At 43.2% G+C, this 71761-nt stretch overlaps 1 protein-coding gene and 1 long non-coding RNA gene across 4 annotated transcripts; one reads left to right on the top strand and one right to left on the bottom strand.

The window, feature by feature from the left end:
• Nucleotides 1-30949: 30949 nt before the first annotated feature.
• LOC104149842 (uncharacterized) lies at nucleotides 30950-34504 on the bottom strand. 2 transcript variants are annotated; one of them, XR_011137757.1, is made up of 4 exons: nucleotides 34365-34504; nucleotides 33616-33692; nucleotides 33126-33452; nucleotides 30983-32731 (listed from the first exon to the last, which is right to left on the bottom strand). It is a non-coding gene; the product is annotated as an uncharacterized lncRNA (long non-coding RNA). The 2 variants fall into 2 exon arrangements; XR_011137756.1 differs by lacking the exon at nucleotides 33616-33692 and having other exon boundaries at nucleotides 30950-32731; nucleotides 34365-34482.
• Nucleotides 34505-34590: 86 nt separating this feature from the next.
• On the top strand, nucleotides 34591-49771 carry VLDLR (very low density lipoprotein receptor). 2 transcript variants are annotated; one of them, XM_068927355.1, is made up of 19 exons: nucleotides 34591-34861; nucleotides 39098-39217; nucleotides 40221-40343; nucleotides 41266-41388; nucleotides 42740-43111; nucleotides 43214-43336; nucleotides 43418-43540; nucleotides 44011-44130; nucleotides 44208-44333; nucleotides 44676-44847; nucleotides 45206-45430; nucleotides 45601-45719; nucleotides 46108-46247; nucleotides 46375-46516; nucleotides 46857-47003; nucleotides 47929-48018; nucleotides 48420-48497; nucleotides 48607-48776; nucleotides 49125-49771. In XM_068927355.1, the coding sequence occupies exons 1-19, from the start codon at nucleotides 34717-34719 to the stop codon at nucleotides 49158-49160; spliced, it is 2694 nt and encodes an 897-aa protein (XP_068783456.1). In that variant the 5' UTR covers nucleotides 34591-34716; the 3' UTR covers nucleotides 49161-49771. The 2 variants fall into 2 exon arrangements, with proteins under 2 accessions (XP_068783456.1, XP_068783457.1); XM_068927356.1 differs by lacking the exon at nucleotides 47929-48018 and having other exon boundaries at nucleotides 34592-34861.
• The last annotated feature ends 21990 nt before the right edge of the window (nucleotides 49772-71761 follow it).

Here is a 71761-nt window from a genome sequence, read left to right as displayed (position 1 = left end):
AATGCTGACTGACAAGCATTTGAGGAAGGATACACTGTGGAAGAGCACAGACAGGGTCTACATGTCCTCAGTGACGTGGAAAATTATCTTAAGGCTTGTACTATCGGATTTACTAGTGGTTTCTACCAGCTGGGTAAGGGTAGGAATAGAAACACGTTGCCCCTGGAGCAGCTCAGCAGGAATGAGTCAGGGCTCAGGAGCATTAATAGCCTTAGCTGTCCCCTTTTGCTCTGGGGACCGTCAGTTTGCTGCTGGCGGCGACTGTCTTCTCAGCTTTGTGCAGGGGACCAACAGCTTGCCTGGGAGCATAACCCAGATTTTGAGCAGTGTAACCGTCAGGCTGGCAGAGTCTGTCCTTGTGTGCACAGGCCAAAAGACTGGTCCCAATGGGAGAACAGCCAGGGTGGCTTCAGGCCTTTCCATAATGGAGCTCAACAGGACCAGTTACTACTGCCAGCAAATATGAAAAGTCTGTTCACCTCCGGTGATGTCCCTTAGGACATGAGTATGCCTCCGAGGCTGATCTCAAGAGGAGCCAGTATGGCTGAAGTAATGCTGATTAGGGGGTAGAAATCCTTTGAAGAACTAGCCAAATGACAGACCTTATCCTCGGTACAACCTTTCTCAAAGCACATCAAGCCCTCGGGCTATTTGTATTAAGCCTGGAAGAAGTCTTTTTATCACATCCAGCCGAGTAGGAGTCATCCCTTCTCCCCAGATAAGCAATGGTCACAATGACCCAGGCACGATCACCTCTGGGCTGGATTACTGAAATTCACTGTGTCTAAGGCTCTGTGCAGCTGTGCCAGACCTCTCCATTGCCGCCGCTGTGATGAGTACACGAAGGCCCTGCTCAGTTTCACTTGCTGGACCGCAGTCAGTTTAGATGACAGCTTACAGCTTTGTTCTTTGTACTCCATAAAATTAATGTATGAACCAAATAATTATAAGCAGTAAATATGCCTAAGAAGGCAACTTTCAGCCTGACATCTGCCTAGTGAATTTCTTGAGGCAATGCAGCTCATGCGGCTCAGGACAAACATACAACAACCAAAATACAAGAGGTGCTCAGCTGAGAGGACCTAGCTCTGGAACAAAACACTAGAAAAAGTCAGCTAAATAGAGGGTCTCACGGATTTTAGGAAATTCTGAAAAAATCTTCCCTGCTGTGGTGGTGCTGAGGATATTTTATACAACTGAATAGCACCTTTTCCTTGGAGATTTCACAGCCTTTTCCAAACTTTGTGTGGATTTTCCCTCACAATTGTAGAGCCATCTCTGAATTAGGAAGTAGAATTATTTTGTGCTAGTAAGTTGGGAAGGATTTTTTAACAAAGAAGATCTCATTTTTGAAAGTTCAGAATGAAAGGATTTTCACAGGTGGAAACGTAGCAGTGTAAACTGGGGCCACAACCCTTTCCCCAGTGCTAGCCCATAACTGTTGCCATTTGCAAGGCAAGGACAGCCAGCATCTAGTGGGAGCAGGCCCGTGACTGGTCCTAAGCGGCTGGCCCCGTGCAATAGATTTGCTGGTGTCTTTGAAACAAGCTCCAGGATCTCCGTTAGCTGTGCAAATGAGTTTATAATGGAGACAGAAGTTTGTCCATAAAAGTCATCTCTCTTGGCAAACGTGCCAGGGGAAATATTCTGAGAGGACAGGATCCATAAAAAGGACCCATTTTTCACATGTCAGTTCTTCACGGAGAATTACATGTCGCAGGTATGGACTCAGGAGCCTCCATACAGCCTCCATACCATTGAGAAAGGTGACTTACTGCCTGTGAACCTTTTACCTGCTGTTTGTAGCTTGAGAGCCCTGTTCCCTCTATTCCTTCGAGAGCAAGGCTGTCCATATCTCTATTCATCCTGACAGAGTGGGAGTCCCTCATGCCCTTGGCCACATATACACAAGAGTACGCAGCAGTCTTCTCTGCAGTGCAGCTATTCGCCCCTGGCTGTCTTGTTTGCAAGGGTCTAACAGTGTGTCAGAAGAGCGCGAGACAGAGTGATACAGGATCCGAGGCCATCATCTTCAGAGGTGCTGCGAAAGCTTTACAACCATGGATGAAGGTTGATATCCACTCTCTCTTTCCAATTTCAGAAACCAAATTTGGTTTCAAACCTCGTTTCTCACTCCAAATAAAATTAAGAAATTGCAAAAGCATCGCTTACTGTGTCATGCCTCATTCTTTCAGAAAGCATCACTTACACGGAAAGGATTTATTGGCAGCACTTCCAATAGTGTTTGCTACCTGAATATACTACTTCCCTTAATTTCTATTTTTTTTTAAATTTATCTTAGTACTATTTCCTCTTGCCTTTTAAACTCCCATTTATGCAAGTGCTCTACAGCCATTTTCAGGTATTCCACTTCTTTTTCTCCTCCCTGAGTCTTTCAGTTGTTTCCAATGCCTGTCCAGCAAATGCTCTTTGGACATATAAGATGCCCAGTGAAAATACTGTGCAACTACTCAACAGCAGATATTACTAAGTGGGGATACATGATCCACGTACAATGATAAGCCAAAAGGAGGCAGCAAGCTTTTACCTCTACCTAGGCCCTTACTTGGTCTATGTGGGTGACCTGAGTGGAGGGTCTTGAGCCAAGGTGGGAGATGCCTTGTGATTGTGAGGGCTGGAGCTACTCTGGTAGTTTTGGGGGAAAAGAGGGATCAGAGAAAACTGTGAATGTGTCACCATAATTCACACAGTTATACAGCATTGTAGGAAGGTAGTCATATCACTTCGCTGGAACGACAAAGCAAAGCGTGAATTGCATTGTAGATGTTACTTTCTCCACTAAATGCTATTTGGTTTAAAATCAAGTATTAAAATCCTTCACTTTAATTAAAGAGGGAATGGACCTCCTACTGCACAGTTATAAGTACTGTACAGGCAATAGGTAATTTTGGCAAATCGTCTGCCTAATGAAAGAGTTTAACTAAACCTGAAGCAAAGCAGGTCCTGCTAGATGTAGCTGAGAAGTAGTCCTTCCACAAGGCGATTCAAATCTCAGATTTGTTGTTGTCTCATTCCCTAAGGAATTTAAGAACACTCAGAGCTAACCAGTTACTTACTTATGCAGTTAGCAAGCAATTGAATAGGCTATAGCTTGAAGAGCGTGAGCACCTCTGTTCCTTGAACAGCTTATATTCAAGTTGCCAGCATATACTAGAGTCCATGCCTTTGGGGGCACACTGCTTCTGTTATCTATGCTAAATTAAACTATCTAGCTCAGATAAAACAGCACAATACTGTAAGAACACCTTCATTCTGCCACACGGAGACACCGAGCAGTAAGTGATAAGCACCACCCCTTTTCTTTTTCAGGAATAAAAGACTTAACGACAGCAAAGGCCTTGCCTAGGTTTCTGTTTATTTTGATTCTCTCAAAGGCTGAAGGTGGCTGGTGGTCTAAGTAAGTGTTCTAAAGTGGTGGGGATCCTGGCTGCTTACAGTGCTGAAAATGACACGTCCCTTTGTGACATGAGAGAAAGAAAGAAAGAAATCTAAAGAATGAAGTATTCACTGAATACCATCTCCTATCAATATGAGCTCTGAAGTCTCTCTGACTCCAGATCCACCCACACAGCCACCATTTGACACAATCACTTGGGTCCCTCAGGTCTGTAGCCACTGACTTAAATGCAAATCCCTTTAAAAAAGTAAGGAGCCAGTAGGGCTGGCCAGTAGAAACACATTCTCAATAGCATTCTTGGCTGCTTCGGGTCTCCTTTGAAGATAGCTAGCAGGAAAGGTTGTATGGAGCAGGCACTGAGCCAAGCTCTGACTGTTAGAAGTGCCACTACGTGAGGCAAATGCAGGCACTACAACTCCATCAGCACTAATTTGAACCACATGTTTTGGGAGCACTCTTAGGTCCCTTTGTTCAGGACAGGTACTTAATTATTGCATTTTTTTTCCTATTAGTTCGAATTGTATTGGAAGCTACTTATGTATTGTAGACCTTATGGATATTAAATGGAAACTAAATAACTCTGAGTAAATTTTGGCTCAGACTCGCACTATTTATTGTTCATGACTGCTTTAACAAGTTGGCCATCACACAATAGACTGTACATCACATTCTAAAATTTCCAAATAAAAATTTGAAGATACAGGCTGCTTTTTCAGAGTATCTGAATAGACTTATTTGCTGTCTGAAACTCCTCTCAGATATGATTATTTTATACCCTTGAAACTCAGCTGTTAGTATACATAAGTAGGAGAGCCCCAGGCTCTAGAGCAGTTCCCCAGACACAGCCATGGTTTCCAGGGGGTACCTGGCCATACTCAGGAGCACAGGAGGAAGCAGGATACATTCCCTCATCCATTTGTCTCCTCTTCCAGCTAGACTGCTTCTGAAGTTGTCTTTAACTCCTGACAAAGGCGAGAAAAGCCTTAATGTTGTTTCAGCTGCGTTTTAGTGCATTTTTGCTAAAATTCCCCATGTTCTGGCTAAACTCCCCTGCCTGCTGCTAGCTGCTCCTGAATGCCCTTCATTGGGGGCATTCAGGTAGCTCCCAATGCTTGTGGGAAGATACTAGTGTCTTCTACCAGCTCTGTACCATCCAGGTACACTTTTTTTCAAGAGTCACCTATCCTGCTAGGGCTATTTCTTTTGAAATAGCTGGATCCCATGATAAAACACAAAAAGGAAGCCAGTGCTGAGAAGTTGACCTAAAAGAGTCTGTCTGATACACAGCCAGATGAAAGAGACACGTAAGAAACACAGCTCTGCAAGGGTCTCATGGTCCCTGGCTAGTGGTCAGTTTAAGCACTACCTGTGTATTGTCCCTTTCCACTACAGTTTAAATTGTTCCGCCAGAACGTAATAATTTACAGCTCCTGGTGCTGAAGGCTTGCAGCGGATAATCTGAGAAGGTAAAAAATTTATAGCCAAATGAGGAAGATAAAGGTATTTTCATAATCCATTCCTGGCCAGCCTCCGAGAGTAAAGGAATCTGTGGTTGGTTTAATGAAGTTAGGATAGTCCAATGTAGGGACTGGGTAGCCTGTGCTCATAAATTTGGTGAAGGTTACAATAAAGCTGAAGTTCATTGTTTTACACTGTTTTTAGGCAAACCCCTGCTGTTCTTTAAGGCTAATGCCTAGGTCTGAGTACACAGCTTGAGAGAAGACAACACCTTGTACTTGAAGAGCAAGGTCTTCACAGCTCATTAGCAGCTGTGCTGCAGCAAGGGTTGCTCTCTGCAGCTGTGGGGTCTCCTCTCCCCCTGGAGCATGGGGCTCCATGCAGGGCACCTACACGAATGAAACACATCACTAGATCACATTTGCCTACAGTCGTAAAAGTGATGTGTTTCATTCGTGCAGGTGCCTTGCAGGCTTACATTTGATTACTTCTTGTGAGAGGGTCGACAGTGCCAGTCCAGCTACCCCTTCTGTAAAACATAGTTAGCCTTTGGTTTTTGCTTCTACTACCATCTACATCCCTAATAAGTGGTCCTCAAAAAAGAACATTTGAGCTGGAGATTTGAGATAAATGATGTCTGCAGGACACGGCACAGGACATTTGACTCAAAAAGCCTCAAGAAATAATGCACATAAATAGCATCATGAGGTTTTGTTTACAGATATCGACGATCATGATGATAACACTAAAAGCTGCTGTGTGGCAGCTAAGAGGAAGAGATTTTTCAGAAAGTTCTGGTGTGGAAAGAAGGGCTATTAAGTCAACTTCTCTCCCTTTTTACATGGGACTGGCAATATCAGATACTTAGTGTAATGATGAATGTCTTGAGACTACGGGTTAAATAACTTTTCAAAGTCTTGGCTGCTCCTTCTCTCTGAGATATTAGAGGCTATTAAAGTACATTATAATCACTTGCCAAATTTTATAATCTGTCAAAAGCCAGTTTCTAGAATTAAATGAGACAATACCCACAACAGTGGATGAAAGAAGAGTGCACTCACTGGTGTCCTCTGTTTCAGACAAGAGCTCTTCCACAAATAACTGTAGAAAATTCCTTCATGTAGTATGAGTATAGTTGGTTAGTTAGTCCCATCCAATGGTCTCAAGAAGGCCTATTCTATAAACAGGAGTTGTCAACGAGAGGAATTAGGATTTGAAATACCTGAGATCAAAATCTGATTGCAGGCATCCTCAGGAAAAATAAGAATGAAAGTAGCCTAAACTTTGGACTGCTCCACTGTAAACAAAATAATTTTGTAACATCTAACACCATATTTGGCAATTTTAGCTCAAAGTCACCTCTTTAATTTGAATATGAGACCTGTGCTCATACAAGGATTAGGAATGTAATTGAAAAAGTTTCTAAAGACACTCTGCAGTTTATCTGGGGGCAGAGGGGGACTCAAATCCTACGGTCACTCGGACCACAGTGCCATCAGGAACCCACATGATCTGGCTACCTCACCCAGGGGCATCCCCAGCCACAAGGGGACTCCTCCAGGCTCCCAGGGCATAGCCCCCTCATCCCTGCCTCCAGGTCCTTCAGCCCACTCTTCCAGCAAAAGAAAGATCCTTTAGCATCGCTCGACTCAGCCTTCATGCCTGAGGACACCTCCTCTCCTCCACTTTCTGCTCTGCTGTCCCCTGCAGGTGCTCCTCCGTTCCTGGGCTGGCTTCAGCTGCCCTTGCTGAGCAGAGATTTTGACTCTCCAGCACGGTCCTCGATGGCACCGTGGGAGAGTGATACTTCTGGGCATGAGAGATTTGGGGACAGGACCACTCCCACCCAGAAAAGGGCAATAAATCATCTTGAAATAGTAGCTTGGGCCAAAGAATGCTAAATCACTAGCCATCCGGGATGAAGTGCTCTGTAGCTGCACGCTTTAAAAACAGCTACACATACACAAATTAGCATTCTGCATGTAGCAAACCACTTGGCATGCACCAGTGGGAGAGGCCTTTGATGTCTCAGTCCATAGATGCTTAATCCCTAATATACCATATTTGGCAGGCCCTGGACATTTCTTTAAAAAAAAAAAAAAAATGATTACAAGTACTTCAGAATTTGTCAAAACAGGACAGTTGTCATGTCTCTGAGCTCATGCAAAACCTGAACAAACAAATAGGCTTGTTTTGAGAGACATCGTGCATTCTGATCCTCTGTCCTCTCTCTATAAAAAAGAGGCTCGTATTAGGACTAAAATAGACACCAACACTACATAAATATAACAAGGTACCTAGAAACAATATCCAGAAACCTACTGCTGTTATTCATTGCAATGAAGGATGTGATCTCTGTTCTCTCCCTCTACTACCACCACGCAGTCCAGTCATCCATCTATGGTACCTGATGATGTCAAAAAGTCTGGAGCTCAGTACTACATGTAACTTCTACTGTTTCCTCCCTTACTAGAGTATCTTTACCCAAGCACAATGACTGGTAAAAGCGGATGCTGAAGTTTATTTCACCCTTGCTGTGTAAGCCCTACTTTACGCAGTAGAATCAGCCAGGATTAGACAGGCTACAGACAAAGAGGGAATTTAGGGAGTATGACATTAACAAGGAAGGGAAAAAAATGCCATCAAACAGAGAATAAACATGGAGAAGAAGGGACACTTGAGAAGTGCTAGCAGGAAACACAAGTATCACTGGAAATTCAATCAAGAGAGGAGGTATCGGAGAGAAAGAAGGAGCAGGGAACCCTAACATCCTAGGCACTTCATGCACCTCTCCAGCTGATTTACTTTTGGCAAGTTCTCTTTTCCCATGAAGAACAGAGGATGAAAACCAGCGCAAATATGGGCTTACTGTATTGATAAACACTCCTTTTTATTGCCCCCGCAGGTAACGGTGCGATTTCACAATGAACATAAGCCAGTCCAAACGGGGAATATTCACTAGTGTTGCTGAACATTTCTGCTGAACCCCAGGAGAAAGAAAAGCTTCGTTTCCACAGCACAGCCACGTAACTGCTAATGCCAGCACAAAGGAGGTGGCAGGAATGTATGGTCTGCGACTTAAGACTATTGTGACACTGCACACTGCCTACGGACAGGGTCATTTTTTCGTCATTCGAGAAATACTGTGTAAACAGAGCAGTGCATGACTGGCTTTTGAGAAGCCACGATTCATCATTTGCCAAATACTGCTTTGTTCTGATGCAATCTTCCTCCTCACTCCCCCAAAGAATACATGAAAGTAGCATAAATTGGGAGAAAAGGAGATGGGGTGCTTTTCAGCATAAATCACTACTGATTAGGTAAATCTCTTCATCAGTAGGACAGCACTCTAAGGAAACATGTATTACGGCTTTTGAGTGTTTTGCCAGTTAGCTACTTTGTTCTTTTCGCCTGAATGAATAATAGCACTTATGTCCAAAGTACAAACACCACCTAAAAAGATAGTTTATTTATTGGGTCCTCTACCAAAAAGCTGATTTTGGTGCTCCTGCTGTGTCAATGTTTGAGGTTATTGAACGGATTGTATTGTCAGTCTGGAAGCATGCAAAACACAAAGTTTGTAAGGCTGTTTAAATGCTGAGGCAGAGATGATGAATTTGATTGATTAGCTACAAAAATGGACCATTTCATGTACTGTGCAACCTATTTTTACTTACAGGTTCCAAAGATATAAGAAACCTTTCACAAAACAAGGTTTCAAATGGAGAAGTTGCAAGCCTCACTTCATTAAAGGTTTAATTAACGGCAAGCTTGTTACACGGAACCTATAACTAAGGACTGCCATGAAAATTGCGTTATAACTTAGTTAATTCACATACATATGTATATACGTCTAGATACTTATACATGCGCACACCACCCCCCCCACGTATATTTTTATATATACACACAAACACATGCACACACACACAAATAAATGACTCCAGTGTTCAAATCTGTGGTGATTACTGCAATGCAGTTCTCTTAGGCAAAGACCAAAGATAAAAGACGACAACTAAGCATCTGAATCAGATAATACTGCTAAAATGTATTTGAGGCCCGAGGAAGACTTCATGTGCCAAAAGGTCTGTTCCCACTCTATTCCCACTATATAATATTCCACAATATAATATAGCTGATATGTAAGAGAGTGCTTTTTCCCTATGATCGTTGCCCTTATGTCCTTGGATCAACAGAGCTGAAAAAAATACCACAACAAAATAACATTGTGGATCTGTCCTAGAGTCGCTGACGGAGGACGAGCAGAGAAAAAGATAGGTTCTTGTGCAGTTCTGCTGTCTGCAAGTTGTGTAAGAAGATGCATTCATTTAAGACCTACAGTTATGGATCGCCTAATCCTAGACATAGTCAGGAATAGCTCCATTTGTGGATAAGCTCTGAATTCGGAGGTCTTTGTCTAGGGTGTAGACTTTGTGCTACAATTAAAAAAATTCTTGAAAAACTGGTCTGCTTGAATCTGAGCAATGCAGTACTTACACCTGGATTTGGAGACAGTTCTAGGCTATGGCAGAAAGCATCTGTTAGGCCATGCTTTTAGGTAAACCTTTCTGTCCTTTTGCATTTGCTGCCTTAGGGGAAACAGCTGCCAGCAACCGCTCTCAGCGCCCTCTGAACTTATAGTGTAAATAAAAACTTTAAAAAAGACTTCAGAAACTGCTTCTCAGACTTCAGCTTTGTATTCTGAAAACCAAATTGCAATACAAACACAGAAATAATTTAACTGGATCAAGAACCTGGCCATTTTTTCTCAGTCTTTATCAGGGTGTGTCTCATTGACTAATAAATAGAAAGAGTACCGCATGACCTGACTTAATAGAAAGCAGCTTTAGTAGTTTTAATTTGTATGACTATTCTGGAACATTATTTTGGAGGATAAAGTAATTAAAAACTCTTGTGCTTTGTTTGCAACCTAACTACTAGATCATTGTGAAAAGCTAATTCATGAGCACAAGAAAGCATTGCTAGGTGGAAGCAGACCCATTTTGTTTCCTTCCTTTCACTTCCTTCCTTTCATTAGTTTGTTATTGTTATTATTATTATTATTGCCAATAAAAGTAATTTAAAATCATCTGGTAATAATAACAACTTCTCACTCATTCCGCCTATAAAAATTTTCATTCTTACAACAAAATCTTTGCAAGGAGCTAATTAGAAGTAGGAAGCTCTTTAATTGATGAGCATCTGACCATTAGGGCATTTTCAATTTTTCACAGCATCCCAGATGACATTGTTACAGAAAGGCATAACTGCAAAGAAAGAGGGCCTAATTGGAACAATTAATTGAAACAACATACAGTTAATTTCAATTATAAGAATCCTGCCTGCTCTCCCGTCCCTTTTCGTGTGGCCTGTTGCATTGGGATTTTGTTCCTACACACTCCTCTGCAAAAGCTGTGCGAGGCTCTCACTTGCTGCTGTCTGTTACTGTATTTACTATTTGTGTTATCATAACACATACCAGCTCCATTCCTGCACCACATTCCCACAGAGCAAGTTGCTCTACAAATCCAGAACCGAAACATTTGTGGCCGTAGACACAAGTGTGCCTTTGCAAACTTGAAGTACCCACTCAGTCAGGAAAAAAAGTTAAGTCATTCACTTACATGCTTTGCTTTTTAAATGTGCCTAAATAAAATTTCCTCAAGAAACGCCAGAGAACACTTCTACATAAGAAGTCCTTTCCCAGCTAAATACCTAGCTCTGATTCTTACCAGATCCTGGGGAAAAGCTGCAAAACGTAGTTTTCACAGGCAGACTGTTTATTGTCCAATTTTGTGCCCCACAGACATTGAGCTATAAAATCTTGCCACCTGTTCATCACAAAGCAGCAGCCCCCTCGCTGTCATTTTTTCTGAGAAGCAACTGCACGTCACTGTTTGCAGCACGCTGCACGAGCTGGGTGATCATACCTTGTAGGCCAGTCTTAGAGTGGTTGTGTCTCCTCACTCCACTGTCTTCCACTAGCCATGGTGATTAATAAAAGTTATGGCCCTGACAAACCAATGGGGCAAGGTTTCCACGCATTTCTGTGAGGGTGGGATTTCATGCTACATTTTTTTTCATCAGTGCAGAAGCTTTTGTACAGGGTGAACTGATAGTATGTTCACCCACAAAAATTATCTGACTTCTGTCCTGAAACAGTATATATCGCTTTTGCACCTACATACTGCTGGGTCTGACCTCAAGAGGTTAGCCAAGATTTTAGCTTCTTTTGGGAGAAACTGTCTGATTCTGATACTAGCATTCATTTCATATGCTATGACCACTCCAAAGTCTGCTAAGTGGATCTTATATAAAATGCTCATTCAGCAAGTCTGTGCTGAGCTTAGGACATGACTAATTGTATTTTCAAGAAAGAGCTGGCTAGAGAGTCATATTTGTTCACAACATACACCATACCTCACTTTTTCATGCATTGTGCTCGCCGCAGCATGTGAGACAAACTGCTCTTACTCACCTGAATTTATTATTTTCTTTTGCATGGTTCACCCTATCCTTTTCATGTGGGCTTCCACAGTTTCCTGCTTCTAAGTCCTTGCAATACAGTCTGATGTTGAGTATCACATAATCTCATCAGCTGGTAGAGAGGTGTGCAACCCTCCTGATTATCAGCTGTGTTAACAGCTCTGGGGTCTTTGAGTCGCTGTGAAGACAGGCACCGTTGAAGAGAAAAATGAGATGATTGAGTAATGATACTGAATAATCACTTAATAATGATCCTGCCTTAAATTTATGTTGCACGTTTTATCATTCATTTTGCAAATCATAGATCATCATCTATTGAAAAAGTAGCGTTTCCTTGTAAATGCATCCTGTGCAAATGGGCTTCACATTGAGATAATCCTAGTCCTGTGACATTATCTGAGTGAACAAAAGTTACTCTAAGGCCCAAGAACTTACAGCAAGAAGATCATTTGAACTTTGTACAATAAAGTGTGCAAAACGTGCTTATTATGACATTAAGTGTTAATCAGTAATTTAACCGAGATTGGTCAGATTGGCCTTTAGCCCTATCTTAAAAACGTCAATCTTAAAAGTAATCATCTTGAACTAACAATACACATAGGTAATATTGCTAGATCAATAGAAATTATATGACTGCCATGAGAAGACATCCTACAGACTACAGAACAGCAGAGAAGTCCTTAATTGGATGACAAAGGGGATCCTAGGAAGCTTCTCTGTAGCTTTTGATGGGAGCCTGAACCAAGAGAGAAACTGCTTTTCCCTCCTGTGAAATACCTAGATTTTCTGGAGAAAATCTAGCATCTTGCATCTAGCAGAGGAACGATGCCACCCTGGACTCTGCAGGGGCAGAGAAGGCCCTTTGTGGACAGAGGGTCCCGTGCAAAGGGCCGACCTACAGTGCAGTGAACGCTGCAAAATTCCACTTGCACCAACTTAGCAAAATTAGAAATTACAGAAAATCGAAAGCTGGGATACAGGAGATGGAAAAGCCTTATAACAGGCTATGCTCTGCCAAACAACTACTGCAGCACACTGCAGCTTCCAGCGCAAGCAGAGTTTCCGTTCCTTTGTTTTCATAATTATTTTTCCATATTATTTTCTAGTCCACTACAGCTCTGTGGTTGGGGAAACCAGCTAGAATGTCCGGTGAAGCTGACCTATCAATGAACTTTGCTAAAATATCCAGAGCTTCTGGACCATTAAAAGCCACTGTGAAACTGACGATAGCAAAGGAAACAGAAGAGAATTGTGAACTTAAAAATCTGTGTGAGGAAATATGTTATATTCTCCTGTTTATGAGTGCTTTAAAGGGTTGGGGAGAGGGTCAGTCACCTGTTACTCTCTTGGCTCCTCTGCTCAGTATAGTCAAGTGCTGAGGAACTGGGTGAAAGATTTCACATATTGATGAAAAATCTTCCACTTGCATTAGCTATAACTGAAAGGGGCCCCACATTTTGGTGGGAAGGATTTCTATTCACGTATAGATATTAAAGAATAGCACTCCAGATAGTTTGGGTTATGCTTAACTTTTCTTCTTTCAGTGTGTTTTACCGTTAGCATGCCTGTGCCATTCAGAAGAGATAACAGAAAATTGAAAACTTCAAACTGTTCATGAAACCAGCAAGATAAGGATACTAAAATCTCATTTATAGGCATAAATGGATCTATCACTCATGGAAGTAATTTGTCCTCTGATGTATTCCTATTGCACAATTGGCTAGATGCAGACAACAGCAGCTGTCTTTGAAAACTCAAATATTGATTATAGCTGCTAATGACAGCTGGAATCAATAATCCGATCTGGAATGCCAAGCCATACAGCATGAAATATAAGAAATATCTTATATTTCAAAGGCAACACTAAATTTTAATGCCACTCATTTCTTTATATTTACCATATAACATCCTAGATACTAATTCAGAAGCCTCTGTGAGGCTTTCCAGTAATCTAAAATTTTTAGGTGTAGATTACTTCTGTTTAATTCTAGATAGTCCTTTTCTACCAACTTAACACAGCTGTAACCCCTGTATGTGACTCCCAAAACTGTGGAAAATAAAAATCTGCAGGACCTAGAATAATATCACATTTGGTAACAGGCTTTTCGTAATTCTGGTAGTCTTAATGAAAATTGAATATGCTCAGCCAGTGAGGAACACGTCACTGTTTTGGCCTTAGTACATTTCATTCTTTGTATAGGCTATTTGTATTTTCAGCATGGATTTATTTGTACAAGAAACATAACCTGTACTTCTAGTTGCAGCACAAATTATTTAGTCATGAATCCAGACTGGAAAAAACTGCTGTAATGATAAAAAGTCACCTACGTGAAGAGCACAACTGGCCACCGTGCAGAATTAAGCCTTGATTTTTGGGGAGATGTGGGAGGGTGGGGGAGGTGTTTGTTTTAAGAAACCTCTGCCAGATTATGCCATGTGGAAACCGCTGGAAGCCGGGCTCACTATTTGATGCCTTTTTCCTGGATTTGATACCTGACAGCCTAATGTCTGGTGCTTCATTTATTCAGCGCCTGAGCTGCTGCGGTCGGCTGCTCATGCTGTACCTCTTCCAGCAACGCTGCCTCCTCCATCTCTCCGTGGCCTCTCCACGCTGCACTGGCAACCTGAGGGAACATGCCAGTGTTAAAGGCAGCAAACGTAATGTGACAGGTCTTGAATGCATCTTTCCCCACCTTTACCTCGCCGCAGCAATGCAACGCACCCTTCTTGTCAATGATGCTTGGTTACTACTCACCTTCTACGCTTGTGGGTAAGACACAAATAGCAAGAGACGACAAAACTTGCCTGCAGAGACAAGCCAATATCCAGAACACAAGGCTAATCATGCCCTTTTGTCGCAAGATGCTACAAATACGAACACTATTAGATCAGGAGTCGCTGCAGGAACTCAAATCTGTGTGGAAAAAGAACTGTGCAGAACCTGATGGAGAATCTGGGGCGCTGTGCTGGCACTGTCGTGCATGCAATTTCATTATTTTTTTGCGTCTCTGTGCAAACCTATGACCCACTTCTTTTCCCACTGAAATCAATGGCAGATTTAATAGGTGCTCTATTTCTTCATTTTAATAGGCACTCTATTTATAGAACAATGTGTAACTTAAAACTGTGAGTATTCTAGCTTTGCTACATCTGCTACTCCTCAAGAGACACGTCTTGCTGGAGAACTAAATGATATTCTGCAGTAGTAATTGTAAAAGTGGCCATACATTGTGCCCAAAATGCCTGTAAGAGCATGTTTAGTAAATTATCCCACACTGGAGAACAGATTTTTTCTTTTTTTCTAGGTAGTATGATGCCATAATCACAGTTCATCATTAAGACTTTGCTTGGTTTTGACAGAATATCCTTTAAAACAGAATGAAATTCCTTTATACTTCCTAGACTTTGACTTCCGCCAGGCTAAGTCTGTCAAAGATTAAGAGTTATCAGAAAAGGCACTGATGAGGCGTGAAAATTGGCAAACGTGGAACTACTTCCCATTAGCCGGTCTTCCATCTTCTTTGGCAATGTCATATGTCAAAGGTACACTCCACTTTCTTATTTTTTTTATGACGATCGGAACAAAAACTTTTTCTGTTAACATATCTAGGAAATAGTAAGGTGTCACATTTTAGGGCCATTTCATCAAAAGATTTCACTCCGATATCCGTGTTGTCCGAGGAGTGAAGAAAAGGCCAGAATAATGTGTCAGATCCAGCTTTTTTGATGGGTCTGGCACAACTTTCAGAACCTCAGCACGGGAGAAGTAAAAGCTATTCTAATAGACAAGGATACTGTCACGATAAACTATGGTGGGGCATGAGCCTGGATTTAATTTGCTCCTACTTGTGGCAGACCAATGCTTGGATCCGACGCCAGCCAGAACGGGTCTCAAAAGCAGCGCCCACTACACCTGAGCTGCTCAGTAGTTCAGATGTTGAGCCAGCCAGACATACCCAAAGGGTGGTAGGCAGTGTGTGGAGACGACCACAGAGGCAGCACGGTCACATGGTGAAAATCAGTGCTACGTTGGAGGGATCAGTCTAGTTTTTAGCCTAGCTTTTAGCCAGGTCAGTTCCCCCATCCAGCTCCCCGTGCGGCTGCACAAGCTGATCCTTGAGAAGGGTAGTGGTGGGGACGAGCAGCCAAGCATGGGGGGAGGCGTGGGGCCATCCCTTTTGAGCCACATGGACTTGCATCCAGGTAAGCAGCTGCAGAGCCAAGGGCAGGTAAAATGGACCTGCAGGCTGGACGTGCCTGTGGCCATGGGCAGGTAAAATGGACCCGCGGGCTGGACGTGCCTGAGGGCCCTATGCTTGATGGCTTGATACGGTTGACTTCACAGTGCCTTAAGCATGCGCTAACTTGCTTTTAAGTACATATACTTAAAACCTTCAGCCTTCATTCTCATGACCTTCAAAACAATTTAAATGACCCAATCCACAAGTAATTTATGAGCTTGCTTAATTGAAATAATTTTATTTGAAGAACTTTAAAGCATGCTGCTCCCTTTGCTTAACAGCGGTGTTACAAAGTCTGCTTATCCAGCCCTGGGACCCTGGTAAGCTGTCGTGGGATGCACATTAACTGCAAGCAGATATGATCTCCCTGCGCCTGCACACCGGTCTAGCGGGACTGAAGCCAGCTCCAGACTGGAAACCCTGGTGACCTTGTCAGGGGGACACCGTGCCCCAGCTCGGGGGCTGTGCTCAGGGGCAGAGCGTGCTGGGCTGGGCTGGGCTGAGCTTCGCGGACGTGCTTGTGAAGCAGAGCTGCCTCGGGTCCAGCCAGCTGGACACATGGGCAGAGGGGGTTCGTCCAAGAGTGCAACCTGCCACGTAGACTTATCACAGCATCATCAGACCACAGGCTATGGCTTCTCTCCAGGAGTCCCGAGTATCTGGAAAGCCTCTATTCCAGATCTGAATGCGTACGCACTGTGTTTCACCCAACCTTCCCTTCTGAGCCAACAGACACCTTTTGCCTTACACAAACTAGCCAGTTGTTTTCTGGTGTTGTTTACTCCTGACAAATCCTAGATTCAATTTTACAGTCCCTGAATGCAGGAACCATCCACTTCTGTATGGTTCGAGCAATATTCCTGTGCTTATCTTGGTTTTGCAGGGTGTGTGCAACACCATTATGTGTCCTTCAGTTTTGTAACTGCCATGTCTGACAAACCTAAAGTTTGGACATGTTTTTTCTTTAAACTTGAAAGGAATATCCATGCGCTACAGAAATCCTGTTCAGTTAAACTTGTGAATAAGCCTTAAATATTTTGCCCTCATAAACATAATTAACAAGTGTTCTAGGTCACATCACTTACTTAAAAATATAGTCTAAGACCTATGCAGCCTAACACAGTTTCCTGATTTCTAAGTTGGCTGCTATACCTTCTAGCCCATCCTTACATAAACTTCAGCTGGGCTGTTGCAATTATTTACCACAACACTGTTGATATGAGCACTAAACACTTGTTATTCAGAAATTCAAAGCTATTATTTTTATTACTTGCATTATTTTATCTATACAATCAGAATTCAACTTCTCTCTCTCTCTTTCTCTCCTCCCCATCTCTCCCCATTTCCTCTAAGACTATGACAAAGCTGGATACCTAATGCTCCATATCTCTGTAGACACAGAAAGCCATGCAAAAACAGAAAGCAAAATGAGTGTAGACTAGCAAACTGAAAGGTAAAACCACACACTCTATACAGAGAAGCAATAGACCATGCAAAGTGCAGGGCCAGAGCAGGATATGGCAGCTATTAGATGCTAGAGAGCATTCATAGCAGTGCATACAAATCTAAAGATCAGTGCAAGAAAGAGGAGATTTAGGCCCACTGTTGTATAAGCCAAGCAGAAATCTGAAACGCGGTATTTCAAAAGGGTATATTCGCACCATGTGTCTTGCATTATTTTCAGCAGGTTTTCTAGTAACTTAGGTCTATCTAGCAAATATCTGCATGCCAAGTGAGTGCTGAATGTTAAGAGAGGCTAACTTTAATGCACCGTGCTAGGACCTATTTAATTTCAGCCATATCTGGAAATTGCCCATATTATTTGCCGTTAACGTACCATGCAGTCTTCTCACTGTCATAACAGTTTATTTCAAATTGAGTTACAAACCACAGTTTGACTCATAAACTGGGTATTGTTACAGAAAAACTCTTTTAAAAGGTACCAGGTACCACGTGTCTTTAAATAGCCGGAAAAACTTTGCTGACACAATAATGTATTTAAGCATACCAACAAGCCCAACAAAGTTAGAAACTTCCAAAAGACTTCATTAGGCAGCTGAAGTTGATGGGTGACTACTGTTTGCCTGAAGTAAAGCAGAGAGCTCAGCTACCCAGAATCCAATAGCAAAAAAAAGAAACAATCAATATTTTCCCTTTCTGGGAAAGGAAGGCGGCAGCAGCTGCCACGCCGTATATACAGCTGAAATCTGTCTCCACGACCGGGAATTCAGGTTTTCGTCAGAACAGACAAGGAGTGTTTTTAAACTAAGTGACTTACGGACCAAGGTGGCTTGCTGTGCGAGTTAAACGAGCGGCCTGACCTTCACCTATTAAAAGTCTCCCTGGGGGCCTTTCCCCTAACTCACCTTAAGAGCCTTAAAAAGTGTGCCCGTAGGAGATGTCTTCACCAGCAGCGGTGTGAAACCTGAGGACAACGAGGACGTTGCCCAGAGCCCACCAATGTAAGTGGATGGGTTCCCACCACATCCGAGAGGATAACAGCGCTCCTGAGCGTAGGCGTACGCTTCTCATATCCTCTGTGGTTCTTGCAAGAGTCACACCATTATTCTGTATTAAACGTTAAGGAAATTCATGCTGATACAACTGTGGTTATACCAGTGCAGCACACGCTATTAGCAAAAAACTAGATTATGGCAGGATTGTTAGTACTGCTAATCTGATCCACGCAGGAAAGTGCACCAATCCTTTACGGGCTTTTAGCTACATCACTGCTGGAGGGAGGATGCCAACTTCAGCGTCTCTAACGGTTAGGCCCGTCGCAGAAGTCCCACCAGGGCAGCGGGCAGGATCTTTAATCCCCTGCATCTTGAGATCCTTCAGCCTGTAAAACAAAGGTGACAAAACATCCCATCTCCCATGGGGGCCTGATGGGAAATATATTAAGACATGTGAGCAGCTCAGCTTGTGATACAGGTCATAAGCGAACACAGAGCTTACGCCACTTTCCTTAATCTAGGCCATTATGAGTAATTTAACGCTCTTCTATTTGTCTTCAGTGTTTCAAGTAAAAAGAGTGGGGGAATATTCTGTAACCAGCAAGCTGTTTTCAATGCTGTATGGCCTTCAATCGTTTCACCCTTAAACAAAATAAATAAATAAATAAAACAAGAGCTAGGCAAAGCAGTGCAAAGGAAACACATTAATTTAACTGAAATGCTGTATCATGTGGAAACGGCAATGTAAATAACAATGAAACACAAATTCCTTCAAAAACTGTCACAGATCACTGTTTCTGTTACTATAGAAATGCACTAAGCTATCCAACCGTGCTAGATGTTACTATGTAGGTCTGTTTTTAAACTCAAACTAGATTAGAATGTTAGTAGGTCATAATGGAGCTATTGTTCTGCTACCATGTACATTCCAGTGCAATTCTACCGCTGATAACAATTCAACTTGGGGAATTTAGGCTGAAGGAGAAGGCTATACCTTTATGTTAAGTCATCTAACGAATGCGAGCATAAACAAACCATACGCTTTAAAACAGCAAGTGCTGAGATAAGTATTTCCCTCTCGCATTAAAACTGAAGGCAACAACCTTGGTCATCTTCCTGGTGAGTCAAAGGCTGCCTCAAAAAGAGATCACGGGCTGCCATCCTGCACGGTGCTCTGCCCAGCAGCGGGCGGATTTCCTCAGCCTCCCTCCCGCACGGTGACTTTCACGTGCAAGGAGTCCAGTCGCCGGGGCAAGCAGCAAGTATTTTATTTGCAGGACTTGGACCCTTTGGCTTCTGGCATGACTTTTTTGCCTGGTCACATTCAGATCCACGCACAAGGTGAATCTCTGTACAGTCCCACGGTTGCTTCTACCTCACAAAACAGCTGTACCTGAAGTTTTCAGCTCTGCTATGTGTCCTTGAAAATTGCTCCACACATGAAGATAAGCATGCTCTACGCAGCATCTGGCTTGTTTAACCAAGAACAAAAACAACATAATGCAAATTTGCAAAGCTACACCCAAAGCCTTCTGTGCTTGTCCAAATAATAAGGCAAACCTAGTGTCTTCAGTACGTTGTTAACCTCCTCCCAACAAAGCTTAACACATCTTAAATATGGGGAGGAGAGAGCTGTGAATTACAAACTGAGAAGAGTAAACAATGTGTTGCTGTTGCAGAAAAAGGCCTGAAGTCTCCATTGCTGGACGACTTTAAAAACACATTAGACAAGCATCTGCCAGGAACAACATGGGAATATCTGAGCCCTCCCCAGAGAAAGGAGCTGTATCAGATGTCTTCTAGAGGGGCCCTTCTAGCCGAGTTTTTTAATAAGTATGTCTTAAATAACTTACCTCCAGCTGCACTTAGCCAGATGCGAACATATAAAGGGAAAGTCTAAAGTCAGAGTCAGCCTTTGTCTGCCCTCAAGCATGATAAGTCTCGCTAGTAATGATGAAAAAAACTAGCTGAAGGCTTTATCATTCTACTTACTATTATCAGCGTTCATTATTAGCAAAATAGCTACAAAAATCATCATAATAACAAAGAACAAGAGTTCATTGTGTCACAGTGATGAGACAATTTCCCAACGATTTACATCATCATACTTCAGGTTATTAAACAGCAGCTACACTGTGCCTTTACAAATATTTCTCTTTTGAAGCAGTTTCTTTTGCTTGGGCTGACCCATCTCCAGACTATACAACACACAATGTTATGTTTGGAGCATTTACAGAACGATCCAATTTATGGATATTGTAAAAGCTTGTTGTTTGTTAAAGTAACGGACTGAAATATTGGTAAACCCTTTAGGAATAAGAGTGTAACCAATTAGCAAAGTCACCATAAAGTATTTCCCCAGCTACTAACTCAAACCTAAATAATAGAATATCCTGGGCCAAAACTGAAGCCTGGGAAGAAAAGTCTATTGTTGCTTCATTCTTATCCATACAAAAAAGGACAACCACAGCAGTTAGCTACATTCAAACAGATGCCAAACATGCTTTGGCAAACTGCTACTCAGCAATCAATTAAAGATTGTTACTACTTGCAGTTACCAAGGGGCAGAAAGCAAAAAAATGGACACGCATTTATTAAACCAGAGTGCCTGGAGTTATGCACATGAAACTCCTTAACTTGCAGAGCGAGTTGCAAGATGCTTCTGCTTAAGATCCAAATATAGAACTTAGACCTTGATGTTAAGCGTACATGTATTAAAATATTGACTTTATTAAAGCATTGGGATTGAAATTGAACTAATGGAAAAAGCCTGCCAGAAACTACATACAGTACGCTTATACTGGCGTTTCCTTAAAAAGACGGAAACTTGGGTTTGGGAAAAATCTGGATTAAGGATTCGACTATAAAGTGTCGTTCAAGTTGGCACAAGATAAAAACAGCATTCTCACAGACCGGGGAGGGGGTTTGATCCCAGAAACAGAGAGCTTGACAAGCATGAGAGACCTCAGGGAGTTTGGGAAGACTTGAGGCGAATTGGGGCACATACATGAAAGCCCACGTCTCAGTTCCAGGGGATCCTAGCCTCCAGGACCACCTTCTGAGGCAACAGCCACATGCAGAAGTGGAGATAAATGAAAATAGCACTGCAAGGAGCAGTGAGGCAGCAAGAAGTAGGTAAACAAGCAGGACAGCTTAACATGGTAGTTGCCTTCTTGCTATGGGCTGTCCCCGGGCTCCTCTGCACAAGCTCTTCCACAGAAACGCTGCAAAGCTTAAATTATTGATATTTGTGGAGCACAGTATGTCAGTAGGTACCAGAGAGCTCTCTCCCTGCAAAACAAAATAAGAAACAGAGGAGACCCCACAGCTGCTAGCAGCCTGCTGCTGAAAGCCTGAATCTTGCTCTGATGTTAGCCTTGCCAATGGGCTTTCTCAACTGAGCTGCACAACGGCACGCAGCAGTAGAGCCAGTCACGCTCCTACCTCACAGTTAAACACTCTTGTTCCTATTTCGTAGCTTTTCACTAGGGCTGCTTAGTGGGAACCATCTACCACCCCTGAGCTAACTCTCAGATTAACACCAAGAAAACGTCACCACTTGTCGCTCATTCACAGCAGTACAACTACCACGAAGAACAGGGGGGAAGTATCAAGGACGACAGTGTGGTGCTCCAGCCTGGCATGAGCACCGAACATAAACATCGCTGCTGCTTACGCCCCACCCTGGGAACTTGTGTGCACTGACAACACATATTTCCTGGTTTTTTCTCATCACAGGAACGATCATCTAGCGAAAATACTACAGATGAAATAGGAGTATTTCACTAGTTAGTTTCACTAATAAGGACCTAGACAAGCTGCTATGCTTTTCTAATTCCTCACAGGAGAGGACAAGAGATACAGGAATTTTCCCATGAAATTTGTTGTATTTTTCCTTAGGATTTTCTGACACTACAAGGGCTTTGGCCATATTCAAGCCAAATGCCATGAGCCTGATTTTTTTCCTCAAATAACTCAAATAAAACCTAGATAAACCTCACAGCTCAAAAGGGGTGGTGGCACTAATGATGGTGTCACTAACATGATACATGAATGACTAGAAGGACACCACACGGGGTGAGGTAACAGAATGGGGTCATACCAGACCTTTTTCAATGCTGGCTTTGACCACAGCCTAGAAGTGAAATTTCAGAACACGTCACACTTTCTACTTAATCTCTTCCTTAGCAGAAGGGGATTCTTTGGCTGCAAGACGAATTCCTGTATAATATCCCATAGGATGACCACAACTGGCCGCCGCGGAAGGAGGTGGGATTCCATGAAGATGATGTAGCAGAACAGACTGACATTTGTAAGCTCTTAAAATGACGAGCAGCTGGAGAAGCCCATCTACGTCACCAAATCTGTCCAGCTCCGCTTTGCAGTGCTACTGGGCTGGGTCTCACCAGTGCCTCCGCTCGCTCACCCCGCCTGCAGCGACCCTCCACGGCCTCTGCTTTGCTGCCCATTTGAGCAGTGTCTTCCATCCTTACAAATCCTCTCCAGATGACTTGAGATTTTCCTGCTTTAGCTTCAGGCCATTGCACCTCGTCTTTCCATCTTATGAGAATGTGGATAATTCCCTTCTTTCATTTATAGTACTACCCCTGCAATTATTTATAGTCTGTTAACGTAAATCTCCTGAGTCTTCCGTTTAACACAGTTCCTTCAGTTTCTTTTTCTGCAGTATGTCTTATTCTTCTCTCATTACCCAATACTGTTTTGCAATTTCTCTGTTTTTTTCAATAATTTTTACGTTATGGAGACTAGATTGCATTCACCATTTCAAATGTAGCAGGAGTACAGCCACATGAGCCAAAGTCCTATTATTTTAATACCATAACCTGGGAAATGTGGGTGTGTTTTATTTGACAACAAAAGACATATTTGAAGTACCCAGACAACCCTCTTTTCACATGTTAAATCTCACATCCTAAACCTGGAAGTGTAGGAACAAGGCTTTCAGAATTCTCAATATGTCCCAAATAAATATTGCAGTTTATCTACAATTTATTAAAATAATAAATAATAATGAAAACCTCAGCCTGAAAATAGGATCGCATAACAGGGACTGTTAACAAAACCTTTGTTCTAGATGATAGTGATTCCTTCTTATATCCATCAATATTAATTTAAAATTTAAATCATGCAGCATACTTTCTTCATAATGCGAAAAAGCTTCAATAACAGAAAATACCAGGAAAGGCATACATAAAGCCAACTGTAAAAACGGCTCTTGGAAAATGCAAAATTAGTTTGACTATATAAAATAAATGTGGATATACTAGAAGAAAGCATTAGAAATGGCATGGTTAGAATTGGCTAAATAAAGCACAAATGGACTTGTAATTATCTTTGGGAATAATCTTGCTGTATTTTCTCTGTTTTTACTTGTTAGCTCATGCTATTCATTACTTACTGCTAGCTTATTGATAAATATTTTGGCCTATTTAAAATTTTTCCCAATTTTTATGCATTTATTCTTAATCCAATCAAAGATACTCACCATTAAAAATCTATTAATTGGTGTTCTCCCGATTCGACCATCCAGTCACAGACCAGAGACTTTCTATCTCTACAGCCGTCACCATGAAATTACTTGAGCACAGGTTAGTCATTAAGTCATTAGTAAGTATACCCCCTTCTGATGTAGGGAGCACTATTATCTCCATTTTATAGTGCAAAGAGGCATAGAAAAATTGAGCTTCCCATAAATGTTTTAAAAATTGTTGAAAGAGCCAGAACCTTAAAGTAGATCTCCCGAGCTGCTGTTCAGCGTCTTCGTGGGAATATTCTTAAGAAAAACAGAGAATGTAGCGGCAGTTGAAAAATCTAAGGAACCACTCATTACATGCAAATCAGATCTCTCCTCTCATATCAGCAGGCTATATGCTGTATTGGCACTGAAATGACTAATATTAACTGTAGAGATCATGATAAAATAGATCTTCAAGGGACAGCAGAGACATGATGGATGGCAAAATACAGGTTTGAAGAGGAAGGTGCATATATTTTAAATCATTCAGGTAAAGAGAAATAATGGTTACGACAGCATGGTAGAATTGCATACTAATGATGTGATAGACTTCAAGAGAAAAGAGGGATAAAACAAAATCTGCGTGATTCAAAATCAGTCTAGAAAAGGAGAGCTCTTCTGTGGTAGCACTGGAGTCTGCTGTGGGCCACCAGACATAGTGATGGATAGAGGCACATGTGTAATGTTACAATGGAGACAAATATGTCAGGATACAGTACTATTAGAGCAGACTTAAAACTTCCCATTCACAGAAAACAACCGCTACTAATAGCTGTAGGTCCTGGTTATTCCAGGAAACGAATGATAATAAATGTCTTCAGAAAGTAGCCAGCGAATCCACACTGCGGCAGTTCAGTTTTGAGTTTATTTTCCCTAAGTGGATAAGATCTGACCTGGATGATCATGGGCCAATTCACCTTTAATTTAGTGAAACAGATACACAGAATTAAGCTCTCCATTGCAAAAGATCAAATTTTGACATATTAACAGAACTGAAGAGTTTAAGAGCCTCGAATTCCTTCAAACGCTCATCAAATGCATTAATAAAGAAAAAAAGAAAAAAGAAGCAAGGTTCTATGTATTGCATATGACATCAAGATTAAAGATCCTCTAAGTATAACTCTGTAACTAAATTAATACTTGATTCACCTTTCAACAGAAGTGATAACTATGTAGCCAAGGTAGGAAGGCTAATGGGAAAGAGGATAGAGAATTGAAATTATCAAAATGAAATAGAGGTGAAACAGTTGCAGCAGGGTAGACAGACTCCATCCTAAGACAAGGCCACATGCTGTAGGAGAATGGATGAAGCATTATTTTGTATTTATGGAAGGAGAGCTGTTCATCAAACTAGTGACTTCAGTAACATACGATGCTTTAAAACAAATAGGACAGGAAAGAGCCATAAATTGAATGTGCAAGGAAAATGGGAAAAATGTAACACGAATTTACCAGAATTAGATTGTCTAACTTAAGTCTTTCTTTCCTGAAGACACCTGACTTTGTAGACAAAAAAATCTATATCTACTCCATATGGGTCTCAGTAGAGCACGTGACAGAGTTCAGCAAGGGATACTATTAGCTAAGCCGAAAGCGCCAGCAGTTTGCACAAGAGTGGACAGAAGGGTAAGAGACTCCACGAAGAGAATCACAGAATCACAGAATCGTTTAGGTTGGAAGGGACCTCTGGAGATCATCTAGTCCAACCCCCCTGCTCAAGCAGGGTCCTCTAGAGCACATTACCCAGGATCACATCCAGACGGGTTTTGAATATCTCTAGCGAAGGAGACTCCACAACCTCTCTGGGCAGCCTGTTCCAATGCTCTGTCACCCTCACAGTCAAGAAGATTTTTCTCATGTTCAGATGGAACTTCCTGTGGTTCAGTTTCTGCCCATTGCCTCTTGTCCTGTTGCTGGGCACCACGGAGAAGAGACTGGCCTCATCCTCCTGACACTCCCCCTTCAGATACTTGGACACATTTATGAGATCTCCTCTCAATCTTCTCTTCTCCAGGCTAAACAGGCCCAGCTCTTGCAGTCTTTCTTCCTAGGAGAGGTGCTCCAGCCCTCTAATCATCTTGGTAGCCCTCCGCTGGACTCTCTGCAGTCGTGCCATGTCTCTCTTGTACTGCGGAGCCCACAACTGGACACAGTACTCCAGGTGAGGCCTCAGCAGGGCTGAGGAGAGGGGCAGGATCACCTCCCTCCACCTGCTGGCAACACTCTGCCTAATGCACCCCAGCATACCATGGGCCTTCTTGGCCACAAGGGCACACTGCTGCCTCATGTTTAACTTGTTGTCCACCAGCACTCCCAGGTCCTTCTCGGCAGAGCTACTTTCCAACAGGTCAACCCCCAGCCTGTCCTGGTGCATGGGATTATTCCTGCCTAGGTGCAGGACCTTGCACTTGCCTTTGTTGAACTTCAGGAGGTTCCTCTCCGGCCACCTCTCCAGCCTGTCCAGGTCCCTCTCAATGGCAGCACAGCCTTCTGGTGTGTCAGCCACTCCCCCCAGTTTAGTATCATCAGCAAACTTGCTGAGGGTGCACTCTGTCCCTTCCTCAAGGTCATTGATGAATGCATAGAACAAGACTGGAGCCAGGACTGACCCCTGGGGGACACCACTAGCCACAGGCCTCCAACTTGACTCTGTGCCATTCACCACAACCCTCTGAGCTCGGCCATCCAGCCAGTTCTCCATCCACCTCACTGGCCACTTGTCTAGCCCATACTTCCTGACCTTACCTAGGAGGATGTGATGGGAGACAGTGTCAAAAGCCTTGCTGAAGTCCAGGGAGACAACATCCACTGCTGTCCCCTCATCTACCCAGCCAGTCATTTCATCATAGAAGGCTATCAGATTGGTCAAGCATGATTTCCCTTGGGTGAATCCAGGCTGACTACTCCTGATCACCTTCTTGTCCTCCACATGCTTAGTGAGGACCTCCAGGAGGAGCTGTTCCATCCCCTTTCCCGGGCTGGAGGTGAGCCTGAGAGGCCTGGAGTTTCCTGGCTCCTCCTTCTCAGCCTTTCAGAAGACTGGAGCGACATTGGCTTTCTTCCAGTCCTCAGGCACCTCTCCTGATCTCCAGGACCTTTCCAAGATGATGGCGAGTGGCCTAGCGATAACATCCGCCAGCTCCCTCAGCACTCGTGGGTGCATCCCATCGGGGCCCATGGATTTATGGATGTCAAGTTTGGACAAAATATCTCCAATCACGAACACACGAGGAGTAACTTGGAAAAGGAAATGTTAAGCTTAAAGAGCTTACTAAGAGAGTTCATCTGTGATCAGTCATGGGACCGTTCTCCCTTAATATCATCACCAGTGACCTAGCCACAGAAATTAGGGAGGGGGTAAGAAAACTAACAACACAAAGTTGGGCAGCACATTTGGTAGAAGACTGAGTAATGGAAATCGCATAAATGTCTTTGGCCGTGGGGAAGAGCCTACCTCCTCGTTTTGATTGTAAAGGGGTACCATCAAAGCCTGAACAGGTAACTTCCAGCCTCTTGCACTTGAAGTTAAATTCTCAGGGTAGGTGGATACCTGCAGCAGGGACCATGACACCATCTATTGCAACTGGGGGAAGGGCACAGTGGGTATTTCTAGCAAGCATAGCAAAGTATTAATATCCGCGTACAAGGCAGGGGTGAGACCCTCTCTGGAGCTCTCTAAACACTGGAGCATGGCGTTTTGTTCAACCAATATCGGGAATGGTGGATTCTAACTGGGAAGGGGGCTTGATGACCCCAAACAGAATGGTTACAGGGAAGGTCTGTCTCAAACGAAGAGGCTAAAAGTGTTTGGCTGGTTTAGCTTAGAAAAAAGAAGGTTGAGAAAGGATAGGGAAGAACGTCAGTAAGAAAAGCACTTTTGGAAGTAAAGCGCAATACCAGAAGAAATAGAAATAAAATGACCAGAAATAAATTCTGACTGGAAATTAGAAGATTTCTAGTCAGCCTAAGAACAAGAAAACAAGGTGTTCTGGACAAGCATTCCAGTAGAAAGCACTGGGGAAAGAAAAGAAAAGAAAAAAAAATATTCAAAAAAAAAGTTGCAACACAAAGCGTGATCAATTTATAAAAGAACATTTATGGTCTAGCTTTGCACAGAATAAGACTAGACTAGACTTAACGACCTTCCCCTTTATGTCTTTGTTTTTTATTACAAAAAGACACTTCTCTTTGTGAAAACACTTGTCACAAGGAAAAAATTACGACAGTACAAGAGTAAGACATATCCTTATCTACCCTATCCAAGCATATCTTAAAATAGCCCTGGCCTAATAAAGCTGATTTTTGATCAGCCTAATGAAAATTTGAACCTATGCATTGCTATAAACAGACTCATTTATATTATATACTTAAAACAGATACACAAACTGCATTTCCTAGTGTCATTTCATTCCACAGAAGCAATTGCCTTGTAAGCAAAATGTAACAATACTTCAGCATGCAGAACAATATTAGCTCCCATATAAATTTAAAGACATCAGAATTGATCAATTTTATTGTAATTAAAATTTGAAGGAAGCTGTTAAACTGCATTTCCTCAGTTTGCAAATCTGTCTGCCACTTCTTGCAAAACACTACATGTGTCAGAGAAGACCTTGACCAGTGTCAAAAGCTCCACCACCGCCTTGCAGATGGTGATACCAAAAAAACAAAACAAAACAAAACAAAACAAACAAACAAGACCAGTGTCAAGCTCAAACATATGGGAATGAGGAAGGGCTAGCTAATGGAAAGGGCAAGTTTATGATATCATTAGGGATGAGAAATGAAAACCGTATTTAACATGTGATCATGCAATAGAGCGTGTGACAACAGATCACTTTTGCAGCAAGTAAGGGACAGGGAAAACACAGTCCGATGTTATTGCACGTAATTGACCAGCCCAGCATAGCTCACTGGCCTTGTCCTCATTTATTCTCCTTCCATCATCAAGCACCACAACCCCTGTGCCCTAGAGAAAGGCATAGAGTGCCCTCAGTGTAGCTCCCTGCTGCTTGACCTCCTACAGAAGTACTGTTTTCTGCTGCGTTTTGTTACCTCTTGGAGGTCAAGAGCCCATTCAGAACAGGCTCTTAATCTCTCTCAGCCCCTCCACATTCAGGTTCATATAATCTCCTCTGTTTCCATGTTATCCTCCAGACCTGAACAAACCCTAAACATTACAAATCATCTGCTCAGCCGCTCATGTTAAGTGCAAGCAATCTTTCTCTTCACATGAATCAGCAGCGATGCCCTGGTCATTTCAATCAAACTAAAAACCTCCGTGCTAATGTGCAAGAACATTATGGCTCACTCCAAACTTTTAGCAACATCTCTTTCGCTCCCCAGCCTATTTCCCACGCTCTGCAGCCACAGCAACACACGATAGTTTAAACCATTTAATTAATCCTATCCCTTATTTTTAACATGTAAAGCCAATTTTCATCTTTTGCAAGGAGGAATACAAATATTAATACACTCCTCCATGAAGTATAAACAGTTTTGGGAACGCAAGTGTCACATTTCCCAATATGCATGTGTACTTCTGCAAAGGCCAACATACGCAGTTAGTCATGAGTGTACACGAAAAAAATCTTCAAATTCCTCTTTTTTCCCACTGGAAAACTTTATAAACATATACTTTCGGAGGAATTGTATCACTTTGTCTTAGCAGATGCAGTTTTCATGAGAAAAACTCCCCAGAAACTACTCCAGTCTAAGTACACTGAAAATAAATCTTGAGCTACCAGCAAGATCAATCTATATGTGGTTTATCAATGAGCATAAAGGATTTATGTCAAGTGTCACAAGACAGTATACTGCTTCTAAAGGGTATCCCATTTCCAAACATAAAAATAAAAAAGTGGAAGTGCCCACACAGCTGCAAAACTGCTGGGCTATATTTTGAAGCCACATTTTGTCCCACATCTGACACAGAAATAGAAGTTCTTCTTCCTCTACAACTAAAGTGTTACCTTGCATTAGTTTAAAAACAAAACAAAACAAAACAAAACTTTTTAATAAACATTCTTGTCATTTATCCCTCTGGAAAAAAATTGAAGCAACTTTTTCAGTAGGAGTAGGTAAAAGCATGGTGCCACGATTCCAACACATGATTTACTCTACAACAATCTCATTTGTGAGCTTGTTAAATATATGCTCAGTTCAACAAACAGAACATGGATTTGGTTTTAGAAAATAAATTCAACCACTTTCAGGTTCTGATCCTAACATCCCTTTAACTATTGCGATGTCTTCCAATACTTCAATATTAAATAAAATGTATCCTTGCTCATAATCACGTATGCTAGAGCCTCACAAACAGGGGAAATTGGTTAATAAGTGACTAATCAAAGAAAAGTGACTAATCTGTAGCACAGGCGAGGAAATTTTGTCCTCACAGAAATCAGTGCAAATTCCAATTGATTTCAGAAGGGCAAGAATTGCATACAGTGTGTTTCTATTATCAAAAGCACATTTAAGAAAACACAAGTATTTTCCAAGATTCTTCAGAGAGGAACTATCCATTTTTCTTATACCACTAATCACAACAGAATATCATTAAAAAGTTGTATTAAAATCAATAGTCCTCTCTGCCTCTTCTCTACAATCAGGTGAGTACGGGAGAGGGTAGGAGGGCTTTTTTGTAAGTCTTAATTTACAGTTTCTAAGGTACGCTGAGAACACCACAAGCAAGAGACTTCATGAGTGCAAAATAATATTAATTATTATTATACTGTAAAACTGTGTAGAAAACACTGAGTGTTGACCTGGGCAGCCCTTGTCACAACAGTGAAAAGCCTTCAAACAGTTTGAGGAGGAGCCTCACAAAGAAAAGGCCAGTTTGTCCCTCAAACAGCTGTGCAATCCCACAGATACCAAGAGGCAGATGTGCACATACCTATTTTAAATTATTCCCACAGGATATATTGTCTCTCGCATGCTCTGTACAGCTCCACTGAAGTCAATAGCGCAGAGCCTGGCCCTGCACCTCCAAAATACAGCTGTGAGTACACCTCCTTTACCCACTCTCAGTTCAGATACGCAATGATCTTATCAATAGTTAATATTAGTCACAGCAGCCCACATTGGAGAAAAAATATGCTATCTCATAATGTTCAGTTGTTGTCTTTTTTACCCATGAGGCTCTTCTTTCCTTTATTAAAGTTGCACACTGTAGACATAGCCTCACTTCATATTCTCACCAAAGGAGCTGGAGGCAAAAGTCTCATTGATCCAAGACATGGGAGTCAATCAGTAATCCTAGCGCTTCAGGAACTCATTTCGAAAAGGAGGCTACAGGGTCTTTAGTGCAAAAGGAGAAATAAAAACCAAACATGGGGCATTCATGTTTATTGCTTGTACTCCAGAAGGTCCTTTTCATTCTTTTGCTCTTTATTTCCACTGTAACTCGACTTTACAATCTTTAACCGAATAGGTAAATTGTCCCAAAGGATCCAACCCTATTAAAAGTCCAAATGCATTCTCAGGTAAATTGATGTTGGAAAATTTCTAAAGCCCAATATCTACCATAATTCCCAAAAGAAAAGGTAATATGGCACCATTTCTTGTTACTTTTCAAGGCAAAGGCAGGGTTTGACTGGTTGAACTAGCTTCTTGGCAATCTTCTCCAGCTTTTTAAAGGGAACATCACTAAATGTTCAAAAATACTCATCAGTTATGGGCTTAAAACAAGATGGAGACTTGGGGATTTCTTTAAAACCAATTAGCAGTACGTAAATAAAAGTATTATTCACAATATTTAATACCTTATACTGCTTGACCTTTTACAGTTCCCTGCACACATAAACAGAGTACTCTTAGGAATATTGCCATACAGATGGCAAGTTTCATCATTACCAAAGAGAAATCTGAGATCAAACCTCATATACGGTGAAACTCCGCTGAAGCTGAGTACCTGCTCAGGATAATAGAAAAAGCCCCTGTTAAAAACATTGTTCAGGAATAGTTTTCTCTGAGGTCCCTCAGCTAGTCTGATCATAGAAAGTAGCCCACAATAACCTCTTAGATGTTTTTGGAACTACTAGCCCCACACTCTGCATATTAGGTATATTTATAGTGCCTAGTTAATAATGTTAATACAAATATACATTAAGGCAGATAACAGGTGATCGACGTATATCAGTTCTTAGAGGAAGGAGAGCACACTCTGAGATTCTTCTTGACCAAAGGAACTTGCTTAACTGAGTGCGTAATGACAGCTTTCCCTTCACACTTAGTCTATGTCCTCCATGTGGCAGCCACTTTCTCACCCAACTTTTTTTCATGGCTTCCTAACTTCTTCACAGCTAAAGGAAAAGTCCAACTCAAAGAGACATTGCAAAAACCAAAAGAGACTTATCGTCTCATATGGAAACATAGTAAAAGTTACAGCATTTCCCAGACTGGTGATGAAAGGACTTACAGTTAGAAAGGCCCTACAAACTTAGGCACCCTCCCGAAGCCTTAGATCCTATGGGGAGGTTTGGTTTTACGCTGTCGCTGGCATATTTTTTCATATGGAGGACGGCCATTCTGCTGAGTGTGCATATTCCTAGTAGAAACCTAGTGTTTTATTCCAGTTCCCCTGTGCAGATCTTCTCTGGCTTGAATCCTTGGGTGTATGAACAAAGTGACACTGTAATTCATAGCGCACATTGTGGATCCCCCCAGACGCCTTCCTGTTCCTACATGAAATAAGACTTCCTTCGCAAGACTATGGCTGGTGCAAAGGCACAAAACCTCAGTGCCGAGGGCGCCAGGCTCCCATGGATCTCATAGATCTCTGTGTAAGGGTGGACAGGCTACCTGTCCTTTCCTTGCAAAAAACAAACTGCAGTCAGGATGGCACTGAGGAGGGAGAAGATCTTTTCTGCCCAAGAACCTGTTCTGGAGATTCCACCACAGCCTGAGGATGATCAGACTCATGCAGTCATAGCCGTATTTTAATTCGGTTGAAATGCCAAAGAGTATTTTAAACCAAAGTTCTGCTTTGGACCCCAAAGCCTCAGACGAGCACAGGACCAGACGCATCCAAGAAGACAAGTTGCTCCCCATCAGGCAGCTGGGAGCAGCCACTGTGCAAGGGAAATGCAGGGGGGACACATCATCACCTTTCCCTGCTCCAGTAAATTCATACCTGCCCACAGGCACAGAAGAAAGACCATTAACTTCTCTGAGGCTACTAGCAAACACTCAGTTATGTCCAACCTTGCATTTCTAAAGGACTGCAGTCTTGCTGTGTGCTGCTGCACTCAGTGTATGGCTTATGAATTATTGCTGTAATGATAACAAGAGATTTGTGAGAATGCTGTTCAGTCCTAAGTACAGCCGACCATGCAACAGTGAGCACCTGACTGAAGGCAATATGTCATGCTGAAAACCTGCAAGGAGCAACCACATTTTCACTGTATCCCTTATACTAAGCAATCTTCCTGATGACCCCACTGAACCCCCTTGTACAGAATATATTTTTCTTATTTGAAGCAGCTTATGTTTGTCAGGATGATGTTGTATCTGTTAATGCTACATACCAGGCGGGCTGGGAAAGCAGAGTCTTTCTCCCCCTGCCCCTGAGGTAGCCGGGCTGGAGGGATGCAAACGGCTGGAATTGTTCTTTTCACGTTTACACACATATCGGAAAAATCATTCCCAGATGTATTTCAGTGACCTGAAATTAAATTGTGCCTCTTTTAACAAGTCTCTGATACACCAACTATTTGCCCATTTGGAGGACTTGGACACCCATTCATTGCATCAGCCACAAGAGATAATCCGCTCCGCAGTCGTTGATGCAGTGGTATGACTTGTCTTTAATGGAGTCATGACACAACTGGATGTGATTCAAGAAAGGGCCCACTCTGCAAATAATAAAGAAATATGTTATAACATCCAAGAAATCTGGAGTCTCAGAGATGCTTGTTTCATTGGAAGAATCATCCCCATTCCAAAGAGACTTAAAAATATCAGGCTAATGCCAGCTTAATTAAACATTTCATTTCCAAGGAATGAAACAGCAACCACCTCTTCATGTTTGGACCAAGTAGCTCGCTGAGGTTTATGGCTCCACCGAAACAGAATGGTAACATAAAACAGCAGCTCTATGAAAACAAATGAATAAAAAAGAGCAAATCACTAAACCTCAGTTACAAATTCTAAAAGTGCCACGAACAAAACCAGATTTTCTTTTAAGGATCCTTCTTTTCTTTCTTTCTTTCTTCCATTCTTTCACCAATTGCATGCTGGAAAGGGTACAAGCGAAGAACAAAACCAGCAATCCTCCTCCTTAAATAAAAGGTTAAGTTTGTAATTATAGGACTTTGGCATATCATTTTGTGTAATTACTAATTAACTACAATCCCTGATCAGAGAATGCAGAAGTGGTGATTTTCCTCAAGAGCAGCGCCTGCTTCTTTTAAGTCACGTTCTGCTATAGAGGGGCGGGAGCGGGGGGGAGGAGAAAAAAGAAGGGGGGGGGGGAAAAAAAGCAAAAAAAAACCCCAAACACACACATACACACGCAGGCCTGCGCGCGCGGAGGGAGGGGGAAATAAAGCTCAGAAACGGCTCCTTCGGGGAAAGGCGGGTTGCGGCGCACTCCGCGGATCCCAGATGCCTTCCCCCCCCCCCCCCCACCGCGGCGCACGGGGCATTTTAGGGTGGGGGGAAGGAAATACAAAGCCGCTCCCCCACCCCATACATACATCTACCCTCCCCGGCGGGCAACCAGCCCCCGGCGGGGCTGCCCCGCCGCCGCCGCCGCCACCACTCACCGCACCGCGCCGCGCCGCTCCGCACCGCTCCGCGCCGGTGTGCGGCCGCGCCGCAGGTGCCGCGGACGAGGAAGCGGGGGCGGGCGGCGCTGGCGAGCCAACCGGGGCCCGGCGCGGCGCCGTGAGTCACCAGCGGCCGCGCACGGCGGCCGGGCGGCTGGTATAAGAGCGCCGCGGGGACACCCTCCCCCTCGTGCATGTCTCCGGCTCCCTCCTCTCCTCCTCGCCTCTCCGACCGCGCCGCCTCTCTCTTTCCTCTCTCTCTCTCTCTTTTTCCCCCCCCCTCCCATCTTCCCTCCCTCTCCTCTTTTTTTTTTTTCCTTCCTTCCTTCCCTCCCTCCCCGTCGCGGCGATGCGGTCGGGCCGGCAGCGCGGAGACGGGAGCGCCGCGGCGGCGGGCGGCGGCGGTGGCGGCGGCGGCGGCGGGCGGCGGGCAGCTCCGCGCTGGGCGCTCTGCCTGCTGCTCGCCCTGGGCTGCCTGCGCGCCGCCGCCCACGGTGAGTGCGGGCCGGGGCCGGGCGGGGGGAGCTGGGCTGCTTTTCTCTTCCTTCTTCCCCACCCCACTATTTATTTATTTATATATTTATTTATCTCCTTTTTTATTATTTTATTTTCCTTTGCGCCTGGATTACGCAGCCGCCGGGGGCTGCTTCCCCCCAGCCCTTCACCCCACCGCTCCGCACCCCGATGGGCCCCAAGCTGGAGTATGGGTCGGACCGGAGCCCCTCTGGCTTGCCCTCGGGGTGGCCTTGGTCCCCGCGAGTGCCGCGGGGCGGCTGCGTTTCCCCTGCGACGCCTGCTGCTCAGGGAGGGTCTGTGTACCCGGACCTTACTGGGAGGCTTGAGGGTTTCCTACTGCGGGGAGGAGCAGGAGCCCCTGGAAGGCTTGCAGCGATGGAGGTGCTGTCAAACTACTCCACAACTTTGGCTTTGTGGCATCCAGCAGCGCTGGCAGGGCTCTAGTTCAGGGCCGGTTGCAACCACCATAAGGGATCTCCACCTGGTGGCAAGGTTGAGTCTTGCCAGCCCGGGATCCTGTCTAGCAAGCGTGGCTCTTGCTGGTAGTGCTGAGTGTTGCTTGCTCCAAGGTTGTCTCCTAACATGGAAGCCATTACCACTATGGCACTGGAATGTATGCATTAAGCTAATTGGATAGTCAATTAAACATATTTTCCACTTGACTGGAGGTAGTAATCAGTTGGCTGACCCCTTCCTTCCTGAAGGGATTGAGGTCCAAGCTCCTCTTCTAGGTGGGAAGCAGGCCATTGATGTCAGTATCGTTGTATGGCATTTGAGATGGAGGTCTGAGCGAGCTAAGTGAGCCTGTTTAGGGACTAGCTGGAAGATCAGTAGCTTAAGTGTCAGATCTTGGTTGTGTTGGCAAAGTGTGCTTACAGGTGGTTCGATCTTGTAGTCCTAACAGCGTGAAATAGTTTTGATCTGTCAGGTGGAGCACAGCTAGGGGCGTGTTGCATCCAGTCCTCATACAAGGAGCTGTGGAGGAAGAAGAGGGAAGTGTCTGTCTGGTCAACTGTCAGTACCTGTTTCTGTACACTACTCCCATGTCCGGTCTAAGCAGACAGAGACCTTTTGACTAGACAGCCCTAGCATGAAGGGCCGAACTGGCTGGCACTGAAACAGCTAGTCGCTGTTGCCAAAAATCCTGACGAGAGATATGAAACGAAGGGTGACAGGAGTCCACCAGAAGCTGAAGTCTGGTTCTTCCCTCAATCTGAAATAGTGGCCCCAGCAGCTTTCTCCTGCTAATACTTGTAGTTGCCAGGGTCTTCAGGCAATAGAAGCTAGTTCCTGTCTGAGCTCTCACAGGGTTTCCCAATCATTATTGCAAGCTTTTCTGGGACTTGGTGTCAGATGACGGCACACAAGTGTCACATGTTTGAGGCTGCCTAGACAAGTAATCTGACAACTTGCTCAAGGGGCTGAGACAAACGGTCAGAGCAGGGGTAACTAGAGAAAGCAATTCTTAGTTTAACTTGGGTAGCTGTTGTAGCTCTGCTCCTTCACCCTGCACATATTACTGCTTATAAACCAGCCTCTAGTGAGTATCCGTCTGAGGAACACTAATATTAACGTTAGCAGTCACAGGCTACGTAGCTACTGATTCTCTGCATCTTTTTCTTCTCTCCTCTAAGCCTTACCTCAAAGAGGAGGAAAGGTGTGAGAGGGAGCTTATAGTGTTTAATTCACACATGAACAGGAGCTTTGAATTCATGGTTAGCTGGTACTGATCTTAAAATCACTAAGTGTCTAATGCCTGGAGCTGCAACAGAAGTTGCTTCAAGCAGCAGTAGACTAGACTACTGTTGCAGTGTCAGGACTAAATGGTTACCTGGTATTGCAGGACTGTGCTTCATGTAAGAAAAGGGACCATACTTAGTGTCTGGAAGTAACCTCTATCTTAACTGGAGCTTACTTCAAGTGGCCTCTACAGTTTAACAGCCATCTCCAGGAGCAGCAACAGATGATGACCTCTACCTTCCTGCACCTGTGTGGGTGTTAGATGCTCTCAGTTGTCTGCTTGTCCATGAGCTAAGAAGAGTAGTTACTCTGACATTTCGTTTGGCATAGACTGGAGAGATGACATTTTCTTGGAATGGCTTCTTGCAATGGTCTTAATTATAGAGTTAAAGTCGTACTCCAAGCTTGGTTATTGTTTCATTTTGTTGTGTGTAGCTTCACTGTTCTGTTTGGTTGAAGTGATGTTATATTTGTAATCACAATGTGCTATGTAATCTTAGCAAGCCTTATCTCTAAGTTATTCTAGTTTGAAATAGAATAACTAAAGACTGGAGTTATTTTGGGATCTCCTGAGTGGCAGGCCTAGTCTAATATCTCTAGTAGGCTATTTTGGGAAAGGTTGACTGTTCTCACTCTGAAAGCCTGAGTGAGCATGTCTGAAAATTAGCAGGAGTCAGTCATTTCATATATAAGTAATAACTGGAATAATGTGTGACCAGGGTTTGCAAGCAGCAGGCTACCTCTCTTAGAGGTAACTGGACAACTCATAGGTGATCTTAGTATGTGAGAAAGTTGATAGCCATGGTTCCTGCAGGCTTTCTAAGCTGCCTGGCATGAGCCTTCTAGCACAACGAGCTAGTGCTAACTCAACAGCCCTTGACAAAACAGTGGTAGCTTTGCAAAGTCATGCTATTAAAAGGTTCACACTGGTGTAACTCCCACTCTGAAAAGGGATGGAGGGTTGGCAATGTAGAGCATGTGAGGGGTTAATCAATTGTTTCATGATAATGGTGTTCAGAGAGTGCCAGTACAAGATATAATGGCTTGACTGACTAGAAGACTTAACTTGTGTGTCAGATACAACCAGTAAGACTGCTGAAATATAAGCAAAGCCTAATAAACTGCTGTTTCAAATCCTTTACCTCTCATGCTAGAGAACAGATAAAATTGCCCTTGTTTTTCTCGCTTGTGTTCTTTCCAGGGCTTACCATTACTTAGTGGCTGATTGCTAGCCAGTATGATGTGAAATGTATCTGTTTCAGGAGGCTGAATACCTTCCGTCTGCTTGGAAACTGTCTTGCATTTTGCATATCATACACAAAAGACATAAGATAACACGTAGCGGTCAACTAAAATTAGATGCCCTTTGCTGGCCTTGGAATGCCAAGACAAAGCACTTCCAATAAATGATGCAATAAACCAGGGAGAAGCAGGAGTCTTGCATCATGCCTCAGACATGTGCAGCCAAAACTAATGCATGAGCTCGTACACTTGCCTGCATGCGTTTCATGGAGCAGCTTTGGCTTAGCTGCTGAAGAGACAGGCTGCTGCTGTAGTGACAGTTATAACAGAGCTTCAAGGCATGGTAGCTTCCCCTGAGGGATGAGGTCATATGGCTTCAGAACTAAAATACTCTGGAAAATGTATCTGAACACTAAGCATTGCATGCATAACAGTGCCTGACTCAAGTGTACTAGCAGACTGAGAATCCTTATCAGTTGGGAGAACAACAGAATTGGTTCCACAAGGTAGTGGCAAATTTTTTTTGCTCTCCTAACATCATGTTTGACCTAGCTTTAATAAGCAAGATCTGGAAAAGTCATCACACTTCCTTTTTTTTTTCCTTTTTTCTGTATACTGAGGAACTTGTCTTGGTGCCCTTGTTTGTGAGGACTTTAACAACCAGATGGTGGCAACTAACTCTGTCCTCCCCGATTATTTTCCAGGGGGCAGGGCTACTGCTGCTGGAGTAACTTGTATCAAGAAAAACTGTTGTTCAGCTACAGGGCAGATTGCTAAACTATCTCACTACAGACATCTCCGGGTTCCTGTTACAATGCATTAGCAGCAGAGTAATGAAATGCTAATCCAACTTGATGTTAGTCACAGTTGAACCCAGTTTGCTCCAAGTCTGAAGAGCTTGAAGAGTGCAATACTAGGCTTCAGAGAGCAAAAATCAATAAATGCATGCATCCCACTACAACTTGCAAATTTGGAAAGCTCAATAGTGGGAACACTAAGGATGGTTTACTGCCGTCCTGCAGGCATGCTGTCACGTTGCTTAAACATTGTGCTTATATGAAAACTTTTCCTGTCATAATTACAATGACTACAGTCAAAAGTCTCAGAGCTCAGATCTGGTCTCATGCTGATGTTATTTGGTTTATTAAGTTGGATATCTTCCTTCCCCCACTGCTAATTCCAAGAAGTTTTGCCAGACGGTATCAGGGCTCAAGTTTATCTTCTCATTGAAGGTGCAAGAGCAAAATGTGAGGAATCCCAGTTCCCGTGTAGTAATGGACGCTGTATTCCTTTACTCTGGAAATGTGATGGTGATGAAGACTGTTCAGATAGCAGTGATGAGACTGCTTGTGGTAAGTACTTGGGCAAAAGCAGTATCTTGATAGTAGTACTTGCTAGTTAGCCTTCATGTTGGAGGAGGTGGGGATTAGCAGGTTGGATGGTGTCCTACGGACAGAGATGCTTATTCTCTCTAGCACCTCCATTGCCTGTTGAACTACAGAGTGGAGGACAAACTCCCTAGAGCTGCAGGGGGGTCTATCTTGATGCCTTGTATCCCTCTGATACAGTTAAACTTCACTGAACACTGCATCTGCTGGAATTGGTACCTGAGGCAAAAGCTCATGACAAAAACTCTTAATTTGCCGGGACAGTGATTGTGAAGAATAGACTGCAATGCTTTTCTCTTATTGCTTTAAGATGTGGTTGAAATTGGTTGCTGTTAGCACTTAGATACTTGGTAATCCATTACTAAATATCTCTTTCCTGCATGAAAGCAATTCTGTTCAGCCCCTGTAAACACTAAGTCTACTTCTGGCTGGCAGCTCTTGCTTTAAGAATACCTGGAGACCAGGGCAGGTGACTAGATGTACTTAAACAAGGTGAAATGGACTCCCTTGCCAACACTGGTGTGGCTGAATTGTCAGTCTGCTCAAGCAAGTCTAAAAAGCTATCTGAGGGCTATATAGCACGGCACCTCTAATGGCACTGCAAATCAAATGCCTGGATAGTAAACTGTTAAAGTTTAAAATCCAAATATTAATATTCTTAATCCTTGCTGCAACTCAGGTTTGTTCCAAGTCGCAGCTCTTTTAGCAGCGTAGTTACCCTTAACAGCAGCACTCCTTCAGTCTGTGCTTGCAGGAAGATAAATGTTTCTCTCTGCACCAGTTTTAACTCTCCAGGAAGTGTTATGCAACACTGTCATTAGACAGGTGGAAGAAGACATCAGGCATTCAAGAGCTATAGGTGCTACATTACTTGGCTAGAGCACCGGAGCGTGTCTCTTGCTGCAGCAAGCAAGCTTAACCTCTGGTTTAGACACCAGAGGTAAGTGGCTGTCCTTCTCCCTTGCAGTAAAGAAGACATGTGCTGAATCTGATTTTGTGTGCAACAGTGGTCAGTGTGTGCCTAACAGGTGGCAGTGTGATGGGGATCCGGACTGCGAGGATGGATCCGACGAGAGTGCTGAGCTGTGCCGTAAGTGAGCCTGGCCCGTCAGCGCCGGTGGGGGGAAATCTGCGGGGTGGTGGCAGGGGGAGCGTTTCGAGTTCATGCCTGCCTGCAGCCTGGCTCGCTTCCCACAAGAAGGAAGTGCTCGCTCTGGAGAGCGCCTGCGTAAGTGATAGCTTGGCTGTGGCCAAATTAGCAACTTGACAAGACTTTTTTTGCTTACTAAAAGGGTTCAGAAATGAGTGGGGAATCTGCCCTTGTGGTTGATAGCTGATAGCAAGGTTCACCAAGGTTTTCCTAACAGTAAGGAGCACTAAGCACAGCACTGGAGCCTTGAGTGTTACAGTGGCCTGTTCACTGAGTGATCAGTCCTCTTAGAAAACTAGTTGCAAAATAACCAGACCTAGAGCAGGAACTGAGTGACTGAATACATGCGGAGAAGAAAGCAAAAGTACAAAGGCCTAACTAGAAGCCCTTGGAATATACCCTAATCTTAAGTGTTATAACTAATCTAGAAATCTAGATCCACGGGATCTATAAAGCTTCATTTATCTGTATCGATAGGATCTGCACTGAAGAGCAAACCCTAGGCTTCAGCCCCAGGCCCTGCTGCACATTGGCATTACTGCTGCATGCTGTCTGTGACTACTTGTTACAGCACAACCTTCTGCAGTATAACTGGTATGCAGTAACAAAACTGCCACCACAAAGATACTCTTACTAAAAATTAACCTATGAGGAACTGGAAGTGCTTTTTTTACTGAGTAGTACAGACTAAAGTAACATCTTCCATGATGCAGCCATTGATTTAGATGGATGCTGACACCTAACTGCAATTATGTCCAGAGTGGAGCCTTTCAGACTCAACTTCAGGAGGACTGCTGAAACCCAAGATCAGTAGTTCTTAAGTTTCAGGACTTTTAAATTGAACTTAAACTTTTTCCAATAGATATGAGAACATGCCGGGTAAATGAAATCAGCTGTGGTCCTCAGTCAACCCAGTGTATCCCAGTGTCCTGGAAATGTGATGGTGAAAAAGACTGTGACAGTGGAGAAGATGAAGAGAATTGTGGTAAGGGAAGAAAGGAATGGTGGCTGCATAACTCTATTTGAAATTGACTTGACCTGAAAGGAGCTAGCTGGGCAGTATACCTGGGAAGATAAGTCTCTCATAGTATCAATATCTCCTTAACGCTACGTTCATGTTTGTATTGCAGACTCATTCTAACGCTCCTGTGTCCTGCTACATTCAGCAGTACAGAAGTAGAGGCTATTCAACACTTGCGGTCAAAACTAGCCAGAAGTCACAGTAGTCATAGGCTTAGTTGCATGTGAGGCAAACCATCAAATTGCTCTCAGCAGAGTTTCTCAGCACATAACTCTAGTTGCTGATTACATTAACAATCTTGTATCTTAAAAATGTGGTAGTGATTTGAAACCAGCCTGTAGGAAGCAGCTGATTTGCTTAATGTGGCTAGCTGGAGTATTTTCACGTTTACCTGAAAGTACAGATTAGGGAGCTGATTTCAGGTGTTGCAAGGGACAGCTCCAGGGCAGTACTCGAGCAGAGCTGCCACTGCCAGCCTCAGTGCAGCCTCAGCCTTGTTGTGATGAGCTGCCAACACAGCAGCTGCCTGAGGTGTCCCCAGACAAGTTTGCTGTGAGCAAAGCCACAGGGCTGACTTCTGTCAGCACTGCCTTACCTTCATAGGCTAACAATATACTGAACTCCAGACTTCTGCTCTACATCCATGGGGTAGCTGCCATACTTGGCAAGCAAATGTCTTTATCTGACAAGTAAATCTACAGGCAATGTTTCTAATGGAGCGGATAAAACTATCAGCCTAGGCATACTGAGCTGCTAGCTACACTGCTACAAAACAAGCATAATTGGTACTGCCGTAAGTTGTGTGGATGTGCTAACTGCCACAGGATCAAGTGTGCAAGATCTTGATCCGTTTTCCCCAGTAGTCCAGGCAAATGGTCCACTGCCCTGCTGGGGACCAGCACAAAGCACTTCAATTTCAAACTACAGTGCATGCTGACCATCTGGCTATCTAAACCATAGTCTCTACTCCGGAGCTGGCAATTCTCTTACCTTCTATCTCTGATTCACAGAGTCTGATCCTGTTCTCCCAGAGGCTAGCGCTCTGAAGCAGAACAGCCGAGCTGCTTCAGAAAGCAGTTCTCTTCACTCAGTAGCACAACTGATGCCTCTTGCTCGTTAGAACAGCTAAGAAAATAAGGACAGTCTCTGCAGGGCTCAAGTGTCCTGCACATGGCTAGTTAGGCTCTCCCAGAGCCTTACGCAGGATGCTGACCTATTGTCAGCTGACGAAGCAAGGGACCTGCAAAGTGAAATACTCTTTACAAAATCTGCTTTATTGTGATAACCTGCTAATCTCTTACTCCTGTTACTCCAGGCAATGTGACCTGTAGTCCAGCAGAGTTCACATGCAGTAGTGGGCAGTGTATTTCCAAGAGCTTTGTCTGCAATGGCCAAGATGACTGCAGTGATGGCAGTGATGAGCTGGAGTGTGCACCCCCCACCTGCGGTGCTCATGAGTTCCAGTGCAAGAGCTCCACTTGCATCCCTGTCAGCTGGGTGTGTGATGATGACGCTGACTGCTCTGACCAGTCAGATGAATCTCTAGAGCAGTGTGGCCGCCAGCCTGCCCCTCCTGTGAAATGCTCTGCCAGTGAGGTGCAATGCAGCTCGGGTGAATGCATCCACAAGAAGTGGCGCTGTGATGGAGATCCTGACTGCAAGGATGGAAGTGATGAAATCAACTGCCGTAAGTCAGCTTGCTCCTTCCTCTAAAGGAGGTGCTGCTTTTGCACCTATCTAGTCCTTCATCAGTCCATTGGAATTAACGCTATGGTGGCTCTGTCCTTAGCTTCTCGAACCTGCCGACCAGACCAGTTCAGATGTGAAGATGGGAACTGTATCCATGGGAGTAGGCAATGCAATGGTGTGAGAGACTGTCTGGATGGCACTGATGAAGCTAGTTGCAACAATGGTAAGTGTGGAAGTAAGCAAGGATAAAGATGTTGCAGAATCTCTTTTGAAGTTGGTCGTCCCCTCACAATCTTCATCTCAGTCATTCAGTGCTCTGGACCTGGCAAATTCAAGTGCAGAAGTGGAGAATGTATAGACATCAGTAAAGTGTGTAACCAGCAGAGGGACTGCAAGGACTGGAGTGATGAGCCCCTCAAGGAATGTAGTAAGTGAACAAATTCATTGCATGATGTTGACCACTAGGCAGACTTGGATCCTGCTTTTGAGCTGGTGGATGTCAGACTGGCATGTCTATCGACATTGTCTTAGTGACAAGAAAACGGCCAAAAGCAATCAGCTAGTCAATAGGCTAGCTTTACCCTAGCCAAACAGGCTATTGGGATGACTTTGCCATGGCTACAAGGCACTTGGAAAGCACAAGAGCTCTACGGAAGCTTCCAGAAGCTTCATCTTGGTCTACTGTTATCAACTTGTAACACAAGCAACATTAATAGCTGAGCGAATAAGGATCTTGAGGATGCTCCCTTGCCCATGACTTCAAGGGCCAATGGGATTTAGCAGCTGTGGCAGGTATCTTTAGAAGATGTATGGGTATCTGGTAAAGCACTCATGACTAAGACTTTTAAAGACTAAATATATGTACCATCTAAGAACAAGCCAATGCTTCTCTTCTAGACATAAATGAATGTCTGGTGAACAATGGTGGATGCTCTCATATCTGCAGAGACCTTGTTATTGGCTATGAATGTGACTGCCCAGCTGGGTTTGAACTTGTAGACAGGAGAACATGTGGAGGCAAGTATCAGCTATGTTAATCTGGACCTCACTGATTTTTGGGAATGAGAAAAAATGAAAGTATGTTGTTTTTGCAGATATTGATGAATGCCAAAACCCAGGTATCTGTAGTCAAATTTGTATCAACCTGAAAGGTGGCTACAAATGTGAATGTAGTCGTGGCTATCAGATGGATCTTGCTACTGGAGTGTGCAAAGCAGTAGGTAAGCATTGGCATAAGATTTCTGAACCCCTCAAGCGTGACAGCCACTTTAAAAGGAGGTACCATATAAGGTACTACCTATGCTATTGCAGCTGTTATGACACTGGTTAGCATGCTGTTTTCCATGTAACCTTTAAAGACCTGAATAACCCTAACATCCCCACCACCACCAATCAAGTTGTGGAAGGAGAGACAGATGAGGTTAGGCATGGTGAAGACCCATGTCAGCATCCAGTAGCATTAGGGGAACAGCAAATGCTGCAACTCTTAAACATGTCTTAAAAAAAGAGTATGTGACTGCTTATCTAGAACTACAAATAACCTGTGCGCACTCTTTTCACAGGGAAGGAGCCATGTCTAATTTTCACCAACCGCCGGGATATCAGGAAGATCGGCCTTGAAAGGAAAGAATATATTCAGCTAGTAGAGCAGCTAAGAAACACTATAGCTCTAGATGCTGACATTGCTGAGCAAAAGCTCTATTGGGCTGACTTCAGCCAAAAAGCAATCTTCAGGTAAATAGACTGTCTGAAGTCTTAGTTTCTGAATCCTAGAGTGCTTGCCCTAAGCATCTTGCCCTAAGCATCTTACCTAAGAGCCTGCTCTAAACTTTGGTGCTGAGAACTAGATTCCTGATGTCCTAAACTAAAAGAGTAAGTACAGCAGGTGCAGGTTCCAGTCAATAGCTATGTTTAGGCTAGTTGCAATTCCCATTAACTGTTGCTAAGACTGAATGAGAAGGCACCTTGTGGAAAGTTGCAAGTGCATTTTCTAGACTGTCTGCCTAAGATCTATATGCTGTATTTGCTGAGGCATACTGAACAGTAGCGTCTGTGGAGGGAGCAGTGAAAGCAAGTAATTCTTGTCTTCCAGTGCCTCTATTGATACCCGTGACAAAGTTGGAAAGCACATCAGAATCCTAGACAACATACACAGCCCGGCTGGAATTGCTGTTGACTGGATTTACAAGAACATCTACTGGACCGACTCAGCTGCAAAGACCATTTCGGTGGCTAGCCTAGATGGCACGAAAAGGAAGGCTCTGTTTTTCTCTGAGCTGAGAGAGCCAGCTTCCATAGCTGTAGACCCTCTCTCTGGGTAAGTATCTGTCCTGGTTCTCCAAGATCAGACCTGCAAGCTTCTCCATATGTCCTGATAACTGACTTTGGTAGCCTTTATCTAGGTACTCATTAGCAAATGATCATAATTAAGCTTTGAATGCTGCATAGTACTCTAGTGCATCATATGACGTAAATTCTCCTTCACAGCTTTATGTACTGGTCAGACTGGGGTGAGCCAGCAAAAATTGAGAAAGCAGGAATGAATGGATTTGACAGACAGCAGCTTGTGACTACAGAAATCCAATGGCCTAATGGAATTGCTCTAGGTATGTTGAACTTGCTTCTGTGTTGGAGGTATTCTGGACCTTTATCTGTGTGCTCACTGCAAAAGCTAAGGTCATCCTTCAGAGAACTGTTTGCAGCTTCTGAGAATAGTAAGTTCTAGCATGCCTGGAGCCATTGCAACAGGCAAAGCTACTTCCCAGATACTGAAATAGTAGCCTTTCTTACGTTGCTCTATTCTAGTTGAGGCACAGGCCACTTAGGCGGCGCTGCAGCAGGCCTTCTGCATTCCCACATGACAAGAGATTAGGGTAACACTGCAACAATTCTGGAACTTGTGTTTCAGTTTTTACAGGAGACTCTGGAGTCTTCTCCATGTAGATACTGAATGTGGGTTTTTTCTCTTTTCCCCCTGCCCCCCACTTCTTCTAGATCTTGTAAAAAGCCGTCTGTACTGGCTTGATTCTAAACTACATATGCTGTCCAGTGTGGACCTGAATGGCCAGGACCGAAGACTTGTGTTAAAGTCTCATATGTTCCTTCCTCATCCTCTTGCTGTAACAATATTTGAGGTAAGAATAGCTTCCTGCAGTCCTTGTGTCTGAGCTGACGTTCTTGCTGGTGTGTGGCTAAGAGCTATGCTGCAACAGCTGACTGAAAGTAATCCAAATGTAATAGGATGCAATGACTGTCTTCTAGGACCGCGTGTACTGGATTGACGGGGAGAATGAGGCAGTTTATGGTGCCAACAAGTTTACTGGATCTGAATTGGTTACCCTAGTAAACAACCTCAATGATGCCCAGGACATTATTGTGTATCATGAGCTTGTTCAGCCTTCAGGTAACTCCCATATGGCTTATAGCTATGTCAGTGTGTACTTAAAGGAAGCCTGCCCTATTTGGGCAGTGGTAATCCAGCTGCTAGAGAAGCATAGGAAATGATCTCCTTCACCTGTATAGCTTTCTACTTCCCTGCTGTGCATGGAGCTGCTAGCATAATGTCATCTCAAAAATTGAGCGAAGGGGTAGCCGCAACGCCTCTTGCTTCAGATAGAGTACATACAGGCCTATAACCTGCAGATACACTTTAGTCGAGCAATTACTGAACAAAAGGCTGTGCTACGCTTCTAAGCATGAAGGCTCGCTCCTGCCAATTGTTTAAAACTAACTTATACCAACAGGCAAGAACTGGTGTGAAGAGAACATGGCAAACGGAGGCTGTAGCTATCTGTGCCTGCCTGCTCCTCAGATAAATGAACACTCTCCAAAGTATACGTGTGCGTGTCCTGCTGGATACTTCTTGCAGGAGGATGGTCTGAGATGCGCAGGTATGGTAATACAACTGAAATCCTTTCCAGGCTGGACAAGGAAAGGAGTGAGAGTACTGAACCTGTAAGAGGCCAGCATGGCAGTATAGGCAGTATATATGTGTTGCATGGGTTAGTCTGATGTAATTCATCTTGGAGGGGGTGATCCTCTAGCATGCATTAAGCAAGCACTCAGTCTGCAGTGCTGTTCAAAGTCTGCTTGGTTTCATCGTTATCATTTGCAATAAGACTTCGCAGTTCTGTGGCTGTCTACAGACAGCAAGCACATGCATAAACATACCTAGCCCCCCGTCTCATAACATGGGAGATATATGAGCTAAGTGTAAGCTAACATGGCTCTCCAGCATATAAACACACTATGCTGAAAACTGGCAGGCTGACCAAGACGGTGCTTTCCAGGTCCAAACAGGCTGCTGCTATCCTGAGCACTGACTGTATGGCAGGCTTGCCTGTGCAGTCTAGTGCAACTAGACGCTGCAAGGTACCACTTGCTATGCCACAGTGATTCTGACTGCTACAGCCAAACTACTCAATGTGAGGACCATTTGTCTTCTGTTGGGTGAAGGATAATGGGCGCTCTAAAGGATTGATACGTAGACGTATGTGTCTCAAAGGCCATGCTTGAACAGCAAACACTGAACAAAATCTCTTTCGGGGAAACTGAAGTGTGAAGGATGGGGTGGCTAACGGTTTTAATTCCCTCTCTAAATACCTGTAGGTTATGCCCGATTAACTGTCTAACCTGGTTCTTAGAGTTTTGTGATCACAAAAATAACTTATAGTAAAATAACTAATGTCAGCATTTCCAATAAAGCTAACAAGCTGCATGATCATTCTACCATCTGCTAAACATTTGCCACCATGGATGTCATGGCTAAGCCATTTCAGAACTTCAGGATTAACTGGGTTCTTGATCTATAATTAGTTTCAGGTACTGGAACAACTGTGGCTTACACTGAGGCTAAAGATACCAGCACAACAGAAAAATCTCCAACTGTTGGACTAGTTCCTGGAGGTACTGGTCCCAATAACTCAAAACTGTTAAACATTACAGAAGCAAAATGCAAACTGACCTGCTAGCCTACTTGAAGTTTTTCCTCCTCTGCATGCAAAGAGAGAATACAGGTCATGTATGTAGTCCAAATACAACAGCCAGAGCCTGCTGTGATAGAAAGAACTGGTTCACTTTATGACAGTATGGAACCCATAGTGTCTTATGTCCCAGGAGCGCTCAGAAGACGAGCAAAAAACGCTTTCTCCTAAGATAAGATGAAGCCTGTTGGGCTGTTCTTGTGATGCTTTACTGAGACGGGTTGTTAAGACAGCAGCTTCTGGACTTAGTCGGGTGTCTGCATCTAACTAAGTCTGCCAGGCTTTCGGTAAGCAACCTCACTGTTTGGTTAAATTCTCATGCAGGATTCAACATCAGTGGAACAGTGTCTGAAGTAACTGCTGCCAGAGGGACATCGGCTGCTTGGGCTGTTCTTCCTGTCTGTGAGTACAGGGTTCAGTGGCATTTGGGTGCCCCCTGTTGTGGGATAAGCCTCCTCTTAGTCAAGAGTTTGACCTGTTCAATACTTACTATCCTTTTCTCTCCCTGAAGTATTGCTGGTGATGGCTGCAGTGGCTGGCTACTTCATGTGGCGTAACTGGCAACACAAAAACATGAAAAGCATGAATTTTGATAATCCTGTCTACCTGAAAACAACAGAAGAGGACCTCACAATTGATATTGGAAGACACAGTAGTTCAGTAGGACATACCTATCCTGCAGTAAGTAAACTTATTGACTTGTCTGAAGACCTTGGTTAATCCTCGGAGTAGGCACAGCAAAGACCGACAAACAATCTTTAACTTGAGTTTGGGAGAAGTGTCTGCTTTCAAGAGCAGAGACCTACTAGCTGCAGCCAAAGTACTGGGCTGAGCAAACTTGTCCTTTTGTTCAAGGCTAAAGTGGTGGCAGGTGTCTGCTCTCCTATGCCTGGCATGGAGTAATCCAAAACTGAATTGGTTGTTGCCTTGCAGAACTAGCTCCTATTTTAGTGTCCTGTAGTGAAGCTATGTGTTGTGTGATATTCCTCACTAGTCCAAGCATGGCTAACTAATGCTTATTTTGTGCAGATATCCGTCGTGAGCACAGATGATGATATGGCGTGAGCGTTGGATCAGCCATCACTTTGAGTTTACTTGTATTTTACACTTTTGGGGATAATAACCAGGCTTGTGGCTGAGACTTCCTCCATTCTTGGAAGAATGAAGATACTTTCTGTATGTATGGACACTTATGTAAATACCTATTTTATACAGCTTAACAGCAAACCTTGTAAATATCTGTCCACAACAATTCAGCTTTTAGTGGTTACCGTTTTATCAGTAACCCTTGAATTGGTCGGTCAGTAACACCACTGGCCAAATATAAAGCACTTTCCATAGAAAGCCATATTCCAGCCACAGCTTGTGCTATAGTGTAACACCTGTACATATGTGTATAGGCCACTTGTAAATATTCCTGAAGAACCACTATTAAGCACTTTGAAATACTTCAAATGTAAATTATTGTACACTGTGTTTTTTCAATGGTTGGGGCAATGGCAATAGGAAAAAACGGGTTACTGTGATTGCCAAAAATTTGTAAACGTCAGTAATTTTGTATGTATGAGTGAAACAATCTTGTCTGTTATCTCTTAGAGGTATACAGGTATGAATGCTCTTTGAGAAACCCACTGTAAATTTTAAATGCAGAGGAGGGAAAATAAAGATAAGCAGTTAAATTGGTCTCCCTTATTACGATACTACTGAAGTAGAATAGTAAATGTCTTAAGTAGCCCCTCTTGTTACATGTGTAATGGCAGAAGTCAAGAGTGCATGCACAAGTAAGCTGGTGTCCCCTTGGCTGTGGGAGCAGAGGCAATCTCTTGTTCTGAGTGGGGTGAAGCTGCCTGTGATGACGGTCAAACGCGTGAACAAGGCTGGCCTGTGTGCCTTGCAGTCCTTGGTGCTTTGCCTTCAGCAGATGGAGTGCGTGGATCTGCCAAGCTCCTCTAGCGCTCTGGGTTGTACCTTGGGAGCTGTTTCCTCAGCCGAAAGACCTGTTAGACCTGTTATTTTAGACCGCTGGTTAACCACAGCGGCTCTAAGACCATTTGAAGTACTGGAGCCTTCCTCTTGGATGACTGAAGAATAAATGGTCCACTGTTGTGGCTCTAGGAAGGTGGGATTTGTCTCGCTGCTGGTGACTGTCTAGTACCATGCTGCTCATTCTGGTGTTAGCAGCGTGAAGTCTGTTTCTTCCTCACTGACTGTATGAGCCTAGTTCATTGAGGCAGTAGAGAAGGATCAAGGCTGTGTTAACTTGCAGGTTCTGTGGCCTTCAGACACTTGGCTTCGTGATCAAGTCTGAAGCCAGGAAATGGGAAATTTTTGCGCTTTTTAGCCTAACTGCTTGGAAGTCTCCAGCTGAGCAAAAGCTGGCTTTCCTAGCCAGCAGTAGCTTATTAATGACGAATTCTTGTCCTGTGTAAAGTCCTTCTTCCCTCCTCTGATGCTACAAGATCTTGGCCTTGAATTGCCACCCTCGTGAAAAATGGCAGGAAGTGCTGCTTTATTGCTCATCCTACAGCAGGTAAAATACAAAGAATAACTTCTCCCTCAAGGTGAACATTTTTTTGTTTGTTTTTTTGATTGGATGCAGGTTCAAGGCTACCAGTAGAAGACATGGCTTGGGAGAAGCTGAAGTTTCCCAGCCATGCTTTGGTGATGACTTGTTAAATCATTCTCGATCAACAACATTTCTAAAATAGTAACAATAAAAAAAATCACAATGGAACTTGAATCAGTTCCTGGACTTAGTTCTAATGCCCATTCTCATTGCAACTGTTCTTTTGTGTATTGTGGGCTCCTTTCCTCACAGATGAGGATAGCCGCCAACTTCTGCGGATTAAAAATGAGTTGTTTCTAGCAAGTTACTTCTGTTCTGGGAGTTGGGGCTTTAGCCAGCTATGCCTGGCAGCTCTTGTCTAACTCCAGACGTTTTCAGTAAATGGAATGCATGTGGACTAAAATTACTTAGCAAAGATCAGGGAGTAAGGAAACCTCTAAAGTTTCTGGCCAAGAATATTGTATCTATTTTACTGAATAGCTTCTGTGATAAGGTGGGAGGAGAGGTGATTTTGATTTTTTTTTTGTTGTGCTTTTTAGTAGCCTAGTCTTGTAAGGACTACTAATTTTTGGACAGAATTCAACTTTTTCAATTAGATTTCTAGCTCTAGATATTACAACATATTTTTATGGAAATGTTACAGACCCTAGAATAGTGCATGGGTTTTTTTTGGCCAGCTTGTTGGTTATGAAGTTCCATGGCAACTATAAATACGCTCTTTGCCTCTCTAATCTTTAAGCAGAAAATGTACCTCTCCAGTTTCTTGGTATTAAACTACTGGTAGCAAGGAACTTTACCAAGTGGCACATTGAATAGACCAGTAAAGATGTTTCCTCCAGTTAACATTCAGCATTGGAGTTACAGCTTAAAAATCAGTTTTCAGAATCTGAGTTCTTACAAACCCCAAGACCTCAATTTCTGTTTTTTGACTTTACCTCAGCGTACTGAATGAAGTTGTCGAAGCCGGTATGTTAGAGCACAAAAGTAGTTTCCATGGTCTGTAAGGAGACTTAACACTTATCCTGATAAAACTTCTATGCATTCAAACAGCAGAAGGGGAGTGGAGTGGGGGTTGTTGGCAGTAGCAGGAGATGATATAATATCACCTCTTCTTAGCTGTAGATGGTTTTTTTGGCTCTTAATTTCTTTCAAGTTTATTTTGCCCTGCCCTGTTTGCTTTTGTGTTATGAAGTCCTTGTTTACTTCCACAGCCTGCTTGGAGAGTAGTCAGGGATGCGTTCTGTAAAAACACATCCAGCTTGAGCAGACAAATGCTTTACTATCTTTGAACAATTTTTTTTTCCTTGACATTTGGGAGTCTCTTTGCTTTATTGCTCTTTCATGTGACATCTTTGGCACCTATGAAGGGTGATATAGCTGCACTGAAGTCCCTCAGAAGGAGCCTGTAATTGCTAATTGCTGTTAAAAATCATCCTGAGAATTTGGCCTTGTTTCAGCTGTCTTACTGCAGGCTCATAGGTTCCCAGAGCAATGGGACATCAGTAACCTGTTTAGTTGGATTTTATTGGCAACTTGACTTATGCCCCATAAAGCATTTCCTGCCAATAAGATACATAAACATGGTTTCAGTGGCTTATTCAAGTAGTATTCCATGCTGGCTTTTTTACCTCAGCTGAAATCAAACCTCTCTAGTTCTCAATACCATTTAATGTCTGTTCAGCATCTGTTAGCTAGTGTGAGTGCAGAGCTGGATATAAAGTGAGCTTTTTCTTTATCTTACAGTTATTCAGATTTCTGTACTGTTACACTGTTCCCCTGCTCCCATGTCCTTTTCCACCTATTTGATCCGCTTTGAGCGGTAGTGTAAAATCTACAAGACTGACAAAAATAGATGACAGACAGAAAGGGAATTCATGTGTCTTACTACTTCCCGTCTTTTCTCTACCCTATTTGTTCCCCAGATATTTGTAGTGTGCCTTTTTTGCAAGGTAACTGTATTTTCCATCTATCTAATGGAAATGTCTAGGGTTTTTTTTTTTAACCAGATGTTTGCTAAAACACAGTGCAGATGCATTCATTTACTTTTATGGGGTGCTGAATCCTGCTTGATTAAGAAGGGATGGGGACAAGGAGCCAGGCTGGAAGAAAGAGAATGGGAGACTTCAGATAAGGGAAAAGCTTATAGCTGTGGAAGCACTTTCCTCTGTAACCTTAGACACAAGGAAAGGCCTGCCTCTTCTTGCTGTAGTCCTGCCACAGCAAGCCTGCAACTCCTCGGCAAATAAATGTGCTGCTCTTCCTTGTTTGAAGCTGGCGCGCAAGGCAACTGCAACCGTGTTGCTGCTGTTGTCACATACCTGAAAGAGGGTGCTTTTGTAAGAGGTCTGCTCTATTAAAGTACAGAAGTCAACTTAATGCAGTTCTGGTTTGTGTTTTTTCAGTGTGTTTGTCTTTTTTTTTTTTAAAAAAACTCTTGCAAACTGCCCCTATGGAATGGAGAAATGAAAAAGAGCAAGAGAGAGGCTGTGAAGAATGGGGCTGTTGAACACTTAGAGTTGAGATTGCCTGTGGAAAGGATTCTGGTCTTAGTTCTCCCTCGAAAAGCCCTAGTCACGTCGGGTATGCGCTTCTGCCAAACAGGGGGAAATGCTCATCTGTGGTTAGGAGAAAACCAAACCCCCAGACTGAGCAAAATTCAAAAGCCTGAATTAACTGTAAGACATTTTTCAGTGCGTAAAGAACTATTTAAACACTGGTAAAACAAAAAGGTTTAGGAGAAAAAAATTTTGCTGCAGAGAGGTCCTCTGTCAAAGATTGAGCACTTTTCAAGTCCTTTTTTTTTTTCTTCTCCCCCTACAGCGATGGTTTCTCGGGATCAAACTTCAGATACATGGGAATGGAAATGTTTTGCTGTGCTGTCATTGCTTAGATTTAAAGCTTAAATAGTTGGATGGGGACTTAATCTTAACTTAGCATTCAAAACAGTTCTTTCCTTCCAGTGGAAAGTATTTATTGTTGAAAGGTCTCTTGGAAAGGCTGACAGTTGAATATAGAGAATACCATAACAGTCCAGGCACAGCACTGCCTGCTCTGAAAACCCTTTTGCAGCAGCAGTGAGAACTGGTGGGTTTGTTTGTGCAACTCTTTGCTAGTTGCATTTTTCAACACTCAGATGTACATAGGTGCATTTTTATATACATTTGAGATTTCCTTTCTAATGCAGGAAAGTGTATGATTTGCATGATGTATTCTGGCTGAAGTTTTAGCTGGTGCATTGAGCACTAATGTATCTGCCTTAAGGAGGTGTCTGTTCCTCTTAGGCCTGGATTCAAAAAGCTCTTGGCAGCCTGTGTCTCACAGGGGCTTAGATTTCCAAGTAACTTATTCAGGGGATAGAAGGGAGGTTTTGGTGTTTTTAGTCTTGGCACATGGAGGAGAAGGTGGTCAGAAACAGTTAGCTCCCAATGAAGTTACCAAGAGTAGATCATGCCTGACTAACCTAACTGTCATCTTAGACAAATGACCCCATTTGTGTGTGAGGGGAAAGCAGTGATGTCACCTACCTCGATGCTGGCAAGACTTTCAGCACTCCCTCCTACAACATTTTTATGTTCTGGTTAGGACCTTATGGTCTGAATGGGAGGACAACTGGGTGGGGAAAACACTGGCTGGATGGCTCAGTGGGTTGTGGTTAACGGGTTGGACCCTACCAGGAGGCCAGTAGTAAGTGTAGATGGTCTCGGGGCACCTTGCAGCAGCCCCGACACCAATGGGCAGGGGAGACACCGCTGGGCTGAGCACAGCCCGAGTGGGGCAGGACCAGGAGAGGCGGTGTGAAGGAAGCACTGGGGTCTCCAGAAGGGACAGGGAGAAACATTTCCCCTGTTGAGCCGGGCCAGAGAGGTCGTGCTGGCTCCATCCTTGGAAGGTGTCCAGCCCAGTCAGAGTAAAGCCCTGAGTGACCTGATCTGCCCCTATGGCTGATCCTGCTTTGGGTAGGGGGTGGGCTAGGGGCCTCCCAAGGTCCCCACCAACCTGAACTATCCCCTGATTCTGTGATCTGTTTGAATGCTGAGGAAACGAAGGACTGATCAACTTTGCAAAATTTTCATCTTTTAACTATAAATGCACCTTTTACTCAAATGTGAGCCAAATATTATCTGAGTAGGTGACACAGAGTTCCTGCAGTGCATGAAATAGAGTCCAGGCAGTAGCAAAAGTTCATACCCCTTTTGCAGAGTTTGGTCTAGGTCCAGTCCTTTCTGCGCTCCAGCGGTGGCAGCAAGTTTCAGTTCATGCTTTCCACACAGTGCAGTTTCCCACCTTCACTTGGGAAGGTTTCCCACCTTCCCTGTCCTTCTTTGTTGTCACTAGTTCACCTGTGTCAATGGGGCTTCCTTCGAGATCCTTCAACTCTATTTATGCAGCTCTACCTTGCCATGTAAAAGAGAGTTTTCCAGAGGAAGGAGCATGGCCTTGCAATGCCAGGAAAGACCTGATGTCTAGGAACTTTGTTTATTCTCCTGAGGTGACACTGGTGTTGCCTGGTATAACCTCAGCGGAAGTTATCAAATGAATAACAAAGCATCTTTTTTTCCTCTAATCCCAGCTGAAATTAACAGTTTAAGAATTTTATACTTAGATTTGTATTCCTGCCTCAGGGTCCTGTAGTCCGTAGTTTAAATGAAACTTAAAACGCGTTAATCTGTGCAGGGCATTCTCAGTGAGCCTGGCCATGGGGGACTTGGATGTTCTTGCTTGGGATTCGTTTCCTCCTTGAACAAGTGAGAAATAATGCAAGTTTCTAACTTTCAGCTTATGCATCTAGTGGTAGGAGAAGATCACTTCTGAACCTTTTTCAAATCATGAGACTTATTAAAGCCTAAACACAAAAATTCAGATTAAATGTTCTGTTATTGATGCCTGAGCAACTTAGTCCTTCTGATTTTCCAAGGAGAAAACGGCTTGGCCCTTAATTAAGGGTTTAAAAAAAAAACCCTACACACCTTTTTTTACCACCTTATCTCTGACCTATTGGATTTGATGCCTCAACATTGTAAAGTTCTGCTATCAGCCTGGCAAAGTTATAGTTATAACGCACCTCATCTTGCCTCAGCAGTGGAATATGCACAAAGGCTTCAAAGGAAGTGCATAGCTGACGACTATGACATGACCTGCCCGTAGTGAAATAGCTAGTGCTTCCCAACCCTTTTTCCCTTTTTGGCAGCTTCCACTGCTGGTGTAATTTATGTTAAGTGACCGCAGCGAAAGTAAAGCTTTAAAGCTGCTTATTTACAGATAGCTTGATTTAAATGCAGTCATGAGAACTGCATTTCAATATTTGGTATGCTGCATCCACTTAAGAGAAAAAAAAGCACGAGGAAAAAAGCCACTTTTCATTGTCTCAGGTGCCAGCTACAAAGAGCCACCAGCTGATGAAGACTAGCGTTTTCTTAGCTGTTTTGGCAATTCGAAGTTATTTTGCAAGCAGCAGGCGTTCCCAATTATGTGACACCGTGTGCAGTCCCTTGTTGACTAGCTAGACTCTTTAGCAGAAGGCTGTTCAGCGCTCCAGGTACACATGTGGCTCATTTTGACATGACTTTCACTGGGAACTGTTCTAGCGCTTTCATCTGGCGTTCAGCGCTTGCAGGGCCAGAGCACAGCCTCTGCAAGCCACCGTGGAAGAAATCAGTGCTAATAATTAGACCCGACGTTTATTTTGTTCCTCTCCTTGTTGCCTGACACTTCAGTAGCAGTTAGTTAATTTACCAAACGCTGTGTGGCTCTTTTTATGCAGTACTGTAGGGACAGCTTAGAAAATGAATGTGCCTTTAAATTATTTCAGGGTGGAAGGAAGTCCAGCTGCCAGTCTTGCCGTTTAGAGCTCAGCAATCACATTTATGGTTCTATAAAGACCTGAAATAACCACAACTTGTGTGCATCAGTTCAGGACTTGCACAGTTCACTGAAACAGGCCTTTCCTTTTCATAGTTCTTTTTACTTCTTGTTTACAAGCCACAGGTGTACGCTTTCAAAAACAGAACGGGGAAACCCTGATTCTTAATTAGGCTGGGCTTGTTCAACACCGCTGTGGCCATGTGAAGGTTAATGTCCTTTAATTCTTTGTTTTGGCTACGGGATTTGGAAGAAAATAAAAAGGAGATCTGACATTTTGTAACTTCCTGGAGCTTTAACTACTAGTCAGATAAAAATAGAGGCTTATCGCACCTGTACGTGCTGTTGTAGAAACTTATTGTGATGTCTCTCTCGTTCTGTGTATCCTCTCTTATCCTGTGTCCTTGTGCTGCGAGGTCGTGGTTTGGGCTGCCTCCTGGTTATGTTCTTGTGACGCTACATCCTTAGAAAAACTTGCAGTGTCTTTTGTGTTGACCGTAGATCACAGGAAGGAGTCCGACCCGCATCAGAAACAGCCGCCCGGGTAAATCTCAGCGCGCGAGCAGGACCCCACTGCCCGCATGGCAAGCAGCAGGGCCACCAAGAAAGGCACGCAAGGTTTAGGAGGTCCTCAGGGTGCCTGCAGTGAGGTCCTTACATGCACTCTAAAGGAGGAGCATCCTAGAGGGTCTGGGGCTTCAGCGAAAAGCTCCAGCCCTCTTCTGAGGACAGCAAACCACGCCGCGTCCGTCCGTCCAGACAAACGGACAGGGAGCAGTAAGCAGGCAGAAGGAGATCCGGTCCTTTCAGACATTAATAATAAAACCTGAACTGCTGATTGCACGGTAGAGCATAAAATTGATTACAAGTCGAAGGCGAAGCTGTCGCGTTAACTTGTCTCGTGGTGGTTTTGTATTCTGATACAGGTTTCCCCCTAGGTATAGACAGTTATTTTATGTGCTGCAGTAGTTTTGGAGAGAAGAAGGAATAATGACCATCGTTTACAAGTTTAAACAGGAATGAAAGTCCAGGAGACCAGTTTGGCACAGCTCAACTACTTAAATGATGAGGACTAAGACAGCCGTAAGCAGTCAGAGGCATGACATGTACTTTGCCAATAAATTAACGTGTTCTGCTGCTGCAACAAATAGGAAGGAAACGAGATCAATGACTGTTTGCAGACCGACAAGTTGACTTACTTGCAACTTAACAGTTTGCTTTTAAAAGAGGTACACAAAGGAGAATACCCGACAAACCGTCCCGTTGGCTGCATACAGTGTCCTTGAGAGAGGAAAGACATACTCCGAAGTCACAAACATCCTCAGCCTGGCACAGGAGCAAACACCTCACTCCGCAATTTGTCCTCTCAACCATACAAGCTGACGCAGGTGTCTACACAGAGGCATTGTCCCGGGATCGACGGGTGCCCTAGACCTGCTGTGCTGGAGTCTTATCTCATTAGGTTGTTTAAGGTTCGTGGACCTTAGGGGTATATAGAGGCTTAAGGGCTATATAGGCCAGTCCTGCGTTACATAAGGAGTCACCGCTGCCTTTAGACGGAGCACCTGTGAAAGGCTGTTAATTATCTCTTGTGGTAAAGGAAAGAGAATGTATGTTCCCCTCATTGTGCTATTTGTTTCCTCTTTCATTTAGGGCATATCTCTTCTCTATGCCTCAGTTTTTCCACCTCTAACAAGTCGGGAGAGCACTGTGAATATTAACTAGAGGTTGTAGGGCTCTAGGGGGAAGACGAGGGCAGGGTGTGCGTGTGCTGCACGCACACACACGCAAACGCGCATGCGTGCGCGGGCATAGGCAGATGTCATTTAAAGATGCTGAGTGCCCTCATTTAGTCAAGTTTTATTGAGGATTTGAGATGAGTTCTTGCAAAATTCTGCCACTGCTGTTTTCCCAGCAGGTAGTGTGTCTGACGTGCCACCGTAAGAACATTTATATCACTGCTAGCTTTACATTTCTGCACGAAGCGTGTTGTGTTTGGGAGAGAGAAAATAGAAAATGCCTATGTGAAGTTTCACCCAGCACACAAAATAAGTGGGTATGTCTTTGTTCCTCAAACTGCTTTGCATCAGTCTGAGGTGCAGACAGCGTGTCTGAAAGTTGCAAAAGGAGTAAACAGAGAATATGATGTAATTAACTGGAGCTGAAATACAGGACTGTAGAGAAATCCCTGGAGGTTTTCTAGTCCAGCCTCCCACTCAGAGCAGGGCTAACTTTAAAGCTAAACCACCTTGCTCAGGGCTTTGCATGGGCAGCTTTCGAAACCCCTGAGGACGGAGATGCCAGGCAGCCTGCTGCAGGACCGCACCGCTCACACCTTGGAGAATGATTTCTCCATGTGGTCAATCGGCGTTTTTTCTTCTTGCACTCAGGGGCTGTTTCCTCTTGTCCTTTCGCCTGGGGGAAGAGTCCGGCTCTGCCTTCGCTGCCAGCCCGGCTCCGGCCCGGGGACGCAGCTGGGCGCGGAGGAGAGGGACGTAACCCTCGGCGAGCAGCGAGCCTTCGTTTCCCCGAGGAAATCCTTTTCTTCCCTTCTCTGCTTTGTGAAAACAAGTGAATATCTCTGAGCTCACAAATAAGATCGGACTTCTGCTTTATTAGTATTTAGCGCCTGAGCAAGGTACTGCTAAGACGGTCGCTCGTTTCAGAGGTGGGTCAATAGGATCTTCCTGTATAGGGCAAGCTGTTATTGGCAAGAAATGTTTTCAAGAGGTTTTATCTATAATACTTCTAATTTTAAGCCCAATGGCAAATAATTAATTAATACTGGCATTTTATTTAAATATAAACTGCCACAAAACATAATATTTTTCTCTGAAAACAGTAAAGGACCCGTACGGAGGTGTCATCTACTAAATTAAGTAAGAAAATGCTCTTTCTTGGCACAACTGACATGCCTTTAATAAAAGCAGATGTAGTTCAGGACAAGGCTCCTGAGGCTTCTGAGGCTTCTGAGTATATGTTTATGTGCTGAAGACTTCAATTCTCTGTTAAGTCAGGGCTGCAGGAAATAGCTCAGAGACTGATTTTTTCATTTTCTTCTGGTTACACAGGAAGGTCCAGAATTTGGATTTGCTTAATGTTATCTGAAAGTCTCATATACACGCCTGCTACATTTGTCTTACCTTAACATAGCACAGCATAAATGCATTTTCAAAAGCAGCAAGCTGAAAGTATGACCAACGGCTTTAAGAAGGAAGCCTTAGTGACCTCCAGGCTTTTCTCTTCTGTTTCATATGGTTATCACACCACATACATTTTCACAAAGCAAGTTTCTTCCTAAAAAAAAAAAAAAGATAATATACTGCAGTTTTGTGACCCTTACATTATTGTAGTGCATAAACGTCTTTGTAATTAAGGAGCTGATTTGTCCAAAGTATCAGGCAGAAGAGAAAAAACGAAAGTGTGCTGTGTTAATTTGCTCGTTCATTCCAAAGACAATAAGTAAAAATCAAATTAATGCAGCTTGCATCACTATACCATTTTTGTCCTGTTAACAAAGGACAGCAGGACAGAAGCTGAATGTACTGTATCACCCTGCCCATCTGTTGCTGCATTAAAAGCGGAGAATTGAATAAAATCTGTTAGAAAACTGTTTGATGGCTTTAAAAAAAAAATCAATAGCTTGTTAGCTCTTGGTTAATGCCATACTCTTGAACAAGTTACTGGCTCCCTGATTTGGGAAGATACTCATTTTGTTTGCCCGTCTTAATTCAAATCCCTCACTACCTACTCCCTGAAAGTGGGCATGTTTCCATCTTAACTGGTCATTTCTTAAACAGCCAGAACGAAGCGTTTTGCTTCTGTGTTAGTAATGCCTTCATGACCCTCCCGTTTTTAGTTTCTTCAGTACTACTTCGCCTTCTCAACAGGCTTCTTAGGTCATTAGCAACCATGAGCAGTCTGGGATAACCAGTGAGGTAGGAAATTGGAGACCATAGCGGCGCACGTGGTTGCCCACCTCCTTCCTTGTGGCCGGCAAGACCTAAGCGTGCACGCCTCCTCCCTCCTTTCCTGCAGCCAACCCCGCTCGCTCCTAAACCCAAATAAATCTCAGTTGCTCACGGGTGGCTCCCTTGTTCCCTGGTTTTTAAACTCAGAGACCCATTTGTGCAGCCAAATTAACACGGGGCCTGGCACTTGAGTCTCCATTGTTGTCCACTTTGTGTAGTAATTTAATGACCATGCCAAGGGGAGGTAAACACTACTAAACCCTGGCCAATTATTTGCATACCTTTTGTGTATGGCCAAGTGCAAAGAGAGGCAAGACAGCATACAATCCAGCCTCTGAAGAAGGCAGTCATTTTGTGGCAAGAACAGCTTACTTCGTACAGAACAAGTTGCAGATTTTGCCATATTGTTTTCTGCTCTGTTTTAATTACAATTAATTAAAAATCACCCTTCAAGCAGCTGAAAAAGAGGCACATGTTAACTTACATGCATGATTACCCAAAGTTTACAAACAACATCATCACATGTAGCGCTATGCTGAATGGGAAATAGTATTTTTAAGGCACATTTTAAGTGGAAAAAAAAGAAAAAGAAATTCTTGCAAAAACCTTCCTGAAAGCTTGCTCTGTTTTCAACAAAAGCAAAGCAAAATCATTTGTTCTAGGTAGCAGGAGAAACGGAATGTCACAGATTACAGGAAGAAATGGCGTTTATCAGGAATATTTGCTTCATATGAATCTTACCTCAAAGCAAGATGTCATTTCCATTTATTGATGTAACAGCTTAAGAACGTTGTTTTTCATGCTGGAGAGTCCACAGGTCTATATATTACCTAGAGTCTCAAGGGCAGCCATTCCCCAAACCTTAGCAGAAAATCTGGAACTCCGGGACTGAAACCTGCTTTTGTCGAAGCAGCGGCTTTACAGCACCAATGATAGTCCTAAAATAACAGTCAGCTGAAGCTCGGTGGGACATGCTTTACACAAATGAAGTCTCCCGGATTAGAATAGTCTAAATAACTCATAGAAATGAAGACAATTTCTAAAATGTGTCAGTTAAATTTTACAGCAAGAGTTTCCCATCTTTCTTAATTACCAGGTAGCTGTTTGACTAGTCTCCGTAGGATGTGGTACAATCATTGCACAGGCAGAACTTTCTATGATGCAGTAAAGGTCTGGAGTGCGTCTTTATTGTGTAACAATTTAATCTTCTTGATTTGATGGGTTTTGCAACAATTAAATGAGCTTAAGAAACCAATGAAGCTTTAAGGTCACACTCTGAGATTGGAATATGCCTCAAGTAGGAGGGAAATTTCCATCCGTAAGAAAGAAAAGGTTTTCCTGTTTTCTTGGGCTGAGCAACCCATTTTAACACATGGTGCCTCCCTGGCATCCACCACATAAGGGATTTTCCAATGTGAACTTATGCAAAGAAAATCCTATTATGTGCAACATGTTTAAATACTGCCATTCTAAAATTAAACCTTCCTTGAACTCATGTGAGTGAAAGAGGACATCCTGAAGGTTTTAAATATCTGTATAAAATGATCTAACTTATTCTTTCCAAACAATCCAAAAAAATAGCCATTGGAAGTAACATTTAATCTTCTGGTATATTTGGAAACATTTCCATATGTGAATTATTATCCTGAGAAATTAGCTGATATCGAAGATATTTTGGCAAAATTAGAACAAATACCCATATTAATTTCAGGGATGCCAAAAGAAGCATACATGGATATCAAAACTAGCAAAACAGAAGAGCATGTGATTGGTTTAAGGAAGGAATATGATTTAATTCTTGTTACATAAGGGAGTATGAACATGTAATGGAGAAAAAATAATAAATATAAGAACATAGGTTGTTAGCAGAACAAGAAAATTTGCAGAAATGAATAGTATCATTATGGGTCTCTCTTCTGCACCCTGCAGCCATCAGAGGCTTTAACTATGACATTAGTGCTTTGCTCATGGCACGTCATTGGGGTCATCCATGAGAGGACATCATTATAAAGCTCAGTAAGGTGGTCTGTCACTCGAGACCAGTGGAGGACACTGAATTCTAATACTGTCAAAGGGCAAGCTAATAAAGACCTGAAGATACAGAGGAAACATTCATGCTTTTTTTGGCCTGGCCCATGACCACATTTTTACTTATCTTAAATTAAGAAATTAAATGCATGAAAAACTGTGTAGAAAGCAATTTTATGATTGCAGCTACTGAAAAATTAAGAAATTGCAGTTTGGTGCTGCTTCCAAAATGTTAGCTCTTTGCCCTCTTCATGCGCACGCACACGCACGCGCAAACATACACACTGCTTATGTCATACGCTAAGGTAATGCAGTTTCCCACTGAAGAGGAGTCGGATATGCAAGCAAGTGAATAAGTGTTGTTATACCAGCTAGAACTAAGTTTTCCTCCATCTGCCCCCTTTTAGTTTGTTCTTTTATATTGCATTAATGTCCTTTTTCTTCCCCTTAAGAAAGGGGAGAAAAGAAAATCAGGAGGTAATAAGTTCCTTGTTAAGCATTTCTATTGTCTTTCATGTTAATGGCTTCTCCCCGGTTCAAGGCTGCACCTTGAGCTGCAGGGCAGCCTGCAGTAATTCCAGTGAACAAGTAGCTCTCACGCTTGAGTATAAAGCTGCAGCCTTAATTCCACTTCGTAGGAGAGAGACTCACTAGACTGTATTCAATTTTTTTTTTCCGCCATAGGCAGTGTACTAAAAACATTTTATCCATAGATTAATTATTTAATTAGAGATTATTTATAGATTAAGTATAATAGATAATCATAGGTTAATTAATATAATTTCTTTTCCTGTGATTGAAATAAACATTTATTTCTGTGTCAAAGGGATTGCCAACAGCTAATTGCAATAAGGAGGCAAGCTTTCTCCTTTCTCCACTATTTGAATTATAGAATATATTTTAAAGGTATTAAATGCTTGTTTTATCTAATTAGAGTAGGTCCGTTGTCCCTATATTTGTATATTTCTATCTATCTATGCACTTGTTCTGAACCTGCACAATTCCATTGTGATTATGCATCTTTGTTATACAAGCAGGGAGGAGGCCATGTCACTGAACTGAGATTTCACTTGCTTAACAGCAAGTTCTTGAGGCCTGTAACTTGCAGTGACTGAGGCCATGCACTGTGCCAGAAAGCTGAGTAAAACCAGCATTTCCAGGCAGTTTCCTGCCCAAATACTTCAAAGACAACAGAATAAGACCAATGTCTCATTTTGCAGAAGGGCCTGTGAAGGCATATGCATAGCAGAAGGACTATAAACCGTTTTACTAAGGCAAAGCTGAACACTTCAGGTAGGCTGATACCTGGTGGAAGAAAAAAATAGTAATTTCTGAACAACCAGATAAGCATGCTTCTAAGGACATGCAAGCGTAATGGGGGTATTGGCTGTGCTGGCATCATGCTCAGCTGCATGACGTCCTGTGAGGCACACAGCACAGCTTCCCATGGCCAACTGAGCACAGAAAGTGTAATTTCTTGTGACTTCATGAGCTTCCTTTACAATATTCATTTATTCACACTTGCAAAAAAAAGGCAGAGATGCACTGAAGAGCTTGGTGCTTGCCGTACCACGACGCTGATCAGACTTGGAGACCGCCAGCTGCGTGGCCGCGGCTGCACAGGATGCATGTGCAGGTGACAGCTGGCCGCGACAGCAAGGGCTGCAAATGAGCAGTAAAAATCGAAAGAAGTCTGAAAAAAACAGGGGGCCAGGAGTTTGCATGGCGCTCGGGGCCTGCTGCCTCCCAGGGCCAGGCGGGAGCCGAGGGGGGCGAGTTCCCGCAGCCGGTTCCCACACCTGCTGAGGGAGAGCCCATGCGCCCTCCCAGGGTGCCCTGGGGAAGCACGGTGCAAGTGGCGTGATTTAAAACCTCTGCTACAGCTGGTTCAGTGAGATCCGAGGAACACTGCGCTTAGTGGGCAAGGAAGTAAAAACGTGTCCCCCCCAGGTGGCTGTTTGGTCGTCTGGCTTTCTGCCTGGCAGGTAATCGATTGGAGAAAATTGCAGCAAGCCCGACATGCTTCTACGCCCAGGACCATTTTTGAAGTGTTTGTGTCTCTGTGAATTTAATTTCCTCAGGTTATTAAGAATGATGAGCCTCTGACTTTTTTTGCCAATTGCTAAACCATGGGTTTTTTTTTTTTTTCTGTGTAGGTCCAGGCCTTCCAGCAACCTTTATTATCATTAATTACCTCACCTCTTCCCCAGCCTTTTAGCCGTAAACTCCATATTCTCTCATTTTCACTCTGACTGACACAATAGATGCTTCCAGGGAAAGTAGTCTTCAATTAATCAACTTATTAGCAGATGTTTTCTGCAGGCTATAATTTTTTGTCTAAGATTGTATTCCATTTTCCACAGAAGAGAATTTAAGCCTGGTGAAAAATCAAGTGGTAGCTGTAAAAACTGAAGTCACTTCTTTATCACAAACCTCGTCTCATTGTTCCAATAGTGTGTTTTGCCACTTTTTAATAGTGATGCTGTTTGGTAGCCAGATCTTTGCGTCTCTGCTGTGAGTGCCAATTAGTGCACCTTCTGACGAAGGTGAAGCACATTCACAAATAAATTAGGACCACCAACATATACTTTCACAACGATTGCCAAGTGGTCAGATGATAGTAACAGTTCTTGCTCAACTCTTACCCTAGTGAAAACTGGAGTACAAAAAGGGAACACAACTTTCCAAAAAATATTCATTCTCCTTCTCATGAACTATTCATTCTCCTCTGCAGATCATAATTTTACAGCTGTCTGCATATAGAATTGAAATATGTTGTGGTTAAGTGTCAGTCGATATAAGGTTACAGCCTGTGGCTGCCCAAGAAAGCAAAGAAATATTATCCAGGATTTTTTCAGATTTATTTGTGAAGCTATTAAGCAGTTTTGCTTACCACAGATTTATATAGCTATTCAAACCAGCACCTAATCTCTCTTGCCAAAATGAATGAATCAAACAATCTTATCTACATATCTGCCGGTCTTCTTGTGTAGGCTTTCAAGTCAGTGTTTCCTTGCTGTGTGAAAATAATAATAAATGAGGTTTGCAAAGCTGTGCCACATGAGCAAACCCATGCCGCTGCTGCACATGTAGCCACGAAGAAGCACATCCCGGTGCCTGCACGTGCTGCCGACTCCCTGGGAGGGAGCTTGAAATCCTCAGAGCTAACGCCATAGCTCGGGCTAAGTCTTCTTTTGTGATACGGCCTAAAACGATCAGCCGGGGAGAGGAAACCTTGTTTGTATGCATAACCTGTGGGACAGCACAGGAAAACCACAAGCTCCCGAATTTTCCACTTCGATCCTCACTCTGCGCTACCAGGGAGAGAGAATGAACTTCTGGCCAAAAAGTCTGGTATATCTGGGATGTCTGGGATACTGGCTAATCGCTGAGCAGGTGGTGGCAGTTCCCCTTCCCACTGCCAGCTAACGGAGAATCAGAAAACACAGGATGTGCTTTTTCCTCTTTATGATTTCCCTATCTTACCACTCCTTCTGTGCTTTAATTAGGCTTAATAAATGCCCCAGAACAAACCTGTCATGAGAAGTTCACGTTTCAGAAAGATGTGGAGAGGAGAAGCGAGCAGCGAACTCCTGCCCCAGCGCTGAGGGCCAAAGCTCAGCTTTCACACCCACAACGACGAGAGGAAATCGCAGCCTGAGCTGAGAAATCACAGCGGGATGCTGTTAATACGGGATGAACTTATATCCCCAGGGAGCTTCATAGCCCAGCTCAGATCCTTGTGCTATCGGTTTCTCTATTAGTCACTACAATCTTCCTCAATAAAAACCTTTGGTATTTAGTTGGCTGTGGTCACATCCTGTCATCCTGACTCCTGTGAAGTTTGTACTTGGGCACGTCTGGAGCCTGTAAATTTTAAGGACCTATTTCTAAATAACTCTGTCATTAGGATAGGATGACAACTTTGTACCTATTAGATGTTAGTAAGGAAGGTGAATACAAAAAGGTCATCATTATTTTCATGTAATTGGTATTTTAGTGTAGTTCAAAGTTGCCATAAAAGGAAGGGATGCACTCTATACAATAGACAAAACCGGCAAAAATAACTCTACTCTGAAGAATTTGAAGTCTGTTGAGAACAGAAGGTAATGCCATAAATAACATTTAGGCAAGATGCATAATAGTAGCTCTTGAAGAAAATAGCAGAAAAATAGCAGGTTTTTGTAGCATAATAGGCACGGCATGAATACACTAAGCTCGATCTGTTAACAGGACTACATATTACAATCCTTGATGTGCCAAAGCCCAACTTTTAGACATCCTCCCAAAAGCCAGAGCCCTGAGCAGGACTACAAAACTTCCTTCCTAAACAAGGTATCTGTGAGCTAGGTATCTGTGTTAGGATTTCTTCCTCTTCCCTCCCTCTATAAAACTGTGATGATGATGATGATGATGATGATGGCAGTGCCACTGAAGTTTCGCAGACTTTTAGCAGTCTTTAACAAGCCTATAGGCATAAGTTAGCAAACATTTACTCAAAAAGCAGCCGGCAAAACGAAATCCAAAGCAACCATCATATGGGAGGAAGCATCAGAAACAAAAGCTGGAAAAAGGATTTTTCAGCTCTAGGCCAGAGAAGTTCAGTCTGGCAATAACAGAGCAAAATCAGGTAACCCCTTTCCCACATTTCTTTTTGACATAGCTGTACTTTGATGAGTGGAGCTGGCAATAAGCTAACAGCTGGGTACTTCTTTGAGAGTGTGTTTTGCAACCATCTCCCGTTTGAGCTGAGGTTCCTACCCACAGCTGCAACATGGTCCTTCTTTTCATCTTTCCCAACAGAGTCTCTGAAGCTTGGGTTAGATTTGCCCCACGAGGGCCGACGACCTACTGATGTTGCTCAGTGTTACTTAGACTTAAGAATATACGACCTTCTGTTAAGCTTTCTGCGTGCGTAATAAGGTCAGAGACACTGTATGCCACATGGCATTTTCCTTGTGGATTACTTTTGTTGTATTATTCCTCATACAATTTCTGCCTCCTAAGCTTACTATTAGGTATAAAATTCTCTGAGACTCTGACCTTTGAGGCACTTCGTTTTATAGGGACCAGCTGCTCCATCCCCTCTTTGTTCCTTGACCCAAGAGCTGCTGAACAGGACACTCCACCAAAGGACGTGTTTTACGCTCATCACACCCCTTTCTCAGGCTTAGTTTTTCCCTTCTGCTTGAAAACCTCAGCCTTTGAAAGTCTTCTGACATTAAATATCTATTTTCTTTGAAAAGTGAGGGAGAGAAACAAAACAGTTTGCTCCTTTCTCCAACCCAAACCTCTCCCCATTAGCAGCCGCCCCCCTAACTAAGAGCGTGATAGTTAGTCACACACCAGGACACAGGCAAGGAGGCCCAGCATGCTCATTTTCAGCTACAAAAGGGACCTACAACCTGATCAGTGACTCCCTATTACTGCAGATGTGTTAAGCAGCTGGTACTGGCTGTCCTGAGAAGATGACATTGAGTACAGAAGTATTGGCAGACCTACAAGAAACTAGTTTCTGGATACAGAGTGGTAGGTCCTGATAGAAAAATGCAAACACAGAAAATTAAGAGTGTCTTTGGATAGCCAGTGTGTGTATTTGTTTTCTATTACAGATGTTTAGGTGGTCTGTACAGAGGCTGGTGTAATAAGCAATCATTTTCCTCCCTTAACACTCTCTCCTACGTCATAGTACTGCTTATCTGTAGAGCAGGAGTCCAACTACAGAAGCAGAAATAATTGCTATCTGTCTAGGGTGGAAATACCCTAATGCATTAGAAATAATTACTATTTAAATAATATTGCATTGACCTTTGTTTTCTTTCTGCTGAATATGAGTATTACTGAATTACAGTTCATAGATGACCAAACCGTGAAAAAGCTACAAGAGAACTACAAATCCACTGAAAAATGCCTGCCTCTTTCAATTGGATTTTTTAAATTTTCCCTCTCGTAAGGTTTGTAACTGGCAGAAGTTACAATAATGTATTAAAAATGTCTATTATGTTCTGCTTTAAGATCCTGTCAGACTTCAAAGGCTTATTGACCAATGGACTAACTCAGTACCTGCACTGTCTTATGAATGTGTTAGCTATAGCATTGCATTGTGTATAACACAAAGATCCCACAGAGACTGAATTCCACAGTTTTCTCCCACCTCCAAGAACAGTGGCTGCATCAGAGAGTGTCTTGGCCAAAATCCATACCATGTTCAGGATATGGGAATGCTCTGTGCACTCCCCAAAGGGCCTCATGTTCTTTTGCATTCCCTGCCTTACTCTGCTCTACCGTGCAGCGCTGAGGAGCTGAATAGGTGCTCTCTGCCAGCTGCAGACAGTTGTGTTTCTGTGATGAACGAGGCAATCCTTTCCTGATATGCTGCAGGAGCCCAGATTTACTGGATCATATCCTCAGCTGGTGTAAATCAGCTTGAGCCCATTAAAATTAATGGAGGTACGCTGATTTACTCCCAGGTGGTTAATGCAGAATGTGTCTCTCAGCAGTTCATTAATGAGATCTGATGCCATCATATTTTTACACCACCACATACCTCACAGAAGTCAGGTTTGAACGGTTCACAGTCACTTAGCTGCCCTGAAAATAAAAGGGGTACTAGGTGTGCCATAATTCCTGTACTAACCAGTCATTTCTGGAGCTCTTGGTTCAAACTTGGATACTGCAAACGAAGAAAGTCTGGCAATTTCAAATTTTTCACACTCATGCAGTTCTCAAGGGAGCTAAAAAAAATTCACACGCGTTCAAGGACTTTCCACCACACTATTCACAGCCAATGAATTTCTATCTCGGAAAACATGATAGTTGAGACAGAGATGTCAGCTGAGCTCCTAAGGCTGATGCATTGGCATTTGCTGGAATCCTCACTCTCTTCCATCAGTTTGTTATTCGTCTTTCACACTTTGTCCAGAGATTGCTCAACGCAATGCCAGCTATAAAGCTTCATCAGGTTATCTTGTGCCATACATGCTCTATTAGTACTCACCCTTCTGACTGAATATTATAGTTGAGTTTTTTCATATTTTGGCCAAATCAGCCATGGCTGAGAAACGTTTTACCCCAAGAATTACTGCACTTGCAATTCTGTGCCAAGCAGATGATGGTAGCACGATGTTGTGAGGTGACTGCTGAGGTAAGTATTGTGCAGTATCCCACGTGAATGCAAGCCAAAATCGGATATACTTTCTCAGTCATAATTTGAATCCTTGAACAGACTGATATTCTCAGAAGCCAAATCAAACAATAAATCCAAAGCATTTCTGACGGCCTCTTACCTGAGGCATGCAAATGGCAGGTTTGCACCTGCAACAGGAAGCACCTATAACTGATTGCTATACTTTTCCCAGTTTTACATTTCAAAAGATCCTGTGCCTGCGCTCCAATATCTCATCAAGTCAATACCTAAAGCTGCTTTTGCTCCTTAAGCCACAATTTGAATAGAGTTGGGTGGATAAAGATGACTTTAGGGCGGGAGTTTAATTCACAGAATCTTTACTGCTAGTGATATGATAGAAGACAGAGGAAAAAACAGCTTCTCTCAGTTTCCGGGATAAGTTTGTAATGCTAGTTGTTTAAAATTGAATCTTTTTACTCACTACTTTATTAGTGCTTTCCAAGCACTGATAGCTCTGCAAATCTCTGAGACAGAGCAAAGTCCTGTAATGCCATTTTCAGCATCAAAAACAAAAAGAAGGCATGATCTTGTTTGAATGGATCCCAAGCTGCAGGTGCCTAACCAGCAAATCCATAGATTTTTAAAAACACAGTATGGACATATCCCCCTAAATACTTTTGATTTTTCTGGTTTCTTTATTAAATACTGTGTTTTTCCAAATTAACCTAATCATAAATTAAAACTACAAGGGTTAGCTTCCTCCTTTCTTTACAGGTGATATTCAGCAAGAACTAGCACAAGTTCTACAAGCTTGTTAAAAAGAATCTAAGCCCGAAGTTCAGAGGGACTTTTAATAATTGATAGGCCATGCTGATAAACTGGCTCTTTGCACTTTCCTGAGGGATGGGCTTTGTCATTTTTCAAGTACACAGTCATGAATACACAGCCTCTTGTGAATTACTTATTTTATACCATGATGCTTGCTGAAATAATACGCTTGGTGATTTTTTTTTTTAACCTGAAATTAGGGAGGAACATTTTGTAAGTGTCCCCAAACTGTCTTTTATTTCTCCAACAGTTCATTTCGTTGTGTCATCCTAGTAACAGATTCTCAGTGTGACGGTGAATGAGTTGTTACATATTTAGGTTATGTGCTGCAAGAAGGAGGAAGAGCCATCTGGAGTCTCATGGTAGCCAGCTCCTTGGAGAGTATTTCATCTTGGCTGTTGAATCTGCAGTACACGTCGCAACTGACAACACGGCCCACTTGGATATTGCAAGACGTTGGGATTTATTTTTCTGGACTGCTGCGATGCTTAAGTTTTACATACCTGCAGATGTTTTACCTAATCATATCAGTGTCGTTTTAAAACCATTTGGGAGAGCTCTGTGTTCGTCGTGCAACAAGTGAAAAATACCATAACTAAGAGAAGATGTGTTCTCACACATCTCACTCCAGATGCGTTTGCACCCACCCCCTCTAGTCCTGGCTGCCATCCTCAGGTGAATGCAGCTTTACTGGGGAAAGGGAAACAGGTCCCCTTGCTTTCAGACTTTGCAACCAATAGCAGCTGTGGGCTAGCAGCCCTGGGACAGCTTTAACTTGCCTTGGCTATAAAATGTTTCCTCAGCAGAGGAATATCCTCTGCTCTCAGTGTAACCAACCTTTTTGTAGCCCTTTCATGTGACACTGTTGCAAAGTAAGCAATTGCAGGACCAGTCAAAAGTCATTAGGAAAGAAAAGCAGCTGGCAGCATTGCATCATTGCCAACTGCAGTAAAGCATAAGCACTGCAATACTTAGTTACTTATTATTACTCTTGGCACTGCTGTCAAGTATGATGCTGTATAGCATCATAGCTAGGAACCAAAAACATTTACCCAAATCTCCCTGTGCTTGGTGTTTTATAAATACAGAACAGCAAGACTGTCTCTGCCATCATAACTTGATGTCTACGTGCAGTTTGGAGACAGTAGATTCAGCAGAGGGACAAGGTTATAACACAAGAGTAAAAGATCGTTTCAGCGAGGGCACATCAGACTTCCCTCTAGCCCACTGTCTGGTCCAACTCTGGGTGCCTAGGAAGAGCTTAAGACCAGCACACAGTAGTATTTCT

The sequence above is a fragment of the Struthio camelus genome, chromosome Z (genome assembly GCF_040807025.1).
Source record: "Struthio camelus isolate bStrCam1 chromosome Z, bStrCam1.hap1, whole genome shotgun sequence".
NCBI classification, from domain to species: Eukaryota; Metazoa; Chordata; class Aves; order Struthioniformes; family Struthionidae; genus Struthio; species Struthio camelus.
The sequence above is the reverse complement of the archived record's forward strand: the minus strand, read 5'-3'. Positions and strand labels throughout refer to the sequence as shown.

Bases quoted from the DNA above. Each gene is read 5' to 3' on its own strand.
- VLDLR (XM_068927355.1), top strand. From the start codon at position 34,717: ATGCGGTCGGGCCGGCAGCGCGGAGACGGGAGCGCCGCGGCGGCGGGC. The intron at 41,389-42,739 runs GTAAGGGAAGAA...CTGTTACTCCAG, and splicing joins AGAAGATGAAGAGAATTGTG to GCAATGTGACCTGTAGTCCA. The intron at 43,337-43,417 runs GTAAGTGTGGAA...TCTTCATCTCAG, and splicing joins TGAAGCTAGTTGCAACAATG to TCATTCAGTGCTCTGGACCT.